Source organism: Caretta caretta, chromosome 9 (assembly GCF_965140235.1).
Source record: "Caretta caretta isolate rCarCar2 chromosome 9, rCarCar1.hap1, whole genome shotgun sequence".
Classification (NCBI taxonomy): domain Eukaryota; kingdom Metazoa; phylum Chordata; order Testudines; family Cheloniidae; genus Caretta; species Caretta caretta.
In genome coordinates, this window is record NC_134214.1 from 78,772,295 (window position 1) to 78,844,383 (window position 72,089).

A 72,089-nucleotide genomic window follows, 5' to 3' on the forward strand; every position below is an offset into this window, starting at 1 on the left:
TATAGATGATTAGATTACATGGAGGGGAATACAAAAATAAATACGGAGGATGAGCAGCACCTTACAAATGCTTGTAATGATAATAATTAATGATGAAGCAGCTAAAATTAGAAGAACAATTTCCCTCTACATCAGCACAAATTTAAGGAAGACCAAAATGAGCTTAAGAGACTGTATGAGTCCCTTTAAATAAATCTCCAGCTGATTTTTTGGTCTGTTTTAGCTGAGCTAAATAATAATATCTCAATATCCAGTGACTGTGTGTTCCCCCAAGAGAATGCACGTGGTGGAGAGAGAAGAAAAGAGCCTACTGTATCTTCCTTAAAGGTTAGGATGTACATTAATAAAATCTTCATAACAATGGGGTCCTACAGTCTCATATAATGAAGAACTTGCTGATTAGGAAGAAACCCAGTTATATTGTCTCTGAAAGAATTATTTTGTGAGAAAGCATTTTTAAATGTCAAAAGGGATTTAAATGGGGTCCTGAGCCATGTTTCCTGCCTTGGTTAAAGGGGAAAGGCTGAGCTTGTCTCAGTAAGCCCAGCGGGCTGCTTTCACAGGGGCAGAGGCAGGTATAATAAATACCCTGTGAGAGGGTTGGTCAGAAAGTGGTATTTCTGTCCACGGGGAAATTCAGACATGTCAACATTTCTCTTTGTTTCAAACAGAACAAAATGCTAACGTTTCTCATAAAATGAAAATCCTGAAAAATTTCAATTTGGAACAATTGAAAAGTTTTGTTTCAATAATGTCAAATCATTTCATTTTGATGAGGTAAAAACCTTTCGTGGCAATGTCTAAACATTATTATATAATATTAAATATAACATAGAATTATAATATTATCTAGTTAATATATAATACCTAGACAATGTCAATATTTTATTAAATAATTACAATTACAATTGTAATCATTAATTACAATTAATATTTAATATAATAGTAAACATGCAATTAATCAGATCAATAAAGTGGAAATGAAATATTTTTACCTTATCAGAACAAAATGAGAAAGTATACATTTCATATTGACATTTTCCCTATCAGAAATTTTGTCAGAATGAACATATTCCCGTGAAATGTTTTGGTCTTGACAAAACTTCATTTTCTGATGAAAAACTTCTGTAAAAAAAAAAAAAAAAATTAAAAGGAAAGTGACCAGCTCTAATCTGTGATGTGTGTTTTAAATTAACAAAGATTGTATTTTCATAGAGGGCATCTGTGCTGGCAGTGGCCATTTTACTGAGATGTGGCTCATTGTTTCTTTGTGTAGCCCTTTCTGTTTGTCTGCATCCACCTGTTGTGTCTTGTCTCATCTTAGATTGTAAACTCCTTGGGGCAGAGGCCATCTCTTTGTTCTGTGTTTGTACAGTACCTAGCATAATTGGTCCTGGTCTCTGACTGAGGCTCGTAGTTGTTACGGCAATGCAAAGAATAAATAATGATAAAAGTGACATTATATGTGACATCAGAGACTGGAGGCTCATGAGAGTTGAACCTCTGAATGTTTGCAGGCTCTGGATGCTTCAGAGAGGAAACCAAAAGATGGGATGTTTGCTGAAGCACAGCTGAACCTCTTGAGCCTTGGGAATATCTCCAGAACAGGCTCTGTCACCACACATAAATTTGTTCTTCAACCCCAGGAGAAACCGAGCCAAACAGCGGCTCAGGGTAACATTTAAAACTAACAGACAGGACTATCGAAGTGCAATTTTGTGAAGCTCAGAACGCATTCAGGATCCATCTTAAGCTCTGGATGCAGGGTCGGATCAATCCTTATTTTATCCCAGCTGTTCCTCCCATCCTTAGTGTAAACGTGTCTCCATCCAGCTGGGATTCTGGCTGAACATCACAAGAAGAACACTTAATGTTTAAGTAACGACTTTCCATGTTTACGCAGTAAATTTTTTCCTCTGTTTGCCAAGCCTCTATTGCAGCTTGCAGGGAGGCTGCTTTCAGATCTCAGATACACAAGGCCCCCACTGTGCACTGCTGGAGTCATGCATGTTGTTTCTTCACATCATCAAGATGGCCGCTACCACCAGCCTCCAAAACTCCAAGCCTGGCGGTTCTTAGATGTTGGTTTTCTGATTCATTGCAGTTTTTCTGCTGAGAAAACAGGAGCTTCCAACATGGAAAGGAGACCAGAAACAAGGCCATCTCCCCTTCCTTTAGTCTGTGTGTACATTTTACCTCGGTGCCGCAGACTGAGATCATGTCAGCAAACCACAACGTGAACTCTGAGGCCATTTGTTCCATGTAAATGGCTGTTAATGTTTGCAAGGATCCGTTTCCCTGCTGGGAGAAGCACAGCCCTTGAGTGTAATGAAGAGAGACGGGGAAGAAATTAAAGCATCAGGGAAATGTAGCGATAATAAGCAGGGTTACAAAAGTATGTTGCAGCAATGGTGTCAGTATAGGCTTTCATTAGTAGGGGAAAGGTAAGCAGGGTCAGGCAGGCAGAGAGAGAAGGCAGGTCAGGGCTATAACTATATAAGAAACAAAAAGAAAAGGAGGACTTGTGGCACCTTAGAGACTAACAAATTTATTTGAGCATAAGCTTTCGTGAGCATCTGATGAAGTGAGTTGTAGTATTCCTTTTCTTTTTGCGAATACAGACTAACACGGCTGCTACTCTGAAACCTATATAAGAACAGATTCCCCCTTTCCCAGCATCCTGAGTAGTTTCCTATTATTTATTTTGCGGTAGCAGCCAATGATTCTAATCAGGATCAGAGCTCCATTGTGCTGGGCGTTGCACAAGAACATAGGAAAACATGATTCCTGCCTCGAACACACCAGATCTGTGATCACAGTGGCACAGGCAGACTCTTGTGCCCTCACAGACCCCCTTTAAAGTCAGTGGGGCTCCATATGAGCGGAGAGATCCACACCAATTTGACCAGGCAGGATGGCAGGATCATGGTCTAAAGAGACCAGTAAAGGAAGGGAGAGCAAGCAAGATACAACAGACAAGTAAAGTGCTCAGTGTGAATACAGACTCACGGCTGGTTATTTAGTTGTGTGTGTATACAATTCTTTATTATTCCTTTGCCTAATTGTATCTATATACTTTGTGTGTATATAGAGAACATTTTTCTACATTGTTTATAATTAACACTAGCATTTTCCTTTTGCACTTTGGGTTTTCTACATTTTAATTTATAATTTTTTCAATTATTTTTGGCATTTGCCATTTTCTTTTTTTATGCCTAGTTTGTCTCTTGCCTTTTCAGTTTTGTAAAAAAAAAAAAACTAAAAATTTAATCCTCGTCTCTTTTTAGCATTTAACCCTTGCCATTTCCTGTTGATTTTATATATATCATGGTAGTCTTGCCTATCTATATTTTAAACACTCTGGTTTTGGGGATTCACTACCAGGCAAATGGAGAACAGGTGACTTGTTTTAAAATCCTAGCAGTACTTTGTTTCCTTCTTATATTTAATTAACTCTTTTAGTTTTGAAACAGTTGATACAATTGCTAAAATTATTATATGAAGTACAATGATTATAAATAGGGCTGTCGATTAATAGCAGTTAACTGTGATTAAAAAATGAATCGCGATTAATTGCACTGTTAAACAATTGAATACCGATTGAAATTTATTACATATTTTTGGATGTTTTTCAGCATTTTAAAATATATTGATTCCTTTTACAACACAGAACACAAAGTATATAGTGCTCACTTTATATTACTATATTCATGCGTCAGCCACCATTCCAGAGGACATGCTTCCATGCTGATGATGCTCATTAAAAAAATAATGCGTTAATTAAATTTGTGACTGAACTCCTTGGGGGAGACTTGTATGTCTCCTGTTCTGTTTTATCTGCATTCTGCCATATATTTCATGTTATAGCATTCTTGGATGATGACCCAGCACATTTGTTTTAAGAACAATTTCACAGCAGATTTGACAAAACGCAAAGAATATGTGAGATTTCTAAGGATAGCTACAGCCCTCAACCCAAAGTTTAAGAATTTGAAGTTCCTTCCAAAATCTGAGAGAGATGAGGTGTGGAGCATGCTTTCAGAAGTTTTAAAAGAGCAACACTCTGATGTGGAAACTACAGAATCCGAACCACCAAAAATCAACCTTCTGCTGGTGACATCTGACTCAGATGATGAAAATGAACATGTGTTGGTCCGCTCTGCTTTGGATCATTACTGGGCAGAATGCATGTATTCTGGAATGGTGGTTGAAGCATGAAAGGACATATGAATCTTTAGCACATCTGGCACTTAAATATCTTGCAATGCCGGCTACAACAGTGCCATGAGAACGCCTGTTCTCACTTTCAAGTGACATTGTAAACAACACATGGGCAGCATTATCCCCTGCAAATTGTAACCAAACTTGTTTGTCTGAGTGATTGGCTGAAGTAGGACTGAGTAGACTTGTAGGTTCTAAAGTTTTACATTGTTTTATTTTGAATGCAGTGATTTTTTGTACATAATTCTACATTTGTAAGTTCAACTTTCATTATAAAGAGATTGCACTACAGTACCTGTATCAGGTGAATTGAAATATACTATTTCTTTTGTTTTTTACAGTGCAAATATCTGTAATAAAAATATATAAAGGGAGCACTATACGCTTTGTATTCTGTGTTGTAATTGAAATCAATATATTTGAAAATGTAGATAACATCCAAAAATATTTAAATAAATGGTATTCTATTATTGCTTAACAGTGTGATTAATCGCAATTAATTTTTTTAATCGCTTGACAGCCCTAATCATAAACAAAGCTGGATTCCATGCAACAGGGAGCTTTTGTCTTTTTAGGTCAAACAGCACAGCACAAAACTGATATCTCTGACGTCATTACACAAAGTAAAACTATTTCCCCATGTTTATTTTCTCCCCCCCCACCACCACCGTTCCTCACATAGAATATCAAGGTTGGAAGGGACCTCAGGAGGTCATCTAGTCCAACCCCCTGCTCAAAGCAGGGCCAATCCCCAATTTTTGCCCTGATCCCTAAATGGCCCCCTCAAGGGTTGAACTCACAACCCTGGGTTTAGCAGGTCAATGCTCAAACCACATGTTCTTGTCAACTGCTGGAAATGGCCCACCTTGATTATCACTACAAAAGGTTTCCGCCTCCCGCTCTCCTGCTTGTAATAGCTCACCTTACCTGATCACTCTCGTTACAGTGTGTATGGTAACACCCATTGTTTCATGTTCTCTGTGTATACAAATCTCCCCACTGTATTTTCCACTGAATGCATCCGATGAAGTGAGCTGTAGCCCACAAAAGCTTATGCTCAAATAAATTTGTGAGTCTCTAAGGTGCCACAAGTACTCCTTTTCTTTTTGCGGATACAGACTAACACGGCTGCTACTCTGAAACATCTCTGAGCAGGTTAGCAAGGAGAAGAGAGGACAGAAAGGGTGGGTGAAGAAAACTTGTTTAAGTGTGTTGGGGAGTTCAGAGGACAGGGTTGATCAGTGAGTGGATTTAAATTTTTTTAATACCATCCAACCCCCTCCAGGGAAAAAAATAGGTCACCCTGTGGCAAATGTGGTTTGGTTTTAACAACAGATAATCATAGAAATATTTGGATATTGCCTGCCACTGTGAGAGTAGTTACCATTCACCCAGTATATCCTCGGCCATCTGGAGCACCCTGAGAAAGACGATGTGCTCCACTGGATTTGAGGGGTGTCCCCTGTTTCAGTGATGGAGACTTCCTTACATTGCTAGAAGAGAATCCCCCTTCCCCTTCCTGTATTTGTCTCAGGAGAGCCCTGTGTGCAATGTGCTCCTTACAAGTGGTTGACAAAATTTAATCAGAGAGGGTTTTTTGATGAAAAAATGGCTTTTCAGATTTATGAATATTTTTGGTTGAAACTTTCTGATTTTTCTATGGAAAGATTCTAACAACAAATAATTTCAGCTCTAATTGAGTGGAATCAAAATGAAAAAAAAAACGTTTTTTCCTTTAAAGGAAAAACAGAGAGAGAAGAGGGGAAAATAAAACTATATATATATATTTTAAATCATTTCAATTCCATTTTGAAACAAAAATGTTTCAATTCAAATCAGTTCTAAACAGAGTGTTTGTTCAATTGTTTTATTGAGACATCAGAAAAATCCAAGCACACAAATCAAACAAAATAAGAATTTTCATTTCATGTGAAATTTTTGCAGAAAATAATTCCAGGTTTTCATTCAGCTCTGGTGCTGAGGCTGTGAGAATCACAATGAAAAGTGAGTCTATCCCAGTGCCTGAAACAGAAGAAGAATCTTCTAATATACTAAGGAAATTTTATTGGAGCAAGATTTACATTTAATATTTAGAGAGTAAACTCTTCACAGCAGGGTCTGTCTATTATTCTGTGTTTGTACAGTGCCTATCGTGATAGGGCCCCATGCTTGATTGGCTTGATTGGTATCATAATAAATATGACTAATAATTATAAACAACAGCAAAATACATGGTTCTATTTATTTAGCTTATGTTGTGCTTGATATAATTGTTAATAACACTCTGGAGGTGAACTGGAAAAAATAACAACTGCTTTTTATTAAGAACTAAAATATATGAAGTTTAATAGAAACTACATGGGAAGGAGAGGTGAAGGTTTTGGTTCATTCTACAGTCAGGCTATGAAACCCATCCCTGACCCCAGGCTTCAGAGCCCCGAGTTCCAGCTTGAGCCCAAATGTCTACACTGCTATTTTTAGTACCACGGTGAGAACCTGGACTCTGAGACTTGCTGCCACAGTGGGGCTTTTGCCATGCAGACATACTCCAAGACACTTTGGATGCAGTGTCACTGGAATGCACAATTAATACCAAAGGTCCTTCTGGTGCAATCCCAGTGAAATGCCCCTTCAATGCAATCCAAGTGTAATAGACCATTGTTGCCAAACCAAACCCTTCTCTGGTACAATCCAAAGGAATGAGCTTTTGTCACAGAACCTCTTCTATTCCAGAGGAGCCATCATCCATTTAGAAGGGTCAGTGAATGGAGTGACAGGGTTGGTTGGCTGTAGCTCTCAGGGCGGCATGAACCCTTCAAGAGGTGTTGCTGCTCTGTGATTAGAGCTAGGACGGCATTGGCACCTTCCCACCCATACTAGCTACTCCACCATGTATGCACACTGCGATCACATTCCTACATTGTAGGGGAGCAGCATTCTGCAAATGCCATTCTCAAAGGATGAATGAGTCAGCCCCCCAAGTTTCTGCTCTGGCTAGCTCTGAGCACCTGAAAAGGACTAAAGGACTTAGCTTAAGGACAAAGACACCGCACATTCCTCTTTGCCAGGCAGAGAATGTTCCTGACCTTTACACCAACCCCCTTGTGGCATCTCATCTGATCTTTTTTAAAATCACCCAACTCGCTTGCCCCCTCAGGGAGATTCTTGGGTAACAAATTTGTTCTAGGTTTCAGCTTTAAAATTCTCAGACTTCTCTGTGCGTTTCAAGAGCATCCGGCTCTTCCCAGTGCCAATTCCCATGGGTCTGTGACACACCAAGAGACCCTTTGGAGCTAAAGGTCAAGTGACAAGTTCTAAAGAAACAATTTGGGGCAATTATATTTTATAATGTCTTGCTTCTTTCACTTCCTCGTCTCTCTCTCTCCTCCTCCCCTCAATCTCCGTCCCTTGCCATCTTCCCATAGCAGGGGATACTGTTCCTTTAAGGAACTAACTAGGTCATTGTCAGGCTAAACATTCCCACTGTACTAAACAATCTGATATGATTGGTGGTGATGAGGTCAATTTCACATTGCTTTGTTCATGCAGCGAGCTTGTCAGAAGCGATCATTTCCGAGAGAGGAGGCAATAATCCCAGGCACAAATAGTTCCATTGGCTCGGCTCGAACACTGCAGCCTGCAGCCCCTTTTTGTCCAAAAATACAAGCTGCCCTAAGTTCTACAGGCATCAGCAGCAAGAGTAATGGACTTGGGTTAACACAGGTTTTCTATTCCCCTTTCCCTTCTCTCTGATGTATTCATTAGCATGGGCAGTATCTGTGCCTCCCATGCAGGGTTATAAAACTACCATGAGCACCATCATCAGAGTAGCTGAGGGACCTCAACTCCAGCTGACCCCAGTGTAAGCAAATAGTGCTCAGCACCTTGCAGAAGGCACTCAGCACCTCTTTGAACTGGGCCCAATGATATTAGTAACTAGAACTCATCTGATTATTAGTTGCAAATAATGTATTCATTTGATTTTCACCATTTCATTTGTTTGTTGTTCCTAATTGCCCAATGAATAGTTCTGAATCAAAATCTTTGGGTCAGTGGGTTTCGGTAACAGACACAGGTGGGCCCCTCTATCTTCAGCCCGTTCTTCACCCACAAACCAGCAAGAGACCTCTACTTTGGTGCAATCACCCATCTCTTTATTTACAGTACAAGTTCCCACCACCTTGTAGCTATAGACAGCATCAGGCTCACAGCCTCAGGGACTGCTAGGTTCTACTGCTAACTCCCTGGCTCCTGCCTTTCCTCTCCCTCTGGCTTCCTTCCTGCCAGCCTTTATGTAGCCCCAGGCTAAGAAGGCCGGCAGCTGTTCCCTGTTTGCCACTTAGGTCTGGGCTTACTCAGCCAGCTCCAATTCTCCTTTCCTGATTGGAGCTGGCGTGACAGAGGTCTGGCTCAGGGTTTCCTAGCCAGCACCCTGTCACACACCTCCCCACTTATGAACCGCCAGGTTCGTCCTTCCTCAGCCTCTCCACCCCCATCCAGTGGGGTTTGTCCAGGGAAGCCTCTCTGCCTCTTTCGGGTGATCACCGGTGTCATCTCTTGGAGGTTCCTTCATCCCCCACCCGGAAAAAGTACTTTGGTCGGGGGATGGATGTCCCCATAGCTCTGCCACCACCCACTCGTCCTCACTCCAATCGCACCCCTGCGGGCATCCCATCTCCTTTATTCCCTTTTCTTTCGGTAGGAGGTCAAGACCAATCCCGACCTCCTGCTGGACACCCCGGGCCTCGGGTTCTCCCAAGCCACCAAGCAGGATCCCTGTTTCTTCTCCTGGGAGCTGTATTGTGGGGAGCTCCAGTTGTCCCTTTCCTCCCTCCAAGGGGCTTGGGCTGGCCATCTCCCCCGCTCCTCCCTCCCCTCTGTCTATCCTCTCTGGGCTCTGTTGTCTAGGGTTCTCATGTTCAGGGTTTCCTATCCAGCACCCTGTCACAGTTTCACAAGCTATTCTAGAGAGGGTCTCCTTCAAATATGCCACATTTGGGATTCGGTCCATGTGACTGGCCACTGAAGTCACATGGTTTAGTTTCTGTTTCCTGCTTGGCTGATGTGAATTTTATAAGCAGGAACAATGCCTTGAGAGAAATCATTTGGGCCTTAAGTGTTCCAGAGAGAGGCTGGGGAGTGAAATACAGGGAATAGGCAGATCTCGGACATAAACCATTTCTCCTGTTTCTTTTGTACAAGAAAGAGCATTATAGCTGGCCTCATATGTGGATGCTGAACTTAAAAATAGCTGGGTCCATTCCTGCCTGAGGGATAGGGAAGGATATGACCCAAATGTATTTGCTATCTAATCAATTTTGCATTCAATTTACTCAATACATTACACCAAGTAATTGCGTGTATGGGTAGGCTGGCTGGGCGAGCAATAGATTCCTGCTTGCACACATACACTCATTTGTGCACAAATAGCCACAACTGTGCAAATATCCCACTCAAATACCCATGCAAACAAAACCTGGTTTTCTCAGGAGAATGAATGGGGGTTTAGTGAATGTTTGTGGATAAGCCTTTCTGCTCTTCACGCAGCGCAATTAGTCAACTGAAGATGTTCTCATTGGATGGGTGTTCGATGAGTCATGTGGTGAGTTTCAGTCAAGGTCTTAGTGATAGGTGTCCATATGAAAAAAACCAACTGCAAATTGGCAGCCTCAGCAGAGATCTTAATTGTTTAATGGGTCATGGAGACTGAACTCCTGTCCCAGCCCTAGAGATGGTGTCTTCAAGTCAGGGTAGAGGCACACTGGCTGGCAGCAAAGTGTGTAGGAAGAAGCTTGCAAAGTTGTTCCCTGTGCTGAACCTGTGCTGTGGCGAGGATTTAAGTCAAATTCGTCACTTAGTTTGACTTCTGCAAACCCTAAAGCAGAATATGGCCCCTAGTCTCTAAGGGCCAAATCCTGACCCCACTGATGTCCATTAAAGTCAGCGGGCACTTCATTAAGATGAAAACTTGGCCAGAAACATTTGATCAGGTACCTTTCACAAAATCAGGGTGCTCACTTTAGAAGAATTTGAATAACCAATAAACATTTGAATTTCTCAGCCAGAAGTTTGACAAACAGATGACTTATTAGGAGTTAGTTACAGAGCTCTGATCCCTAGATTTCAAAATCCAGGGGATAGGGAATGAGCGTTCCTCATGGTGCCTGTTCAGATTTGCATCTAACTACCATCTTGGGCCCATAAAGCCCAATGTACCGACTGTCCAGGAATAGGACCTTCCTTACAGGACCCATGCAGTCCCTCATGCTCCTTCAGAGATGGAGAGTTGAGGAAGGATGATTTTAATGGGTCAGGTAGTTCTGTCAATGGGGGCTTAAGGCTTTTTTACATGGCACTCATTTGAATTACTAATATGATCTGTATTTAGATCTGCCATTGTATTTGCTTTTAGAGAGTAGGAACAGGTGCAACAAATACATTTTAAAAATAAACAATGTTTTAGAAAAGCATCCAAAGTTTGGTTGATCATCGTAATGCATCCAGTTTTTCCTGGTCTGGAAATCAGGTTGGGAATCATATGAGAATAAGCCTTCAGGACACATTTACAATATTCCCAGGCAGGGCCACCCAGAGGGAGTATTGGGGCGGGGGGGCAGTTTGCCCTAGGACCCACCATCGGAGAGGGCCTCCAGACCCATGGAATTTGAGTGAGTGGCGTCATGACCTCGCACACCGGGTTGCAGTGCCATGTTGCAATGCCATTCACTCAAATTTGGGCCAGCTGCCCCTCCGCACTCACAGCCAGTGCTGTGATCCCATGCGCCAGGTCTCACTGCCCGCAACAGGGATCTGGCCCCAGCCCCACTGGACAGGAGTTGCTGCTGTGGGGTGAGTGCAGGGTGGACTCGCTCTCCAACCTCCCACCCCCTCAAGGCCTGAGTTTCGGGTGGGGAAGGATGCGGGGAACAGCTCTGTAATAAATGCAGGTGGGGGTAGCTTCCTTTTGTGGACATGGAGCCAGTCAGTTAGCTATAAAGTCCCTCTTGATAGCTGTTCTCTGCTTGCTTTACCTGTGAAGGGTTAACAGATGTTCCCAGGTGAAGGAAAAAGTGTTGGCACCTGACCAAAAGAGCCAATGGGGCGGCTAGAACTTTTTTAAATGGGCAGAGGCGGGGAGCGGGGGGTGACTTCCCTTTGTTTGTGTGTGTGTATCTCTGGGAAAGAGGGGACCAGAGGGCAGCAGGAATGCTGTGTAAGGCTTGAACCAGGTATAAAAATTCATCTTTCATACCTAGAAGAAATAATTTGGATAGGGAATGTTTAGTTAGATGCTATCAGGTTTATTTCTTATTTTAGCTTGTGAATCGCCTCTGTGCTAACCCCAGATGCTTTTGTTTGCTTGTAACCTTTAAGCTGAACCCCCAAGAAAGCTATTTTGGGTGCTTAATTTTTGTAATTGTTTCTTTTAAGATCTAGCAAAAAGCCTAAGTTCCAGATGTATTTTTTTCCCTTTTTGTTTTTTATAAAATTTACCTTTTTTCAGAACTGGATTGGATTTTTGGTGTTCTAAGAGGTTTGTGCATATTGTTTGATTAGCTGATAGCCAAAGCTAATTTCCTTTGTTTTCTTTTTCAGCTCTTTCCGGGGGGGGGAGGGTGAAAGGGCTTGAGGGTACCCCACAGGGAGGAATTCCCAAGTGCTCCTTCCTGTGCTCAAAGGGTGGTGGCAGCGTTTACCAAGCCACAGTCAGAAAGAAGCTGTAACTTTGGGAGTTTAATACAAGCCTGGAGTGGCATGTATTAATTTTTAAAATCCTTGTGGGCCCCCACCTTCTGCACTCGAGGGGCCAGAGTGTGGATTCAGCCTTGACAGGCTCACTTTCAGATTTTGCCCTTGGCTTCTAAAAACCTCTGTGCAGCCCTGTTTCCACAGTCCATCCAGGTTGCTGCCTCTGGTTAGTATTTTTGCTACCATCTAGGGGCGGGTTTAGCTTGAGCTCTGGGGCAAACTGTCAGGCTGGTTTCTTGATCTGAATGGGATCGCTCTTAGCTGTACTCTTCCCTCCATTTGGGACATCACAGTCATTTCTAGAACTCCCTAGAGTGATGTGACCCAGAGAGATGCAGGATGGGGTACAAGCAGCAGGAGCAAAGGGAGTTAAAGGATCAATATCCTGTATGAAACTGTCAGAGATGATGAAAATAGAAAGGAAGAGAAGCACCTGAACTCTGTGAGAGGGGAACAGAATAATTTCTAACAGGCCAGTGTTGCTTTTCAAAGTCACCTGCGTCTGCGGTCTCTCTCCTCGGTGCTTGGGAGAGAGGTTTTGTTTTCAGTCCAGTGAGGAGCCCTGAGGTCTCCCTTCTGGGTTTTGAGAGTGGACTGTGCTAGTGGGAACGGATGCATACTTGCCTCTGTAATCCATCCCTCACCTGCTCATGCTCTGTGAACTCAGCACTAGTACTGGTGAGCACAGCCTGGTCGCAGCTCAGAGAGGAGAAACACACGGCTTCCTCCAGCAGCACTTACTAAACCAGCCCTCATTGCAGTGCAGTGGGCTGAACATTTCACAGCAGTTAGAAAGTTTGTATTTCAGAAATACACCGTACAGAGAGAGAGCTTTATACCACATTGGCAAGTGCAAAAATCTACAGCTAAACTATATAATTTGAGCCTATGGCAGATCAAAGCATGTTATTTCTAGGGCATACAGGTAGCAATTTGAAGTCTGTGAACACACCGGCTTAGCCATTGCCCCTTCCTTGCAACCCACAATATTCCCATAATATCCCCAACAGACCTGCCATTATAATAAACATACTATGTTCTCCAGCCCTGCACGTGCAGTTACACAGGGACATCTAGCAAGTGTTGATGAAAGGCCTAATAAAGACCCAAACACAATGTTCCCCCAAGAAATGAAAGCGGCATGCTACGGATGAGATGACATCTACTGGCTACACCCCATCAGTTATTTCATAGCTGCTGTGATGCTGCCAGATTATTTTCACAGTAAAGTGGCACTCTTGCCGAAGGCTGGCCATAAACCAAAGGTGCCCCAGACGAGGAGTATCTTCGCGTCCTCCCTCCCCCCTGTTTGTTAACCTTTTGAATACCTTATTTTTTATGTTATTTGTATTGAAAAAGACAGTATTAGGGAGAGCAAAAGTCCATGTTCTGCAGTCTTGGAAAGTCAGCAAACGTTACATGTTAAGCATGGCAAAAGAAGTAACAGTATTTCTTCTATATTGTTGTGTAGATGTGGGGTTGATAGGTATCTCTGGCAGTCTCATTAACTTTGTCCTTTATTAGTAGCTACTTACACTCTTCAAGTCTTAAAACACAGGTACACTTTCACAATTAGCCAATAAAACAAGATTCACAACATCGCAGCTGGGCTCTCACTTCACTTCCCTTCATTTTTATATCTCACCAACTGACTGGCAACACCCCGCTCCTTATATACCCACGAGGGCGTGGCTGACAACATTCCAGAAGGTTCGAGGAAAATGTAGTTCTCAGAAAGTCTGGAAGATTCCACAAGATTCTACAAAGGTCCAGAACATTCTAGGAGGTTAGTGAAAAATGAATCCACATATAGAATGCCTGAAACATTTTACTTCAACTGTTCTATATTCCGTTTTGTTGCCAACAACAAAAACAGCTCCCTGAGCCCAGCACCCACCAAGCCTGGCATCCCAGGCAGTCGCCTGGGTCATCTGCCCCTAAATCCAGCCTTGATTTTGCCCACACCATTTTGCAGTCCAAAGGAGTTAAACCCTGCTCCTGACCATAGAAATGGACTTCAGAATCCCCTGAATAGGATGCTGTCCCTTTTCTTTCTTACTTCTGAGGGCCAATAGCATCCCATTTTGCGTCACAATAGTCCAATAATACAAGGGGGGCAGCAGCATCCCCAGACGAGACACTGTCATCATGCTTTGGAACGTTTTAATGCCACATCATTCCTTAACTAAACGTGGAATTCTTTCCACATCCTATGTATTGGATTTGAGAGGACAGATAGCAACCCCACCCACAAGCGTGCCTGGCCAGGTGTCTCCAACGGGTAGGTCTATTAAGATCAGCTAGCAAAGGTGACCGTTTTTGGTGCGGCAAGTCTCAGAGCTGTGCCTGCTGTAAGCACGCTGCACCATTGCATACTGTGATTTGCATCACTGCAGCGGGCCTTGGCTTGAAACGAATGCAGCACATCTATATTAGGGATAGGTAGTGGTGCTAACAAACCCAGTGTGCCAAGAAACTTCAGCCTCAGGGTAGGATGTGCTATCTTCAAAGGGAACGGTGGCGTGTGGATCGCAATCTTCAGAATCTTGGAAACTTAAAACTGAAACCAATTCCCCAATAAATTGGTGAATTTTTTCTCCATCTAAACTACTGTTTTACTGCTTCTATTTGTGAAATAGGGGACATGCTTTTACAGGCTGATGTTACTAGGGTCCAGTGCACCACTGTAGTAAAATCCTTGTGCTTGCTCATTGCTCTGTGTGAATTCTCTTTTCCTGTTGCTCTTTAGTGTTCTGATACAGCTGAGTTGCTGCTAGATATTCAGAACCGTGAAGGGTGATAAACAAAAGCAAGATAGGACACAGCACCAGAAGGACCTGAGCTAATGGAATTTTTAAGGTACTTAATTTGGGGGCTTGTCAACCTTGACAGCATCCCTTTAATAAATGATGGGTGGTAGTTCCTGTTTAGCTCACTAAGTGGTGTGTGTCTGTGCTCTGTAGGAGGATGTAAAGCTGGTGGTTTTCTGCCTGGAGTGAATACAATAGGAAATGTATTGAGTGACTAGTGGTTCGACTGAGGCTGGGAGTCCGGACTCCTGGGTTCTATTCCTGACTCTGCCACTGACTCACTGTATCACTCTGGAAAACTCACTTAAACTCACTGCATCAGTTTCCCCAACTGTCAAAGGGGGATAATACATTAAGTACCTCATGGGGAGCCGGGGAAGCTAAGAGCCTTGATTAAATGCCTGTTTGTGAAGCCCTTGTTGATGCTTTCTTTAGAAGTGCAAAGAAGTGACAGAGGGGTCAAAAATGGCTGCACCACAGTAGAGCAGAATTAGAGTTAATCCACTGCCATTTGATTTGATTTTGCTCAAACCCCACAGATTAGTTCATGCCCCACTAACCTGAATATGCCTTGCCCAACAGCCACAAGATTCAAGGCTTGCATTGCTGCAGAGCCAGTTACCTACAGCCCGACCCAAAGATCCTCCTTTGGGAGAGGGTATTATTCCTCCTCCCTTTTCATTTAAAAACTTCCTTTTTCTTTTTGTGTGGAGGAGTGATAGTGCCCAACAGTAACTGATTGGTCTGCGCAATCTCAATACAGACACATGTGCGCGTACACAAACACACTCACACACACACGGAGGCTGGTGTGCTGATCAGCCAGTCTCTGACCGAGAGAGAGAGCTGTATGCACCACCTTTCACACGTTTAAAAGAAATTCTAACCTCCCTTGCTGCTATGGCCTACATCTATGGAAAAGGGGCACCAGCAACAAGTGCTTCCCCTGAATCAAGTGCAGGCTTTGACATCATGCTCCCTCCCATCTTCACTCCATGTGGGGACAGAGGCAGAACAGGCGAAAGAGGGTGGGTGTCTCACTAGGTTAATGCTTTTATCTCTGTAGAGACCTAGGCTCAAATCCTAAATAGGTCCTAAGTGAAAAGAAGGTTCGCTCTAAAGAACATTAGACCAGGCCACAAAATGTTCAAGCAGTTTAGAACAGATGGCAGATTGTGCTCAGGAAAAGTACAGGGCTGGAATAGCAGGACAGGCTCAGTCCTGTGGGGTACAGGACTGGGGTACTGTTAGTCAGCAGCAAGGTGGATTACCAGACCTGCACTGGGGAGCTTACGAATGGTCTAGCAGGGTAAGATCGAGGGCAATGGCAGAGCTGTGGCTGTGGGTAGCAGGTCAGGACTGGCCCCGCAACAGCTGTTGCAGGTCAGGAGTGAGGTGCATTGACAGAACAGTGTGTGGAAATATACCCAGGATCTGCTTTCATTGTGTCTGCTTCCAGCCAGTGCTACCGGCCCCTCGCTTTCACAAAAATGTAAGTAGTAGAGATTTAGGCAATTAAAATCACTACAACCAAGGTATCTTCCGGGTGGTCGCATACGGGCAGATCTGAAACATCTCCTGAAGAATTATTCTAATTACAACATCCCTCCCTCTTCCCCCCCGGCAGGCCCTCGGGTGTGTGTCTGATTGCAACGCACGCCGATGGCAATTCTTGTCATAATCAAAAGCAGATCTCCATCGGAGGCTGACAGAAGCTGAGAGATAACATGGATCATGATACCAAACCCAAGTGAACACATCAAATGATAAAAGGCAGCCCCAGGAAGGGAGACACCTGTCTCCTAACATCGCCTCGCCAGATGAAAACTTACTGGGAGGTGACTTATCAATTTATGCATAGATTCAATAGTTACAACTGAGACAGAACAAGCCCACTCGGGATGCCGATTAACAAAGTGATGGTACCGCACCATGTCTGTGGAGATGAGGTCTCAGACCTATTTAGGTTATACATGAATTGCAGGTCTGAAATGGGGTGGAAAGCTCTAGAACAAAGCTGAGGAGTCTGGGTAGAGCTGTGTGGGAAGCCCAGGACTGAGGCGCATTGGTATAGCTGGGTGGAGAGCCCCGTGAGTGGGATAGGATGGGGGTGCTATTCGTCAGGATTGAAATGCATGGACAGAGCTGTGTGTCAGGAGCTCAAGGACTGGAATTGCTGTAGGGCAGTGGGAAGATAAGTTGACATTTGCTGGCTCTCACACAGTAAACCCTAGAGAATTCCCTTTGGAGAGTCTGTTTGGGATACTTATGTCCTGTAACATAAAGCAAAACTAGTTCTCAAACCTCCAGCTTCCATATGATTTCTGTGACTAGTGGTGCTTCCCTCCTTCATCGATTTCAGGGATTTTTTCCAAACACATGCTTTTAAATAGGCTCTTTGGCCTTTGTTAGATTGAGAGTGATGGAGTAGTGAGGAAGAGGTGGAGGAAGAAGCAAGAAATAACCAGAGGGGGAAAAAAACCCAAGTGGATATTCTCATACTTCCATGAATCCACCTGCACGCCAGCTGGCCACAGCGCCTGTCACATGGCGCTGAGCTTGCACAAGGATGGGCTGCAGGAAGCCACATAGCCACCTCTGCAGTCTGCATGGTCTACCGACCCCTTTTTCACGGTGTTCTTTCCATACGTGTCACATAGTGGAGGAAGCACCTCATTCAGTGAGCCAACTGATGGGCAGTGAGCAAACAGATAAAGAGAAGGACTAGGATCTTTTAGAAGGGAAATTATTAAAACAACAGCTCAGGGCGTATATGCACGAGAAATGCAAACAAGATATTTGCTGCATGAGCAGAAGGATGAGGATAGACCTAAACTAAGTGATATTGGGACTCTAAAGCATTTATTAGACCCCACTTGGGAACCCATGTGCTAAGCCTTATCCCACAATGAGGTGATCATTGCCCTAGAGAGGACAAACAGAGGAATCTAAGCTTCAGGGAAATGTAAAAGTAGTTAAACTCATTCTCATTAGAAAAGAAGAGGGTGACAGAGCCAGGGGATTCACATAGATAAAGGGGATGTGGAAAGGTGTTGGAAATGCATTTTTCACAAAAGGGGCGGGAGGTGTCAGCAGGAGAAGAGGGGTTAGAAACTAGGTTCCATCATCTCAAAATGAGGAAAATGGAGAATTCAGGCAGAACTACTAACTGCACAGGAGGGTGAAGACAGAGAATGAGCCATTGGAGAAGGAAAGTGAAGCAAAGGGTAGAAGTGAGTGCAAGAGATCCCTGGGTTTGTTTCAAGGGAGGAACTGATCTGGTGTAGGGCAGGAAGATAGGATCATGCAGAAACAGGACCTGTACGATGAGCTAAATGGGATTTGTGCTTTCAAGTTTGGACCCACTAGACCTTGATGTCCCTAAAATGTCTCATGTCCTTGTATCATTGTCATTGGAGCTGCCCTAAACAGAAGTGGCCAGCTGAGCTGAGCACTGAATTACTCTCTCTGGAGCTTTATAGCCAAAAAAATTAATTTTACAAAAATCTCTTGGACAGTCTGTAATGTCTCATGTTTGGCTGAGACGTTAGATAGTCTCCAATCACCCTTCCCCACATCCACACAGCTGGGTATAAATAGTTAGAAAAACACTAGGAGATTAGAATTCTCTCCAGCCAAACTGGGATTGAGGGGTCACGGACTGGAGAAACTACAGGTGTACACTTGGAATGAGACAGAGAGAAAGCAAATGGAGCAGGAAATCCAGCCAGGGGGAAATGACTGAAACACACATGCACCTTGACTTTGAAGGGAGCAAGTTGCATCGACGGCCTAATGGGATAGGAATAGTGACTTGCTTGGCCAGCTCAGAAGGTGACCTATCATTCAGCTTTTTTTCTGTTCAACAACCCTATAACTTAGGCATAGGTGCTGGAACTGGGGGTGCTGCCACAGCCCCTGGCCTGAAGTGGTTTTCATCATATACAGCAGTGGTGGGCAACCTGTGGCTCACGGGCGGCATGTGGTCTGTCAGGGTAATCCGCTGGCGGACCACGAGACCGTTTATTTACATTGACCATCTGCAGGCACAGCGGCTGCAGCTCCCAGTGGCTGCGGTTCACAGTTCCTGGCCAATGGGAGCTGTGGGAAGCTGCAGCCAGCATGTCCCTGTGGCTCGCACTGTTTCCCACAGCTCCCATCGGCCGGGAACGAACCGTGGCCACTAGGAGCTCTGGGTGGCCTTGCCTGCAGATGGTCAATGTAAACAAACTGTCTCATGGCCCACCAGCAGATTACCCTGACTGGCCGCCTGTGGCCCGTGGGACGCAGGTTGCCCATCACTGATATACAGTGTTTAAAGTTTGGTTCAATGGCTCTCAGCACCTCCACTATACAAATTGTTCCAGCACCCCTGAACTTTGAGTATAGCTACACAGCCTGTGGCAGTTAATCTCCCAGCCCAGGTCAACAGACTTGGGCTCGCAGGATTCGCACTGCCACATTAAAAATAGCTGTGCAAACAACACTTTGAAGTTGCAGGTTTGGCTGGAGCTTGGGCTCTGAACCCCACCCCCTCCTCTAGACTTCATAGCCCAAGCTCCCACCCAAGCTGCAACATCTACACAGCTACTTTTAGCATGGTAGTGTGAGCCCTGCAAACTCAAGTCTGTCAGACGGGAGGCCCATTGCCGTGGGCCGTGTAGATGTAAAGTCCTTTCTTTAGTCACAAAACAGCTGCGTGCTGGGCCCACTGCAGTGAAAGCCTTTGCACGGCAGGGTAATAACCCTGCAAAGGCAGGAGAGCTGGTCTCATAGTGAAAACCCGCTTCGTCATATTTTGACAAATACAAGTTCTGAGTTGTTTCCTACTGCTCATGGACTGTTAATGGGTAGTTGTGAGGATTTGTACAACCACAGAGTACTTGTGGGAAAGTCTGTGAATCCCAGAAGTTTCAGGCATGATCCAAAAATTTCTATAAGAGAACGTACCTTTTGCGAGGTGGGACAGGGAAGGATTGTTTGTTATGCTGGCCACATTAAATGTCTGCTTATAAGGTTTCATTCATCCAGTGAAGGAGCGATAGACAATGCCATGTGAATGAGGTGATCCACCACAGGATGCAAATAGCAAACAGTCCAAGCGAACAGTTCCCAAACAGTCCATAACCCTAATACTTATGTAGTTAAACTACTTGGCGAACATGTAGAAATAACGATGACCTAGAAGAAAATCAAAGTCGGTTCGTGTTACAGCATCCGTGCTAGTCCAGCTGTGCCCCAGTCGCAGTGACATCCGGCTGCAAGGCCTGGCGTGGTCTCTCTGCTTTTCACCAGCCTCCGTGCAAACACAATTAATTTGGTCTGTCTTCATTCTTACAGACTTTTACAAAAGGCTCTACGGAGCTAAATAATGCAAGTGACGAGTTTAATAATAAATGAGAGCTGAGGATGGGTGAAACCAAGAGGAAGAGGCAAAGGAGATTTGAAAACGAAATAGAGCTGCTGACCCAGAGAGGTGCAGACAAGCCATTCCAGAAGTTGCAGAGGAGAAGGCTCTCTCACCAAGAGTGACCAGATGGAGAGGAGTGCTCGATAGTTGTGGGGAGATGAGGGCAGGAAGGGAAAACGGAGGTAGGCCCACAGGTTCGATGAGATAAGCTGCAGCAAGTCTGTGCAAATTGTGAAACCCAAGGCATCAGTGAAAGTTTTAATTCCCTGTTATTTCCCATAGGACAAATGAGGTCAGATACAGGAAGCGAGAGCTTCTCTATCCTGGGCAAAGAATGATTACAACACTTCTATGTCTGGACTCCACACTCAGTAAGGGCTAGAGAGAGTTCTCCTCCCACCATCACAGTTTCCTATGCAAAGAGATGCCAATCTGACAAGTCTCTTGTGGGCTGAGCTGAGACCATCAAACTCATTTCATGTAAGACTTCAAGCTGGACTTGAGCCCTGACTCGCAGGTCCCCATTCAGAATAGAATTTGGTTAATAGAGTTCTCTTCATATTTGAGGTATCTTCATAGCCACAAGTCAGATCCTGGCAGGGCAGTGTCTAACTGTGGGGGCAAAGAATCAGTGGCAGCCATTGAGTGCTCAGCCATAGCTCACACAGGGACTTGGACATCAGACACGGTTTAATTGAGATCCCTGGAGGACAACAGGATTATCTCTCACGCTGTACAAAAAGAGCCCTACAGATCTTTAACTGGTCCCTGGGCAGCCCTACCGAGGTGCTCCAAAAGGCTCTCAGTGAGGCATCTCTGCGAAGTGCTACCCTATATTTTCAGCATTGGAAAGCAACCCTGGCTCCAGGCAGGGACTTGAATTCATGGCTTTTTGCCCCAGAGGCCAGGATGCTGCCTGTTGACCCAGACATAGTGCTTTATGGGGAATCAAATGCTGCGGATGACTGAGGAATGCAGCTGCCAAACTGCAACACTCTAACAGTACTGTGGGCTCTGTTTTCTGTGCACTGACCTGCCCCTTCAATGTCTGTGCTGGGAAGAGATCATTTGAGCATGCAGTGGATCTATGCTCCCAAGACACTCTGTGCTTCTGGCTCCAAGCCAGTCTGGTCACTGACCTGGAGAGAAAGGTGAAGGCGCAGCGTCCCTGGAACAGACGCACTAAACATGTGATTATTGAAAGAAAACCAAAACCATACCCCCTCATTACCAGTTGCCTCCAGCTTCCAATTAGGCATTTGCAAATGCTGAGGGCCAGCGTGGCTTAATTATCATTTCTCTTATTCCTTTTGTCGCAGGCTTCAAAACAACACATTGTGTATCTACAGGCTTTTCTCTGTTTCTTTTTTCTTTAATAGACTCACTATTCAGGTGTTTTGTTAGCGTTGTTAAAGCATGTTTGCTTCACCTGCTGGCGTGTAGAATAGACCTTTGGAAACTTGAACCCAAAATTTCTTGTCTCACAGGAATGTTTTTTCTCCATTAGGTATGTACATGTTGGTTTGTTATTGTGCGGTCACTCTTGAGGCATTGGGCTGTAGTTATTGGTTTGTTATTGTAGGGCTGATTGGCTTGTTATTCTTATGCCCTGGGCTGTGTTCATTGGTTTGTCATTGCTGGGTCGCTGGTAAGTACCGGGCTTCACACACTGGTGTGTTATTGTGAGGTTGTTGATGAGTTTTGAGGCAGACATGCTGGTCTGTTATTCTAGAGCTGGGTCTGGTGATCATGCCTTTCCCCTCTAAGTGGTTCATTTTAAAATCCATCCACGCACAGGCATCGACTTTCCCATGTGCTGCTCGACCCCCAGCTCTGCCCCAGCCTCTGCCCCCACTCCACTCCTTCCCCCAAGCGCGTTGCATTCTCGCTCTTCCCCCATCACCCAGAGCCTCCTGCACACTGCGAAACAGGTGATTGCGGTGGGCAGGGCCCACCGGCGGCAGTAGGTGCTGGGGTTGGAAGGGGGGGCTGATAAGGGGGCTGTCAACGGGTGCTCAGCACCCACCATTTTCCCCCCCATGGGTGCTCCAGCCCCAGAGCACCCACGGAATCAATGCCTATGTATCCACAGCTTATAGTGACTAGCAGTTGATGACTGTTCAGTGGCCCCTATGCAAGATAAATTGGCTGTGTCACTTCCTAGCAGGATGCGTGTCCACATCCCAAAGCCACCACCACAGCTGGCACTAATTGTGCCTCTCACTGGGCCTCTCAACAAGGAGGCCAAGGACTAAATGCTCTGTGGAGAATAGACTGCTCTCCCAGACCTAGGAGTTCTCCCCTCAGGGCAGGTAAGAAGGCACATTGGTGGGAGAAGCTCACACTGCATTTCCTGTACTGTGACTATCTAGAGACCTTTGGCCTGACCCTCATTTTCCCTAATGCCCCCTTAGGCCTCAAAGTGGGCAAAAACAGCCCCCTGAGAATATTCCCAGAGCAAGGAGGCTCTGTGGCAGGTGTAGAATGAGCATGAGGACTTAACGTGGCCCTCCTCCCAGCCCCATTGTAGGGATATCTCAGAGACATTGCCGGAGCATTATGGGCATTCTCTGCTTCTAGAGGCCCCAGGAAAAAGACTGTAAGTTAGAGCAGTCCTGAGGCAGGTAGCATTTGGAGAATACTACCCCTCTCTGTTCCTACCCAAATGCAGAAAGGAAACAAGTGACAGGCAGGCCTTTTCAGTCTCCAGGGCTGCCAATATGGCAGCTTTCACCAGCACTAAATATACATTAAACAAACCCATGCATATATTCACAAATAGATTTACCTAGGTGCAGAATATCTTTTATCAGACCAATAAGAAAATCTATGGGAAAGAGCAACATTTAATCTCCCAGGCGCAGAGGGTCAGAGCAGTGGGGAAAGCAAAACTTCACCCAACACTGGCAATTACTCCAGGTTTTATCATTCCAAAAGAAAAACAGAGGCTATACATAAAGGAGATTTTAGTCTTAATAGCTGCATTTCAGCTTAGTTTTAATTATCGTTTTATGAATGGGTGCATTAGAGTATATTTAAATATAAACGTAACCATGCTGTTAATGAGGCAGGATTGTTATAGGCCACGTCTGGCTATATATTACATTAGTACGTACATATGCTCAGACACCACATTTAAAAATTAGCTTTTTCAAGCGTAAAATTATAATTGGTTTGTCTAATAAAAGGATAAATAAATATCTATTTAACTTCATTACTGTCCAAGGCAGGAGGCTTTTCTCCATTCCCTCTTTGGGGTTTTATGGCGGAAAAGCTAATTAGTTTTAATTGGGTGGCTCCAAGGTGAATGAGGCAGCCTCAGATATGGTGATGGCTGGGAATAGGGTATCTGTGCTTTTCCCTGGCTGTACACCCTCCCTAGGTCTTTACAAAGGAGTTAGCGGGGAAGGCAAGAAAGCTGGGCCCAGGCAGTTGCTTTCCCTTCCTGGGAGGGTGTCTTGAGGAAAGAGAAAGTTTGCCATGTCTGCAAAACCAACTTTTGCCATATCCTCCCCTCACACATACAATGTGGGAACAAAAACTCATCTTTATTTTCCAAACCAGCAGTAATGGGGATGTTATGCCGGGGAGATTTGCTTTTGCACTCGTCACAATGTGACTGTGCAGCCTGGGGGAAGCCACTTCCTACTGTCTGCACCTTGGTTTTTCTATCAGTAGAAATGGGGGCAGTGATCCTGACACACCCCTGTTCTTTATGTTATTTGAGTCATATTATATTTACACCAGGATCTCAGGACCTAGGATACAACAGTATCTATTCTGGCTACAAGAGGGAATTCAAGGCCTTTTCTATTTCCTGAGCGAGCTCGTGTGCACGAAAGGTCACTGTTTTTTCCACTCTTCTGCAAATTAAAAAAGACATTTTTGTTCACACTTCCTGCTTGCCACTTACTCACGTCTGCTACTAAACTGTGCAGCCCAAAGGCCAATGCTGAAGGGGCAGTATCCCTATTTCCACCTTCTCTCATCACTGCAGCAGACTTTCCCTCTGTATGAAGGAGCAGTTTGCAGACTGCTAAAGAGGACATTAACATTGGTCCTAGAGCTGACCAAATGGGGATGCTGGAGATTCCCTTTTTGCCTCCTGCAGCGTTTCTGGCCCAGGGCAGGGATTGTTCACACACATAAGGAAAAGTCCACCTGAGCCAATATTACTCTCTGTGCAGAACTGTGTAGCACAGCCCTATGGCTGACACTGGGACCCTTCTATTTCCTTTGCTCCTTTCTTCTTCTGCAGACCTTACCCTCTGCAAAACTCTCTCCTGGTAGTGTGGAGATGCAGAAAGACCTATCAAAGAGGCAGAGACGCAGTGTGTGTGTGTGTGTGTATATATAATTTCCTTAGTATGTGCTGTTTTTCAGGAGCATGAGCTGCCAACAAAATCTCCTTTTTATAAGAAAGGAAGAAAGATGGAATTTTAATAATTGCACAGCAGCCCCTAATAATGAAATCCTGGCTGGTGCGAGCGTGCCTATGTGATGGGGGTGGCAAAGGGGAAAGAATCATTAGCATGGAAGACGTTGTTTAGGTTTTGCTTATCAGTTCTGCTTGTTGAGCGCATTCCAGGGATGGAAGAAACTCCAACAGACAGCGTGGAAAATTAATTTTTAATGGCTTTTATTAGCGCTTAAGCCATTCTCAGAGGACAAAATAATCCCCGTTTAGATGGAATGGCAAGGGTCTTGGAGGACTTTCAGAAGGCTGCAGGCCCAGGCCCATTTCTCTTTGCAGTCACTCAGGGAGTCATCTTCCCCAATTGCTAACTGCTCTGCAAGCCAAAGCTACTGAAATACACACTCCTCCTTTCTTTATTCAGTGCTGCAAACCTACAGGGCTTGATTCACCACTGCCTTGCATGGCATCCTGTTGTTCAGCCATTCCAAGTCAGTGCACGCTGCTACCACCAGTGTAAATGAATGGAGTATCCCAATGTGATTGCATTTTACACCCACTGTGCACAGAGGTAAATAACACGTGTTAATGGAGAAGCAGGATCACAGTATTAAATGCACCCACAGTAAAAGGGGGTGCAATGCTCTTCGGGTCTGTTTTCTACCCAGAATGAATCTGAATCAAAAATGAGTGCGGGGTCATTCATCACTTTTCTCCCAGACTGAATTTTCTGGGATTTTAAGAAAGGCTTAAATGTGAAGTTTAAGTCAATTGAATAGCACTCCAGCCCCAAACAGTAGCACCAACAGCACCCCAGCAGCAGCAGATCCAGCTCGTGCAGCCACATTCCTGGAGGGAAGCCCAGCACCAGAACATTTTGTACGGGTGGTGTGGGGAGTTGGCCATTAGTGAGGTAGCTTTGGAGGTAGCTTTGGAGCAACCAGTGATATCAGTGGGCAGAGGGCTTCTGGGGAACCAGAGAGGTTCAGGTGGATCCGATGAAATCTTCTCAGCTCAACTCCCAAGTGCCAGAGCATAACGTTCTTCTGTGCCCCCAGTAGCTTGCCTTTGAATGTAGCACTTGTGACAGCGAGGGACTGACAGCACTGCCATGTGACGGGGGGGGCGGGGGGGATAATGGGTGCTTTCTCTAAAAGAGGCTCACCTTTCTCTAAAAGAGGCAGGAGATGTGGCTCACCTCAGTCACTACCCTCCCATAACTTGCGGGTGACAGTCCTGATATGCCCACACCCTCTCACCCCGGCTCACTGGAAGAGCAAGCGTCCTCCAGCATTGCAAGGCAGTGTCACAGTTAGGGGGAGGTACAATGACCAACCAGCCTGAACCTTCAGCTCAGTTCAAGGTCACAACTCTGGCCCTCTGAGTGAGGAAATAGGTAGATAATAGGGGTTGATTTTCATTTCCTCTGCAGCTGCATCAATCCTGGGTTGCAGCTGAAGTGCTGCCCCCCTCTGGGAGAGGCTGACCATATGATATTTCCAGCATGGTCACAAATGGACCAGTGTAAAGGAATGAATCTCATGTCTACCCAGAGCTGATCCCAGACTCCCAAAGGAAGCTGCCTGATACCCTGGGATGATCCACTTTAGGTTGCTGAGTCTCCTGGAGGGACCTAGGGAAGTGACGTCTCCTGGCCTCCTGTGAGACAAGGATGTCTCTGCGGGAAGATTTGGAACCTAAGATAGTTGGGTCTGAAGACTGTTAGCTGGGAACACATGCTTGCTGCAGCCATAGGGCCCTCCATGGATGTGATGTACCCAAATGAGAAGTCGCTAAAAGTAGTTTACTGATGCCCCTGAACAGGTCATCTGTGGGGATGAAACCTGGGGCATCACAAGCCAAAGATCAGCTCCATTAGCTCAGAGGCAGTGACAGACTAAGAAACTTCTATGTATGGTTGTGGTTTTTAGATGCTGCTTGTGATTATTAGAACTAGGAGCACTGGCTGCTGGGAGTCTGAAAGGACAGGAAACAGGAAGGTGGGGGGGAAGTTGAGGAGGCGGAGTGAGAGCCACCGAGGGTACAGCAGCAGCTTGGTAAAGAGGTTTCCACTTTAAAAAATAAAGTCCTGTTGAAGTATGTTAGTATCTTGCCTGGTTGCTACAATATTTTGGCGATGAGGATGGATCTTCTGCCTCTGAACCCACCTGCACCCTTTCTGCAAAGCCCAGTTGCTACAACAATGGTCTTGCCACATGAGAGGGACAAAGAAGGGTCATAGTAGTAAGGGGTTTAGGTGAGGAATGCTGCCTTTTTGACCCTTAAGACTTCTGTTCCCTGGTGGGAGCTGCACCTGGAACTGCTCTGGTGAGAAGGAAGTGGATATGCATCCCTGGCTGGTGGTTTGTGTGCATCTCAGGCTGAGGGACTAGAGGGAAACCAGATCCCCTGACTAATACTGTAGGCAAGGGTGGGAACAAGGGCCCAACCAGCAGTCTCATGAGAGATGTGAAATCAAAGATGCCAAGCACACTCCTGTGTAGACACCCAGGGCCAAATTCATAGGCGGTGTGTACAGTGGTGCAAAGGAGAATTAGGAAACTGGTATAATGTACACCTTCTTCCAGACTCTCCAAGGAAAAATCTGTCTTTTCTTACACTGGTGAAACCGCAGTGACATAGTCCTGTACTGTGTGAGAGTTTCTATGCTAGCTTATACTCTGTAGATCCACTTAGCAATGTGTAACTTACAGCCCTTTTCATTTCACCTCAGAACTTAGCTCTTCCTGCTTAACATGTTTTGCTGTTAAAGATCTTTCCAGTGACACAGTACTGACAGACTGACAGACAGACTGTGCCATGAAATTACTGCCATATGTACTTGCCCTCAGCAGCCCCTATCCCTGGGGCAGGCGTGGGGGGAACTAAATGGGGAGGGTAGCCCTTTCCCTCTGTCAAACAATTCCAGCCAACTAATTATTTCAAACAGGGGCTGTTCTACATCAGACTTGGTGGTTGAGAAACAAATCCCACCAGTGTTTCTCCATTAATCAGACTGTTAATAGTCTTTTAATAAGGAAAGAAAACAAATATGTCAAGACAGAAAAATGGGAAGGATTCAAAGGAAAGCAGGATAAGCCGTGAATGAATGGTCTGTGGCCCTGTTAAAAATACGCAGGTTTGCCTTAGGCACAGCCCTCATTTGAGCTAATCTTACTAATGCCATCTGGTTTCATGCTTATAATGGCATCCTTGTCAATGTCTGTCACTGGCAGACTAGACTGTGTAGGACTTTGCGTGTTTGTGTGTGTCCCTCTCTCCCCTTTCCAAGCTGTGTTCAGTATTGCAACCTGTTACATAAGCATATAGGATCTCAGATCTTAAATGATCCCAATACACTTCACAGACTACTCTGTGTATATATGAGTATTAGAGGTGGCACAGATATAAGTGTCTATAGTTAAGGTTGCAAGATAGTTTCCATTATAAAACCCTGTTTTCAGTTGCTTATACTTTTGCCCAACTTCAGCTGTTCAGGTGGAAATTTGCCATACTGGGCATCTGCCTCAGGCTGAATTTTTTTATTTATTTTAAATTAGGGTTATCAAGAGATTTAAAAAGTTAATCATGATTAAAAAATTTTATCGCGATTAATCGCACTGTTAAACAAAAATAGAATACCACTTAAATATTTTGGATATTTTCTACATTTTCAAATATACTGATTTCAATTACAGCACAGTATACAAAGTGTGCAGTGCTCATTTTATATTTATTTTTGATTACAAGTACTTGGACTGTAAAAAAACAAAAGAAATAGTCTTTTTTCAATTCACCTCATACAAGTACTGTAGTGCAATCTCTTTATCGTGAAAGTTGAACTTACAAATGTAGAATTATGTACAAAAAACTGCATTAAAAATAAAACAATGTAAAATTTTAGAGCCTGCAACTCCCTTCAGTCCTACTTCTTGTTCAGCCAATCGCTCAGACAAACAAGTTTGTTTACATTTGCAGGAGATAATGCTACCCGCTTCTTGTTTACAATGTCACCTGAAAGTGAGAACAGGCGTTCGCATGGCACTGTTGTAGCCGGCGTTGCAAGATATTTATGTGCCAGATGCACTAAAGATTCATATGTCCCTTGATGCTTCAACCACCATTCCAGAAGACGTGTCCATGCTGATGATGGGTTCTGCTTGATAACAGTCCAAAGCAGTGCGGACCGACACATGTTCATTTTCATTATCTGAGTCAGATGCCACCATCAGAAGGTTGATTTTCTTTTTTGGTGGTTCAGGTTCTGTAGTTTCCGCATTGGAGTGTTGCTCTTTTAAGACTTCTGAAAGCATGCTCCACACCTCATCCTGCTCAGATTTTGGAAGGAACTTCAGATTCTTAAAACTTGAGTCGAGTGCTATAGCTGTCTTTAGAAATCTCACATTGGTACCTTCTTTGCGTTTTTGTGAAATCTGGAGTGAAAGTGTTCTTAAAATGGACAACATGTGCCGGGTCATCATCCGAGACTGCTATAACACGAAATATCTGGCTGAATGTGGGTAAAACCAAGCAAGGGACATACAATTCTCCCCCCAAGGAGTTTAGTCACAAATTTAATTCACGCTTTTTTTTTAAACGAGCTTCATCAGCATGGAAGCATTGTTCTGTGGAATGATGGCTGAAGCATGAAGGGGCATATGAATGTTTAGCCTATCTGGTGCTTAAATACCTTGCAATGCCAGCTACAAAAGTGCCATGCAAATGTCTGTGCTCACCTTCTGGTGACATTGGGCTATTCTACACTGGCAACGCTAAAGTGCTGCCATAGCAGCACTTTAACACGGCTTGTGTGGTCACGGCGCAGCGCTGGGAGAGCGCTCCCCCAGCACTCTAAAAGAACCACCTCCATGAGGGGAGTAGCTCCCAGCGCTGGTGCACTGTCTACACTGGCGCTTTACAGCGCTGAAACTTGCTGCGCTCCCGGGGCTGTTTTTTCACCCCCCGAGAGAGAAAGTTGCAGCGCTGTAAAGTGCCAGTGTAGACAAGCCCATTGTAAATAAGAAGCAGGCAGCATTATCTCTTGTAAATGGAAACAAACTTGTTTGTCTTAGCGATTGGCTGAACAAGAAGTAGGACTGAGTGGACTTGTAGGCTCTGAAGTTTTACATTGTTTTGTTTTTGACTGCAGTTGTGTAACACAAAAAATTCTACATTTGTAAATTGCACTTTCACGACAAAGAGATTGCACTACAGTACTTCTATGAGGTGAATTGAAAAATACTATTTCTTTTGTTTAACATTTTTACAGTGCAAATATTTGTAATAAAAATAATATACACTTTGATTTCAATTACAATACAGAATACAATATATATGAAAATGTAGAAAGACATCTAAAATATTTAATAAATTTCAATTGATACTCTATTGTTTAACAGTGCGATTAAAACTGTGATTAACTGCAATTAATTTTTTTAATCACAATTAATATTTTGAACTAATCACATGAGTTAACTGCGATTAATTGTCAGCACAAATAGTTCAGCTGTTTCTCAGAATGAGATTAGGGGAAAATATATTGTTTTGCTATGTTGACAAAATACCTCCATCCATTTTGCTGAGAGGTTGTGAGCAGGGACTTGAAATTTGGCAGGGGCTTGCCATGGTATCAGAGATATGGTCCTGAAGAAATAATAGTATGTTGTCATCTAAGTAAAGACTGTATCATAATGCATATGTCACCGGGCTGATTTAAAGTTGCAGAGGAGATCTTAATTCAGGCATTTCCTAACTTGGGAATGCTGGACTTTGCAACCTTGCCATTCTTTAATATATTTTTGTATGCAATATACAAACACAACAGTACACGCATGCTATATGGCTCACTTCCCCTACTGCTGAAATGCAGCCACTTCTGGAGTAGAAAGTAACAACTATTTAGCAGAAGGCAACAGCACTATACAACAGCTGAATACAGGAAGAAGAGAAGAATATCGTACCCTGCTGAACATGCAGTGGGGGTTTTGGAGGTAGAGTGTACCCAGGCAGGAAACTGACAAGATCGCTTGAGCCAGACCCCTTTCACTTGTAAAAAGTGCAATGAGATCTGTATTGATCACAGGCGTGTACCCAGGCAGGAAACTGACAAGATCGCTTGAGCCAGACCCCTTTCACTTGTAAAAAGTGCAATGAGATCTGTATTGATCACAGGCGAGCAGGAGCTTGGGTTCTCCTCCCCTCCCTGGGGCACAACAAGGCCTCTTAGCACCATGCTAGAGCAGTGGTTCAGAACTACGCTACTCACACGACTTCCAGCAGGACTGGGGTGGTCCACGAAGGCCTTCCATCTTAGCTGACTCTGCTCCTCTTTTGAGATGTGAAATGATCCCATAACCAACTAGTACGAAGCTTGGCAGGACTCCTGAAGGTATGAGACAAACCGCAAGGGGTCACTCACTCCCCTGGGGCACTAGGTTAGTGTTCTGGCTTACAGTAAGCGGGCCTGCATATGCAGAATTGCTCACAGATGATGTTATCCCTGCACACTCCGCCTGTAATATCCTTGTGGACCATTCTCTCGTGGTCACTAAGATATGGTTCCTTTCTGCCAGCTTTCCATGCCCTCATGCGGCTGTGCCACACAGCTCCTCCCCACCCCCTCAGAGTTCGACTCATGTCAGCTGGTGCCTGTCATTCTCAGTGCATCTGCGATGGGGTCACAACTCAGTACGGAGCTGTTCCAAGCATTGCCTCCTGTGTGCATCATTTGCTGAACTCTCGACCTTTCCTAACCGTGTGCCAAGCATGCATGTTAATCCTGAGAGGATGGAAGCTCTAGAGAGACTCTTCACATGATGCATTTTAAGGTTTCTTGCCACATTAGCCAGAGCAAAATCACTTCAAAGCCCCAGCCCAATGCAGCAGAACTAATTTGAAATGTCACTGAGGTCAGGCCCGGCTTCCCTAGCCATTACCCTGCTTATCAGCCTACACCAGGTTTATTTAGGTACATAGTCACATATTTATTTAAGGCCAAGATCTCAGATACATGATCGGGTCTGCACAGTGAAGGAAGCCCAATGTTTGCAGGGCTTGCAGCCCGGTGCAGGGATGCAAAAGGAAGGGGGGCATAATTCAGAGGGACTTCTTGTTCAAGGCATTTTATGAGGTAGAAATCTTAGGAGACCTGGCTGTTCCTCTGCAGGATTTTCCTTTTTTTCCCCTAGCTCAGCTTTGTTGTAAGTATACTGAAAACAGCCTTTCCTCTCTGTTGGCCAGATCCCCAGCTGGTGTAAATCAGTGTAGATCCATTCAAGTTAATTATGCTGATTTACAACAGCTGAGGAGCTGAGTATTTCTCAGCCTTTGCTTCTGCACCCCATGGAACTCAGAAAGTTCAAAGGTGCAGGGGATTTTTTGTTTTCAGATCATTTGGTCATTCACCTGTTCCGTGCTGATCAACAACTTCTTGAAACCCTGACAACATATGCAACCAAATTCATATTGGGAGGGAATCTGAACTCAGTTATCCAGTGTCAGTTCATTAGAGTTACTCTGGTTTTAGTCTGGTGTGACTGAAATCAGAATCTTCCCCGGAATGCCCAAAAGATGCTTGAAAGTATTTCCCACTGGAATCCTTAGACGAAAACCTCCACTCTTAAACCAGCACCCTCTAAAAACATATGCATCTTGCATTATGTCCAAAAAGTCAAAAGACTGATTTGGACTACAAGGAAAAAGCTAGTTCCAAAGCTGAGGGCCGTCTGCTGAGAACACACAGTCCCTACCCCTCAACCTATCAATCAAGGAGCTGTAAATCCCAGTTGACCTCAGATGGTGGTGTACCCCAACCCAAGAAAGACTGGCTTCCTTGTGCAAGTTTTTACAGGTCTCTTGGATAACTCCAAACTCTGAAGGGTTCTACAGGAAAACCAACATTTGAGTTGCACCTGGGAGTGAGTCAGTAGACAGCTCTGTCTCTAAAGCAAGGGTATAATATGCTTCCTGAGTGGGCAGCTGCCTTCTCCACCTGCTGATGTTGCTATGTGGTTTTGAGGGTAGCCCTAAAATACTTAGCTGAGTTTTCTAGAACTTTTTTGGGCACAGATTATGGGCTCAGTTCTTCTGCCCAACCAGTTTTCCTATTCCCTTCTTTGCAGGCCTCATAGGGCATGGGACAGCATCACTCCTGGTTCCTGGAGGTCTCCCAAGCTCTATCAGGCTGACCTTTGCCTTTTGTTTTGCCTGCTCACCTATACTTTGCAGCTGAGCAGGAAGGATATAGTCACTCACACATCACACACAAGTGCTTCTCTGGCCAGAGACACCAGGCTGTGGTTCTCTGTGCACTCAGTAGAAAACTCCATGTTCATGGGCAGTGATGGAAATATGAAAGCAGCCAGCTCTGCACTGCTTGGGGATGCAGAAATGCTACAATGAGGGTGAATTCGTTCATCTTTGTACTTTGTTGACTTGAGCACTAGGTAGTTATTTTTAAAGGTTGTTTTTTTTCCGGGGGGTTGGAGTGCACCAATATCTGGCAAGGATAGGGTTAAATCTTCCTCTGCACTGACTGCATGGCTTGTGAGAGAGGAGCATAGCTGGGCTCAGGCGAGACCAGTTACTACTAGGGGCAGTGAGGTGGAACTGAGAGAGGAGGAAGCCAAGGGGTGGATAAATCCAGCCAGCGAGAAGGGTGTGTTGATATTTAGATAATCTCCTGGGGGCAGGTTGGGGTAAAAATACAGACCAGAATTGCTGCAGACTCAACAGATGGAGACGCCTCCAGCCTCTTGTCTTTTGAGTTTGTTTCTGACAGGAGCCTCTAAATTTCATTCTCAGCTACTCTCAGCCCAGCCACTTGGGTTCCGTGACCCTGTAGCTGGGGTCTGACAGGCACAGAGCCCCAAAGGGACAGTTTGCTATTTGTTCCTAATATATGGGCTGTGGATCATCCTGTTTTGGGGCCTACGGGCAATGTGGCTGTTTAAACCTCTGGCTTTTGTACCTCTGACCAGCCAATTGTCCTGCACTCTAGGAACATGCATTTAGGGATTAATAACAAGAATTTTTGTTATAAACTGGGGAAACATCACTTGGAAGTAACAGAGGAGAAGAAGGACCTCAGAGTATTGGTTGATCACAGGATGTCTATGAGCCGCCAATGTGATATGGCCATGAAAAAAGCTAATGCGGTCTTGGGATGCATCAGGCGACGTATTTCCAGTAGAGATAAGGAGGTGTTAATACCATTATACAAGGCACTGGTGAGACCTCATCTGGAATAGTGTGTGCAGTTCTGGTCTCCCATGTTTAAGAAAGATGAATTCAAACTGGAACAGGTGCAGAGAAGGGCTACTAGGATGATCCAAGTAATGGAAATCCTGTCTTATGAAAGGAGACTCAAAGATCTTGGCTTGTTTAGCCTAACCAAAAGAAGGTTGAGGGGAGATATGATTGCTCTCTATAAATATATCAGAGGGATAAATACCATGGACTGAGAAGAATTATTTAAGCTCAGTACCAATGTGGACACAAGAACAAATGGATATAAACTGGCCATCAGGAAGTTTAGACTTGAAATTAGAGGAAGGTTTCTAACCATCAGAGGAGTGAAGTTCTGGAATGGCCTTCCAAGGGAAGCAGTGGGGGCAAAAGACATATAGCTTCAAGACTATGCTTGATAACTTTATGGAAGGGATGATATGATGGGATAGCCTAATTTTGGCAATTAACTGATCTTCAACTATTAGCACTAGATATGCCCAATGGCCTGTGATGGGATGTTATATGGGGTGGGATCTGAGTGACTACAGAGAATTCTTTCCTGGGTGTCTGGCTGATGAGTCTTGCCCACATGCTCAGGGTTTAGCTGATCTCCATATCTGGGGTCGGGAAGGAATTTTCCTCCAGGGCAGATTGGAAGAGGCCCTGGGAGTTTTTCGCCTTCCTCTGCAGCGTGCGGCACAGGTCACTTGCTGGAGGATTCTCTGCACCTCAAAGTCTTTAAACCACGATTTGAGGACTTCAGTAGCTCAGACATAGGTCAGGGGTTTGTTACGGGAGTGGGTGGGTGAGATTCTGTGGCCTGGGTTGTGCAGGAGGTCAGACTAGATGATCATAATAGTCCCTTCTGACCTTAATGTCTATGATTCTATAACATAGGAATTACTGCATTGGATCAGCCCAGGGATCCAAATAGTGAAGTCTCCTGTCTTCAGCAGTAGCAGTGGCTTCAGAGGAAGGTGCAAGAACCCACACAGTAGATGATTATATAGTAATCAGACCCTTGGAGATGTTCCTTCCTTAGTCCCCATCAGTTAGTGCTTGGCTTATGGCCTGAAGTACGCAGGTTTAAATCCTTCTTTTTTTCTTTTTATTCTAGCTAATGTAAATGTGGTTATTCTTGTTAGCCACATACGTGTCTAGTCCAAGGCTGTGGAGCTGACTAACCTATGACAGGAATGCTTAAAAGCAACACAGCCAGGTCTTAGGAGAGTTCTCAGTAACTTTAATTAACAGGATGAGCTGAGATGGATCTTACCGCTTGCAGTGTCAACAAGGGGAGGCAGAGTTTTGCTAGCGGTGCCTTTTCACTGCTGTTATTTTAAAGACTTTAATTTGATACATTTTCATGAAAGCAACTTATTTATGAGCTAGGCATAGTTTGAGCTATTTTCTCCATCCAATTAGTCCAGTCCTGGGAATCCCCAGCAAACCCTGTTAGCTCTTCTAATGCCCCTCATTCCTGGCCTACACCACCTCACTGTGCACTAAGCACAGAAAGAGTTAATCAGAGATCCCAGGACAGCTGGCTGTAGTGCGAACTCTATCACTTCTTCAGCAAAGCACTTACCTGCCTTGTGACTACAGCTGCCTCTTGGCTTGTCTTTCCTCTGTGCACAACTACACTCACTAGTCCTGGGCCCTATCCAGTTCTGTTCAGGCAGCTTGTTCATGACTAGGAGTGTTTCACAGCAGACACCTATATCTTGGAGATCAACTGCACTCTTCTTATTGTAGGGCTGTACTATATAGTAGACAGATCTTTATTAACTTTTGATTTCTCTGTGTTTGGGACAAATGGGGGGAAGGAAATAGAAAGAGGGGTATTCAAAGTCAACATTGTATCTTTATTTATTTATAGTGCAGAGTGAGGAGGGTCCAGGCAAGAAACCTGGTCAGAGCTGTAGATGCTCTCTATCTCCAATCCTGCAGTGCCAGAGGCTGCCTGCTGCAGGTTTCGGCCATTCACACCCTAAGGGTTGGCCTGGCTTCACAGAGAACATTTTCCATTTTTCAAGCTGTATTAGATCCCTTTCCTAGGGTTTCCAACAATCACAGCCTGGCTTTAGAAGAGCAAAAAGCCACTGGGGAAGAGGTGAGGAGATGATTTTAAAGAAAGAACAAAAGACAAACAGGAAATCTAACAAGGTTAACATTCTGCTGCTGTTCTACTAAGGAGACTGTGACAGGGCAGGTGGAGAGAAGCCTGGAGCGGCTGTGACTGCAGTGAGAGAAATGTCAAACCACACCAGGAACAAAGACTAGAGAAAAGAACTTGGGGAAAGGCTTCACATCAGCAAGTCTGTCAGTGGGTGAGATTAAAGAGCACCTGCCACATCCCCAAAAGGTTGTATTAAAAATCTGGGAGGAGCTGCTATTAGTGAAAAGAGCTAATGAAGACAGATGGCTATGGGGGAAATCCAGACACTTGCTACTCCAGTGTTCAGTCCCAAAATACACATACACATAGCTAATTATAACATTATTCACTGGGGTGAAATATGCACTTGTCACAGATAACAGGTTTCTTTCCAGGTGACTACTTAGAGTTAATTAAGAACATAAGATTGGTGGAACACAGAGAAAGTTAGGGGCTTTAGTTAATACAGACAAACGTAACTGAAAACAGAAAAATCAAGATACATAAATATAAGAATTAAATAAGTACAGTAAAGTGGTTTCTTGTATTGTTCATACTTACAATCTTATGTTGTGGAGACCATTAGAAACAAAGATGGAAGGAAAAGTAAGTGGAGCACATTAATTCAGTTTACGTCATCTCAGGGAACCAATGTACCCAAAAATTAGAGAACTAGACTGGATCTTCTCAACCCCTTCTTTTTGTAACCATTTGAATACACAACCATTTTTAATCATCTTCTGTGACCATAACAAGATTAATACCTACCCAATGCTATATGTGGCATTCTGGATATCCCTAAGCTTCTAATCATTAATATTAATAACTTGCATCAATCATTTCTTAATAATTCCTATACATTGTTTTGGTCTAACCACATAGTTATTGCCTAATTACCATATTGGAAAAAGCCCCCAAGCCCCTTCTAACATGTGAACTTGTGGTCACTTGTTTACTTGCACAGAAGGAGAAGGCATAAATTGTGACCTGGGTTATATCCTTCAGGCCTATGTCATTCTATCTAAAAAAAATCCAGCCTTAGTATGACTACTACCAAACCTCGCACACTAGGCCTCACACCAATAAAACAGGCTTACTAACCCAATTATTTATATTCTCCTATTGCCCATTACAGCTTCAATAACTTCCATTATTACCTCGATAAGCATGATTAGCCGATAAATTATATTGTACACAAAACGTATAGACCCTTCATGATCAGGTCATGGGGTCAGTGTGTGCACCCACGCACACACACACACACACACTCTGTCTCTCTCTCTCTCTCTCTCTGTGCCAATGAACCTCATTGCTGACCTGTGGTATCCCTGGGCTCCCCCTGCACAGTCCTGCTGATGTATTTCAATCCCAACCTGTAGAACCTCCTTTGATTCCAGGCCTGGACCCCTCACATAGCTGTTAGTTTCCCCCAAAGCCCCAACCTGCCACAGTGTCTGCTGTTCCCGTGCTAAGCCTCTCTCTGCTGCAAAGACTGCAACTCACATTAGGTGGGCATAACGGTATGTGTTGAATGCACACACGTTCCGAAGGGTTTGGTAGGAAAACCTATCACATTCATTCTCATGTATAATATAAAGCACATTGGAATCTGGGCCTGCGGAGGAGAAAAGCTAGGGCTCCAGCCAAGATCCTCCTGTCTCTTTTATTATATTACACAATTCGCCAAGTTTTGTCTGATGCTCTTGAAGCATGAACTTTGAACAATGGGCCAGATGTGCCAGTGTCTAAAGGCATTTTACCCATTACCTCATAACGTAAAGTGCCATAGTGTGTCCAGAAAGGTCATGCCTTAAAGGTACGCCACCAGCTGTGTGCAAATTTTGCCTGGCATCTTTAGCACTACAGCTGGCTTCTCCCACACTCTGTGCCTTGGCTTTTCTAAGTGTGAAGAGGGGAGCATGTCATGAGGAGAAGCAGCAGTAAATCCTTTAGCAATCTTGAATTCTCCGCTATTCACTCAGTTTAAGGATGGCAGGGCACAGAGAGAGAGAGAGAGAGAGAGAAATGGAAGAAGGAATTAAGGACACAGACAGCAAATCTGAAATTCCACACAGATGCTCACAGATGCTTCTGGGTTTGGATGCTCCTCTTTAAGTATAGTTCAGATAAGACTGCAGCACTGAATAGCCTTAGCTCTGGAGACATTGCATATTAAGTAAACAGGGGCTGAAGAGCACCCAAGGTCAGAGACTGGAAATGTGCAGAATATAATCTGAAAAGGCAAGTGTCTGTCAGTCATTCAGGTGTTAGCAAAAGTTAATGAGAATCTCAGTGTCTGATCTTTTGCACTCAATTCCCTTTGCTATCCCTCTGTAAGAGGCTAATATCCATTCTGCTGCAGTTCTGTTAATTCTGGGTGGCACTCCCGCCTTCAGCTTTAATGCCAAAGGAAATCGCTGCATAACATTTTTGGGGCACATGGGGAAGGTGCTAGACAGGGTTAAATGGGTGGGATTATTCTGCTCTATGGCCCAGCTCAGTAGGGATGGTATAGAGGCAAAATCATCCAAAAAAAGTCTCCCTCACACCTCCAAAAAATCATATCTACTCTTTTTTGTATGCAAAACTTGGCTGTAACTCTTGGAACAGTTCATCTAGCGTTTGCTTCTACCCTGGTTGTTCCAGAGTCCTGGTGGGGGAGAAGAAAGGAACTCTTTCCTGGGAATTAGAACTTCTCATTTCTCTCCCAAATCCTTGCTCAAAGGGGAAGTAGCAGGACAAGGAAAGACACATCACTAAGTTTGCACGTTGCTTATTTTTCTTTACTAAAACAAACTTTCCAAACATGGCACACATGGATTTTCATTGGTCAGCATTAGTTATTGTTTTGCCAGCCTTGAAATGGGACCTGCAGGCACTTTGATAAATGGGTCGAAAGTGTGTCAGGTTTCACTGTCGCATCTATCACTTCCTGTTGGAAACCTCTCCCAGCACGCTGAAAATCCCTGCAGGTATCCTACCCCTCCTGTGGCAATAGTACACAGCAGTGGGGGAATATTTTCTCTCCGCATTTGGTCTCCACGCTGTCCCAAAAAGCCAACATCCGCCTGAAACCAATGGACTCTAAAAGGTTTGATTGAATAAGAGCCTGTGTCATCTGCCAGAGAAATGGAATTAGGGAATAGAAAGGCATCAGCACAGAACATTTGAAAAAAATCAACAGAAACAAAATAACAAAAAAACCCAGAGCTGGAATGTTGTCTTGCTGTGAACTGTATGCAAATACACTGAGCAGATGAGATGTGCAACATTAAACTTGGCAGGCCTGTTCCTTCTGAAATGTAAATCTAAACAAGAGCCTGTGTAGCACTCACACAGTAGCAGCAAACATTTCCTAGTACAAAACAGCCGTTCTGTACACAATCCAGCACAGAATTGCTACTGGTTAAAACTGCAGGTGACATTTGTAGCTTTGATCAATTCTGAGGAGACAGAAACACATAGGAGCTACTTAGGCCCTAATACAGCAGCCCCTTCCAAGCTGCAGTGTTAATAATTAACAAACATCAACCCCCCCTAGTCAGTGTTTGCTGCATGGATTATTGCATGGCAGTGAAAGAGTTAAGGGGAGATGCCACCAATGCGGGGAGTGGGAAGACAAGTGAGGATTTAATGACATGTGAATTAATTTATATATGCAAATTAAGAAGGAAGCCAAGTATCATAATGACATAACTTATGTTCATCATTGTAATAGAAAATGCTTTGTTTATAAGAACCCCGGGCCAAATTCACCTCTGAAATCAGGCCCTAAAGTCACACTGTCTGGAGATGCTCCATGGTGTTGGGTGGGATCACCTCCCTCACTGCCTCCATATCAACAGATAGAGGTCATCTCCCCCATCCATTTGACAAGGGGATCAGCCATCTCTGCAGCACTATCCCCAGCCCCGCCCTTTGGGACCTTGCAGAGAATGGCCTAATGTCCACATGTGGAGGATGTGTACTGAGTAGGAAGGGGAAGCAGTGGGCAGCTCCAGGATGGGGCTGGGAGGAATGAACTCAGGCCCCATAGAGAGTCCCAGCAAATGGCAAGATAGCCTGAGCCTGTATTATCATTTCCACAATGTTCCCTCCACCCAGGGTGCTAGAGCAGCCACTGACAACAGGCGTCCCTGATAGGGCCCTTGGGAATGCAGGGAATCACAGCCAGTGTGGCTGCAGAGGCCCTCTGTGAATATGACCCTGGCCTCCCATGCATCTATGGGGATCTGGCAGTGAACTATGGGATTGGGGGAGGTCCAATGCCACCTGACTGACCAAGTAATCGGCAGGAGCTCTGTCCCTGCCGTGGGAAGAAGCACGCACCACCCTTGTGACCAGGCCCTCACCTCGGAAAAGCTGGGGCCGTGGGGGAAGCTGTTCTTCATGCTGGCTCTGGTAATGCGCTGTGGCATGAGATGCCCGGGGTGGGGGTGGGGGAATGATGGAGTGTAATTGACATTTTGGGGATTTTCATGAAACAATAATAATTGTAGCGCAGGGCATTTCCTAGGGACTAATGACCAACTGAGTGGAGCTGATGGTGTGACAGAGGGGTCTTAGGGACCACAGCAATTGCTCTGTGTTGAGGATATTATTACCATCATAAACTGGAAATGGAAGAGAAAAGCAACACTCAAGCATGTGGGTTTGTTAATGGGTGAGGCAGGGCATTTCCAGAGACTTCATACCTGGCGCCTTAGCCAACCATTGCTTGGGTCGCCACTCTACAGTCCAGTCAGTTTATAATTACATTTTTTTTAAAATCCTTTTTTTTTTTTACTTTAATCTTTACCAGGAGCTGCCTGCAACAGGTGATTCCAACCTGAACCCCAGGTGAAGAAGCTTCTTTTGAATTCACGTGAATCGGATCTTTTGGTGTCAATATTAATATTTGAATACTCTATCTAAAGCACCCAAAGTAGTGTATGAAAAATAAATGACTCCTCACAACCATCTAGGAGGCAGGTAGGCAACCTTAGCTCTACTGCACAGATGGAGAAACGACGTCATGGAGTAGTTAATTGACTTGCCCTGGCCACAGAGCACCAGAGGCAGAGGCAGGAATGGTTTGAGAGGTAGTTTGCCAGCCAATCCCATCTACTAGACTCACAAGCTCTCCTTTTTCCTGAGTGTGCACACAGCATCCCTTCACCTTTCTCAGGTGCTCAGATACCATGGGAGAAATGGTTAGGGAGATTAGGTAGGTAAGTGGATACATGGCTTATTCTTAATGTACCACTCATTGCTTGCTAACAGACCTTGGCTAGCAGCAGCACTTATGGTCTTCCCCCAAAGAGTCCTGTCCTACCATCTTTGCCTGGCCGGAGACTGCAGTAAGGTGGGACCTTAAGGACAGAAATGTAAAGTGGGGAGAAGGTGGGTGGGGAAAGCCACCTGGATTCGGAGGATCCTGGAGTGTGGAAAGGAGAGATCTTGAATACAATTTTGTTATCAATGCTGACAGCTTCTTTGGTTGTATTTGACGTGGATCATTGTAAGCATGATTGCTGATTTGGATTAGAAAATTCATATCTCTGGAGTCAATGTGCAGAGGAAATCCTGCCAAAGACATAAAGTGTTTCTACACCGTGGCTCCTACCTTGAATACTCTATCCTTCAAATACTCAGCTTCAAAAGTAAGAAAAAAACCCAACTTCTCCTCAGGCAATACAGATCATGGCTGATACAAACCCACCTCCCCACACACAGCCCCATTCTGGTGCAGGGAAGAAGAGGAACTTTGACAAACAGAAAGAAGGGGAGGCACGTGGCTTCATTTTCTGCCCATCCTCATGAAGATTTGAGGATCTTGGCTGGCCCTGAATGAATGTTGCTGTTCATGAATATAGGCTGTGGCCTGAACTCCTAACTTCCTGGGACAGGGAATCCTTCAAGTGACCTTGTTCACACTTTCTTTAGCACATATGGGGCAAATTCCAAACTGAAGTAAACAAGTGCAACTCCTCAGACTTTGCTGCAAATGTTCCCCAGGCACCAGGCCTGAACTGGCCCACAGGGTGGTGGGTTGCCACCACCTTTTCTCATATAGAATAAACTCTGTAAACACAGTCTTATGTTAGTTGTGGATGTTGAAGTTTTGGCTCTTATGACTCCCTGGGGCATCCTGATTGAGCTTGGATTTCCCGTGGGTAAGCTTCGGTCAGCATAGTCCAACAATGAGCTGGTGCTTCCTGGTCTGTTGTCACTGACAGTATACCTAAGCGTACCATCCATAAATTCAGAATTATTCTCTATACCTGCAATCCTGACAACAGGTCAGGTTGCTGTCCTTGCAATAGCAACATCTCATCTTGCTTATGTAAGGGTTTCTATCACTGCTAGGAACACAGAGGGGTTGGAACATTTTGAGACTCAGCATTTCCACTGACCTGCAACAGACAAAGAGTTTCAATCTCTGGAATGTGTGCACTCCCAGTGAAGGTGGCTCCAGCAGGCCTCCTTTAATTGCCAAGCGGAGGGTGTTCCAGATCTGCAGCACCACTCATCAGGAGTTGTATGCAAACTGCGTGAGCTGGCAGCACAAAGGAATCTCCTCTTGGACTGTGATGAGCTGATTCCAGCAGTGAGATGGTTTCATGTCCATTACGGCCAGAATATTCAGAAGGGCTCATCACTCACAACTGAGGCCAGATCTTCAAAAGACCTCTGCTGGATTATGGGAGTTGCTTGGTGCTGAGCACTTCTGAACATCTGGCCTGACAAGTCCCAGGGTTCAGGCCTCAAGACAGAAGAAGCAGGAAGGGGAGACCTGCATAATTCCTAAGGCTGCAATGGCAAACGGTTCGTGAAGTGAAGCAGAAGGAAGAGACTGCCTGGCTGTCTGAGCCATCTGCTACTTTAGTTTATGTTTCTGCCTTCCCAATTTCGCTGGGGTCTGACATCCTCTTATCTATTTTGCCATTGCCCTTTCTTCCACCTATGCCCCAGGCACCGAAGAGTCAATCTTTTGGGAGTCTTGCGTTCCTGCTGTTTTCAGGGGGAAAAGGTTATGCTGATCATTTAGTTTGCCAGCTCCAGGGAGCTTGAGACTTTTCCTTTCTCTTATTGTAATGTCGTTTGCATTTATTTCTGTTAAGGTTCGCAGAGGCCTTTGCACTTTGGTGCTATTGTGGCTTACGTAGCTATATTCTCCTTAAATGAAAACAATGAGGTTCAGTATTGCGATACATGGCTACGAGCTGTACTGCACGTGTCTGCACTGAATGGGTATCCTCCCAAAGTTCTGGCCCAGCATGCACAGTGTAAGAATTAGTATGGGTTCTCAGGGGGCCATGCTCTTCTTTTTATGTTTCTGGTGAAGAATCCTGAGGGGATCTTCCCCACACGAATGCTAATGTCAACTGATTAAAACTTATGCTTCTAATTTGTCAGATACTGTTTTGACACCATGAGAAAGGGTGGTTCAGTGGTTAGGGCACCACCAGCCTATAACTCCAGAGACCAGAAGTTATTCCACAGCTTTCCTGGATTTTACCTTGGGCAAATCACTTAGCCTCTCTGTCCCTCTGTTCCTAGTGCTTTTCTACTTCCCCGGGTTATAACAAGGATAAATATATTAAAGATTGTGAGAAGCTTAAATACCCTGGTAATGGGGGACAGTTAAGTATCATAGATAGATGTAATGTTTTGTTTGGTTATGTGGCTGTAATCTGTCGGCAGCACCTAGGAAACAGTCAGAGTGACATTCAGTCAAGGCATAAAATTTACTAATGATATGCTCCAAATCTGAAAAGAATTGCACCACAGCCAACACTGAGTATTTCTCCAAGAGCTAGCTACCTGTCCAGTCAGTTATGCCAAATTTATAGTGCCATCTGGGAACTTCCACTAATGTGTTAACTTCCATATCACGTGTTAAATATAATTGGATATTGCAACATTATTTTCTATCTACTGGTCATTGAAGCTGTTCCCCTGCATTTCCCCTGTTGTTAGTTTCATGGTCCATGCCCTGCAGCTTTTCCACTGCTGGGGCTGCCCTGCAGACCAAATGGGCACAAGTACCTGTTCTGAACCACTCAGCATGCTCTCTGCCCTTGCTTGGGTTTCCCCAGAACAGGGTGCCATCTGCAGGGCCGCCCCTCCCCATGCTTTGAATGGAAGACAGACACAGTCTAGAAAATAAGTAGTTATTCCTTTTTAACCTTACAAGTAAGAGTTCAAATGCAGGCTTGTTATTACATAGCACACACTGGCCCTTCTCATCAATGATGTGGCTAAACAGCGTCGGAGAGAAGGTGGGAGAAAGAGGGTGGCAGGGGAGGGGATAAGGGGAACGAGGGAAGTGCTGCCAGAGAGGGCTCAAAACTCAGTAATTATACAAGCTCCCCAAAGACTGTGCTCTCTTGAACTATAGCCGTTACCCAATGATTCGTAAAGACTCTTCAGGGACTCTGAGAGGACCATTCAACCATAATTACCTTGGCTGCCTGCCACCACCGGCCTTCCGCTCCGTGCCAGGGGACCTCAAGGCATCACTCCAATTAAGCGACGAAAGCCAGGGAAGTGCACAGAATACATTGTTCTCAGCGAACTAGCCAGTGATTTCCTGCACTAAGAAAGGGAGGGAAATCAGGCCTTGATCAAGCCCTGGGCTCAGTAGTGCTAGGAGGAAGCCAGGAGAAGGGAAGGGGGGAGGACATGCTGTTTCATTAACGGGGACTGGGCATGAGTCATAAAGAAAAGGAAACCTTTCACTCTGCCCCATTTCGGGCCCATAAAGCAGGTGCTGACAGAATTATATGGCAGTTTGTAGCCAGTAGCCCTTTACTTACTAGGTGGCCTCTTTATAAGCAAAACCCGCTTTGCCACAGCTCTCTCTCTCTTTCAGCTGGGGTGCAGGTGCGGGTTAGCATCTCTCAGTTCAGTATGGGGGGGCTTTCACACAAGCACACTGTACTCTCACTTTATTGGTGTCTTTGCACCTTGCGGGTTAGGGACGTGTGAAGCGGGAGGGAGAGAGTAAAGCCTACCTCGCTCTGGGACAGAGGCTTGTTTTTGTCACACTTCACTGAACTTCACCCTGGCAACTTGTCACCAGCTGGGCTGTTAAAGCTCCCTTGAGAAATGGAGAATCTATTGCAAATTACTGGTTACTGAATGTAAAAGGTAATCATGTGACATCACAGGTCACCTAGAAGTTGCAGTGATAAGTGCTCTAGAAACACCAAAGACTGATAGACAGACGGTGCTACAGTAGAGACACAGTACGGGGACAGGTAGACACACAGTGTTAGGAGCTTTTAGAAATACCCCACAAAGACAGGCAGACAGACATCAGATAGTACACAGTACCTTAGAAATATGATAGACTGCTAAATACATGGGCAGTGCATTAGAAATACAACAGAAGGATGGACAGAGATAATAATGTTTTCAGAGAGTCCAAGACTCCTGATCACTTCTGTGCTGAGTATATGATTTACGCAGTAAGTCTGTGGGGTGCTGGGTGCTGCTATACTGGGGACACCCTCAGTCACACTTAGGACTGGAGTGACAAATTTGCCAAGAAAGAGAAGGGGAAGGGGGTCATCTTGGAAAACAATCAGAAATCAGATCACTATTCAGACTGTTACGCAGAAGCAAGGAAGGGCTGCAGGACTGCCAGAGTTATGACAGCACAGAGCACGTCCTGGGGCTCCGTGTCCAGCCCTCAGTGACCAGGCCAGCAGGACATAGAAGCACTGTGGAGACCTGCAGCATTCTAGTGACAATACATAGGATCCAAGTTCTGGTCCCATGCCGATTCCTCGCTGCCCCATTGGAGAGGGCTGTGGGAAAGCTGCAGGAATTGTACTGTTCTCACCCAGGCCATTCTCAGAAATGCCAGCATCTGTAATCAAACAAAATGGCATCAAAGAGAAGAGTGGAGCTCTTGGAAATGTAAAAATAAATCCGGAATAAAAGGTACTTGTGCATCTTCAATGAGTCATTTCATTTATTTGACCACACCAAGCCTTAATGAAAGAGAACTCGGGCTCATTACATAGAAATATCAAACCAGCCAAGATAATTATCTCTAATTAGGGCTAATTTAAAAGTGCGGTCTTTTCTATTGCTGAATTGTTGCATATTTCATTGCTTCATTAGATGCTGTACAGACAATGTAGATAATGTAGATGAAGCACTTAGAGGAGAGGATGAAGCACTTAGAGGAGAGGAAAGTGATCAGAAACAGTCAGCATGGATTCACCAAGGGCAAGTCATGCCTGACTAATCTAATTGCCTTCTATGACGAGATAACTGGCTCTGTGGATGAGGGGAAAGCAGTGGACGTGTTGTTCCTTGACTTTAGCAAAGCTTTTGACACAGTCTCCCACAGTATTCTTGACAGCAAGTTAAAGAAGTATGGGCTGGATGAATGGACTATAAGGTAGATAGAAAGCTGGCTAGATTGTCGGGCTCAATGGGTAGTGATCAATGGCTCCATGTCTAGTTGGCAGCTGGTATCAAATGGAGTGCCCCAAGGGTCGGTCCTCGGGCCGGTTTTGTTCAATATCTTCATAAATGATCTGGAGGATGGTGTGGATTGCACTCTCAGCAAGTTTGCAGATGACACTAAACTGGGAGGAGAGGTAGATAAGCTGGAGGGTAGGGATAGGATACAGAGGGACCTAGACAAATTAGAGGATTGGGCCAAAAGAAACCTGATAAGGTTCAACAAGGACAAGTGCAGAGTCCTGCACTTAGGACGGAAGAATCCCATGCACCGCTACAGACTAGGGTCCGAATGGCTAGGCAGCAGTTCTGCAGAAAAGGACCTAGGGGTTACAGTGGATGAGAAGCTGGATGTGAGTCAACAGTGTGCCCTTGTTGCCAAGAAGGCCAATGGCATTTTGGGATGTATAAGTAGGGGCATTGCCAGCAGATTGAGGGACGTGATTGTTCCCCTCTATTTGACATTGGTGAGGCCTCATTTGGAGTACTGTGTCCAGTTTTGGGCCCCACACTACAAGAGGGATGTGGAAAAATTGGAAAGAGTCCAGCGGAGGGCAACAAAAATTATTAGGGGACTGGAACACATGACTTATGAGGAGAGGCTGAGGGAACTGGGATTGTTTAGTCTGCAGAAGAGAAGAATGAAGGGGGGATTTGATAGCTGCTTCCAACTACCTGAAAGGGGGTTCCAAAGAGGATGGATCTAGACTGTTCTCAGTGGTACCAGATGACAGAACAAGGAGTAATGGTCTCAAGTTGCAATGAGGAGGTTTAGGTTGGATATTAGGAAAAACTTGGTGAAACACTGGAATGCATTACCCAGGGAGGTGGTGGAATCTCCTTCCTTAGAAGTTTTTAAGGTCAGGCTTGACAAAGCCCTGGCTGGGATGATTTAGTTGGGGATTGGTCCTGCTTTCAGCAGGGGGTTGGACTAGATGACCTCCTGAGGTCCCTTCCAACCCTGATATTCTATGATTCTATGATAAGAGAATCAGTTCATTGGTATGATATAAATTGCATCATCACTTCCTGGAAGCAGGAGGGCGTCTGTCCTGGTAGCACAAATTGTATGTTTTAGCAAAATATCCAAAGCAAACAAAGCCAATTGACTCCACAATTCATCTTCTGGGAAAAGTTAATTTAATATGGTGTTAAACATCATTAAAATTAAAAGAGAAAGAAGCAATTCATCAGACAACACTGTTATCCTGCTGTCTCTGCAAATATCAATCAATTGTATTTCATTCCAGGTTACTTTCAGTGGCTGGGGTGGTGATGCAAATGCAATACATTCTGGATTTACCCCCCTGAAAGGAAAAGGTCATCAAATCAGGCAGTGGCCTCCAAATGAGAATGCACATTGGATAATCATTAATCCTGCTGCAGGCAATTTCCAAACGGTGGGACTGGGTAGCTAGAGATATCCCTGCGTGTAGTACATTCCACGTGTCAGCTTCATGAGACAGAGCTTGCTACACATCAAGACTCATAGGGCCAAATTCTCTGATTGTGTCAATGGGCACAATGGTATTTTGCCCATTGACATGGCAGAGAATTTCTACCATAGAAATTAGCAATGAGAAGCATTTGCTAGTCCATCTTTTCCCTCCTATGGCAGACCACTGTAGGATAGTTCCCTAGAGGGGACCCTCCAGTGCTTTGTCTAGCATAGTTTTAGTTGATTCAAGGGATGGAGTATCCACCACTTTCCTTGGAACACTGTTCCTCATCTAAGCACAGTTATTGAGAGGGTCTCTCCTGACCTTGTGTCAGTTACCCTGGGAAGAAAGCTAGCATATCTGCTTCATAGTCTGTGCCCCTCCACTCTACTCTCCCACCCTTTCTTCTTGAGATATTGGTGAAGAAGAGGTGGGGACAAGCAGCAGCCTTGTCTTACCCTTGGATCTATTTCAGGCATATCAGACTTGGCCCTCTTGGGTCTGTAGGTCTCACTCCCAAGGCCTAGCTTCTTTAGTACCTTTTCCATCTCCTTCTCCCTCATCCTGCCTGCTCTGAAGATATTGCACAGAGTAGCCCTTCCTTCCACTACACACAGCCCTTCAGCTTGCCTAATGCCCCAACAGGTGACATCCATGCACCTGGCCCTATCCTAGGAGATTACTGTAGCTTGAAATAGAAGAATAGGAAGAGGAGGGCAGGAGAAATGCTAGGTTCTGCCTCTCAATTCCTTACTGAATCCACTCCACTCACTGGTGGAACTGCTTGGGACTCAAAGGAATGATTTGACAGATGGGAACAGGAAGTGCCATTTATAGAATGTTGGGCTTTTGAAGCCCCTTCCCTGTAGCTAAGCGGCATTCAGGTTGGCTGTGATAATGGACATACAGGATTATCAGCCATTCCAGAGGAAAAATTCTGGATGGGCAACGAGTGACATTTAAAGTGAAGTGATGGTCAGAAAAATGACCATATAAAAATGGATCAACAGACTGCTCCTTGTGTCCCAGAGTCAGGAGCAGGTACTTGACTATTTAAAATAAAATTTAAACACTTACTGCCTTCTATTTTGGTTAGCCCTGATGAGCCAATATAACATTGGGAAGCTGAGCTGCAATCCTATCCCAGCTCACACATTAGCTACCAAAGCATCAGCTAACTTCTGATGGCAGAGTCATAGGGCCTGATTCTCATTTCACTTACACCCAGTGCACACCAGTGCAATTCCGTGGACTTCAGTGAAACTATGCCTGATTTCCACTGACGTGCCTGAGATCAGAAATGGGAACTGTTTTGTTACCAGTGATTGATGTGTGAGAAGGAAAAAACCTACCTTGACTTTCAGATCCCATTTTGAGATTGCAAGGCTGGCAGCTAGAAAAATAATCTATTGTAAACTACGCATGATCTCAAATCCTTGTGAGACAACAAGTAACATCTTACTGCAGTTTTTTCAGCATATAACCAAACTTTAAAAAGCTTTTACTTTCTACAGCTGACAGAGTGAGGACCTATTTGATCTGAGGCATTCCATGGGAAAAGGCACAATAACTAATAATCTTGAAAAGTTACTAGGTAGAAATGCAGTAATTGAAGAAAGTAACTGTAAGTATTTGAACCTATAAGACTTTGTAATTAATCTTTGAAAGAAGGGGAAAGATTTGAAGTTCTTTGAAGAAGCAAACTTCAGTGCTCTAACATATTTCAGAAGAGTACCTTGCACAAGAATGAAATATGCAAAGGAAGAAACTATGCTGTTAACTGCAGTTACAGCAGGTACATTTGTGAAATAGGAAGATACTGGGATAAAAGGGGGAAACCCTGTATAAAATCCCAAATAAAGAGGAACCAAGCAAATAGGAAAAGAATGGAAGGAGCCTCAATGGCATAACACTGAGTCAAACTCATTGAATTATTTGAAAACACTATACATCAAGACCTTCCACCTACCTCAGAGAAATAGCATCTGAATTCCAGCATTGATTAGCTGTGAGGTTCTTGTTGCTGAAATGCTGTTCATTTGCAGAATTGCTGCTAGAGAAGTTAAATGTGGATAAATAAATAACTGCAAGACAGGAAACATGAGATGGCAAGTGTTTTGCTGAAAATGGTAGCTGAATAGGGGCATACTGTACATGGAGGAATCAGTAAATTCTTGTTTTTACAGAAAGACAAGAATCATGAGAATTTAATGAACAGTCATTTAACTTATTGATTAATAACAAGGCTTTCTCCTCTCAATAACGTTCGTCTTGTTAAGCAGGCATCTTGTTCATGTTCGGTCAGGGTCTCTCCTTAGAGTGATTAATGCAAACAACAGGGATTTTGGGTGCAGCCCGTGACTAGCTCAGGGAATTGGCAAATTACTAGCGTCTTGTACTATCCTTTAATCCACCTCCCTAGTTGCATCACCCAGAGCTCCATCACCCATTCCATACCATGAACTTCCTCCACCTTCCCCAAAAGAAGAAACTAGAATGCAATTGTTGACTTTCATAAGGCTTTGCTTATAAGGCTCTCTTCTGACATTCAGATATACTTTGGCTCTCAACTCTGCTAAGTCCAGTGTAGAAACATCGAGGTAAAAGGTGAGAAAAACAAAGGCACACAATGGTCAGTCCTCTTCCCCTTTTGCAGAGAAAGCTGGGTAAAGCTCCAAGGACCCAATCAGCAGGTCAATGGCAAAGCCGGGAATAGAACTCAGGTCTCCCAATTCTCTTTCCACTAGACCACACAGCCTCTCGACCAACTACTGTAGTACAAATAACACCAATAATAAAACAAAGATTCATTTGACCTTTGAGCCAATTTTTATTTTGTCTCAAATGGTTCCCCTACCCTGGATGTGAACACTTACTGCCCTGTACACCCTGCCCCCCATCACCATGTCCTAATTACTCTAGGTTCTCCTGCCTTCCTACAGGTAGCAGATTGGCCCAGTCTAAATCCTCTTTTATCCTTCATTCTGTCTCTTCATCAGCTGTCACCAAACACCAGAAATAATGTTTAGATTTCATGCTCAATATTCTTGATAAAAGTCTAACATCAAAACCTCAGCAGGGTGTCAGAGAAAATCTAAGTGAGGGTATCAGAGGAAGCTATTTCTTCAGACCAAAAGAAATCAACTAAGGCTGTTTTTTGGTGATTTTTTTCCCCCTGGAGAATAACTAGGAATAATAAGTTTAGTCTTGGTTTTTTTATTATTATCTCCCTTCTTGATATCAATCTCTGCCTTTCGTTATAATAAATATTGATTTGCGCGCTTAGAAAACGACTTCTTCTTCTATCTCCTTCTTATCTTTTTTCAGGCGCGCCAGCGAGGTGGTTAGATTGTGAGATATTATTATCTCCAGGAACACCTGTTCTGCCACTTTACTATCTCCTACAACGGGATTAACACTGTTGGCGCAGCAGGGGAACTGGCCTTTTTTGTAATATTTCTTTTCCTTCTCTTGGTGGTGAAAGGTGCTTGATTGACAGCCCCGGAGGCTGAAGTGCTCTGCTTATCCACACAGAGACACAGCAGGTGTAGCCACACCAATTCTCTTGCTCTTTCCTGGCCTAACCTGACTAATCTGGAACTTAACTGCCATTTTGGTTAACACTGGAATGACCTAGGGATGGGTATCAAGTGGAATTGACTAGCTATGCCCCTGAAATTCTTTGTCAGTTTAGGGGTGAGCCATGAGTATGAGCTGATGTCATTTTTAAGGATATGGCCAATGTCAATGACCCAAAGCCTTATGGGAGAAGCCCCATATGTTTGTTGAAGGATTGGCTCAAAGAGGCCCCCAAAGTCTGGCTTCTTCTCTTACCTGTCCTAACCTCCTGGGCCTTAAAAACCAGCCTTATCATCTCCTGATAATGGGTTTTCTCGTAAGCATCTGACCAGATGGTAAATTCCTGAGGGAAGTGAGCTTGTGTTCTGGTGTGTCTGTAATGCACCACTCACAGCTATGGCACTGTATTAATTGTGATCATTACTGAATTTGTTCAGTGCTAACAGTAATGTGCTCAGCATTGTACAAGAAGCAAAATGAACACAGCCCTTGCTCCCAAAGAGCTCTCAGATTACAAGATAGACACAGAGGAGACAGAACTCCCTGGGAAGCCTGGCGGAAGCGGGAATGTCAGAGGGCTTGGTTTGTATTGTCAGCTTGTTGTGGGCGTCACAGAAGAAATGAATCTTTAGGAAGGACATTGTTTTGGAGAAGGAGCCAGCTTAGGGAGCCAGGAGGGAGAGGGCATTGCATTGAAGGAACATTACAGAGATGGGAATGAAAAGAGATTATGCGTCACTGACTAATGGGCTCAATCCTCAGGCAGGCTGGTTTGCCTGGGAGCAACTGGCTGTATGCCACTCTTCCACCATCACCATCCTGATTCTCAAGGCTACTCTAAGTTATAGAGACTCATAAAGGCCCTACAGCCTAGGCACTCCAGCCGTGCTCTCTCCTGTCCCAGGCAACACCCCATTGGTTGGAGGGCAAGGATTTGGGACTGGGGGAGGGTGATGTAGTTGCAGTGATGAGGGTTCTGTACTGTGCCAGCTGCTCGTTTAGGGGAATTTCCAATCCCCTCTGCTGGAGCGTCACAAAGAGGACTCAGTGTGTGCCAGAATCCAGCCAAAATATCTCCAGGACTCGCCCTGGAGACACCATGAGACTGGCCTCTGTCATGGTCTCTCAGTGCCTCCAGTCTCAGTAAAGGATGCAACCTGGAAATACAGAGGCAGCATGAACATGAAAAAACATGTTCGTGAAGCATCAGTGGTATCTGAATGAATGAATGAGGTGTGACAGCACTGTCTGACCAACCCACTGCTCTTCAATGCATCCAGGCCACTCACCCCAAAATACCTGCCCAACTACAAGTGTGCCACTGCCAACCTTCCCCTTCCCCCAAAATAAACACTGCTTTCATTTACTGTCCCGGCCCCCAGGCTCTCAAGCTGCTCCCCGGCCCCTGCACTCTCCCCCCAGCTGGGGGGACGGTAAACCAATCACATTACTTTGAAAAAGGGCAAATGTCATTGCCAATTCTCACAATTTCATCTCAAGTCTCAAAACATTTGGTGTTTTTCTAAAAGCTCCAGCTCCCAGAGTCATGGGTGCGCATGAGAATCAGAGCTGAGAATGAAATAAAAACATACATTTCTAGCCCTCACAGCACAGATTGAAAATGGGACCACTGAAGGCTCAAAACACCAGGAGGCAAATAAAAAGGACCCTCAATGTGTTCGTGTTTTTAAACCCATGGCTTTGGGGGCCTGGCCCATGATTTATGAGCGCTTGGGGTTGGCGATATGGAAGTTAAGTGACTGGAAGCTTTGCGGTAGCTCTCGGGGCAGGTTTGTGCTTGCTCTTGTTTTCTCCAGGCCAGGTGATGTGTGATGAACTTGTCTATGTATCTGGTTGTCCTCTGACTTTCTACAGCACCACCCTTGCAGTTGCTATTGACGGAGTGATGCGCTGGAAGTTTCCAGAGGCCTAAGCAAACTAGGTTGGGCTGCTTGTGACATCAGTAGAGAAACATCTACTGACAGCATATTAATAAACGTCCCAACAGGGAGGCAAAAGGCCCCACCTCCCAGTCCCACCTCTCGTCCCGTCCTTGAGACTGAAGCTCATGTGTGAAGCAGACGGGAGTGCAGCTGAGCCCCATTACCCTGAGGGACCAGAGCAGGAGCAGGATTTGTAGGCTGTTGACACGGACATCCTGTGCAGGCGATGGAGGCTTTTCTGTTGAGAAGCAGACACCTCCAGCAAACGCTTTCACTAACAGATTGATTATTACTGGTGAGGAAAAGGAATCCACGTGAAGCCTGCGTGTGGAGCCTAAGAGTGGAGCAGGCCACTTGGAGGCAGACAGGAATTTCCTGAAAGGTGGATATGGCAAAGCATTAAAAGACCAATAAATAAAAAACACCTTATATCCCTCTGCCTCAGCCACACTCCAGCTCTCCTCAAGCCTCAAATTGCCATACCAGGACTCCATCCAGACCAGTAGCCTGTTCCTGACAGGGCCCACGAGGCCACTGTCTGATGCTGCAGTAGAATGTGCAAGGAGCCTTGTCGAGGACAATTATGGAGTAACCTGCCCTGCCCTGCATAACCTACATTTCTTCTTAACCCCAGGAAGCTGGTTTACACTTGAAATGGGAGGGTTTATCTCCCCAGTGTTTTTTCTAACTTGCCTAGAGCACCATTATTACTATTCCATCTATAATAGTACCTCTAATAAGCATAGTTATCATTTTTATTTCTAAAGTGCTCTAGCCTGGAAGCTGCAGAGAAATAAATGCTAATCAGCACAGACTGGGCAAAGGGCAGCCAAGCTCCACCCTGCATTGTCTAAGCAATTCTCCTGAGTTATTTTATTTTTTCTGTATGTATTTCTCTGGGTGATCATCTCTGCTCATACAGCCTCATCCATGCTGCCACACTGAGCCGCGATGTCTCCTTTAAAGAGGAACTGAAAAGATGTGTTTATAGGGCTGTCGATTAATCGCAGTTAACTCCCGCAGTTAATTCAAAAAAATTAATAGCGATCAAAATAATTAATCACGATTAATTGCGGTTTTAATCACACTGTTAAACAATAGAATACCAATTGAAATGTATTAAATATTTTGGATGTTTTTCTACATTTTAAAATATGTTGATTTCAATTACAACACAGAATACAAAGTGTACAGTGCTCACTTTATATTATTTTTATTACAAATACCTGCACTGTAAAAATGAGAAAGAAATAGTATTTTTCAATTTACCTCATACAAGTACTATAGTGCATCTCTTTATCGTGAAAGTGCAGCTTACAAATGTAGAGTTTTTTTGTTACATAACTGAACTCAAAAACAAAATGATGTAAAACTTTAACGCCTACAAGTGCACTCAGTCCTACTTCTTGTTCAACCAATTGCTAAGACAAACATGTTTGTTTACATTTACAGGAGATAATGCTGCCCGCTTCTTATTTACAGTGTCACCTGAAAGTGAGAACAGGCATTCGCATGGCACTTTTGTAACCAGCGTTGCAAAGTATTTACATGCCAGATATGCTAAACATTTGTATGCCCCCTCATGCTTTGGTCACCATGCTTGGTAAAAAAATACTGCGTTAATTACTTAGTGACTGAATTCCTTGGAGGAGAGTTGTATTTCTCTTCCTTTGTTTACCCACATTCTGCCATATATTTCATGTTATGAAATGATGACCCACCCGGATGATGACTCAGCACATGTTCGTTTTAAGAACACTTTCACTGTAGATTTGACAAAACACAAAGAAGGTACCAGTGTGAGATTTCTATAGATAGCACAGCACTCGAACCAAGCTGTTCACTCGAACCAAGGTTTAAGAATCTGAAGTGCCTTTCAAAATCTGAGAGGGATGGCGTATGGAGCATGCTTTCAGAAGTCTTAAAAGAGCAACACTCTGAGTCGGAAACTACAGAACCCGAACCAACAAAAAAGAAAACCAACCTTCTGCAGATGGCATCTGACTCAGATGATGAAAATGAACATGCATCAGTCCTGCTTTGGATCATTATTGAGCAGAACCCATCATCAGCCTGGACGCATGTCCTCTGGAATGGTGGTTGAAGCATGAACGGACATATGAGTCTTTAGCACATCTGGCATGTAAATAACTTGTGACGCTGGCTACAACAGTGCCATGCGAACACCTGCTCTCACTTTCAGGTGACATTGTAAACAACACATTGGCAGCATTATCTCCTGCAAATGTAAACAAACTTGTTTGTCTGAGTGATTGGCTGAACAAGAAGTAGGACTGAGTGGACTTGTAGGCTCTAAAGTTTTATATTGTTTTAGTTTTGAATGCAGTTTTTCTTGTACATAATTCTACGTTTTGTGATACAGCATGGCCAGAAGGCAGCAGGAGAGTGATATAGGAGAGGTATGTAAGTCCCAGGATGAAGAGAAGCCTTATTCCCTGCAGAGGGAAGAAAGGTTTCTGTAGATTAATTAAAAGCACCTGAAGCCAATTAGAATACCTGAAGCCAGTCACCTGATAAAAAAACCCTGCTTCAATCAGCCAGGGGAAGGAGTTGGAGCAGAGTGGTTTGGAGTTGGAGTAGAGAGTAGTTTGCAGGAGTTGAAGTAGAGGAGAGTTTGGAGAAGTGCCATGGCTGGCTAGAAGACCAAGACCCTAGGTAAAGAGACACCCGGCTTGTGCAAAGAGAGGGCGGGAAGCCCCACAAGCTGAAGAGCAGGAGAGGGAAGTAGCCCAGGGAAAGGAAGCACTAGTTCAAGTGATTTGCCACTATCCCTAGGGCCCTGGGCTGGGACCTGGAGTAGAGGGCGGGCCTGGGTCCCTCCCTCTCCACTATCCTTCTCTGGGTTACTAGTGGGACAGTAGATACCCTAGTTCAGGGGCAGGAAACTGTGCCCTGAAAACCCCTCCCCCCAACAAGAAGAGGAAGCGCGAGACTCATCATAATCGTACCAGCAATTTGCCACAGTTTGTAAGTTCAACTTTCAGGATAAAGAGATTTCACTACAGTACTTGTGTGAGATGAATTGAAAAATACTATTTCTTTTGTTTTTTACAATGCAAATATTTGTAATAAAAAATAAATATAAAGTGAACATTGTGCACTTTGTATTCTGTGTTGTAACTGAAATCAATATATTTGAAAATGTAGAAAACATCCAAAAATATTAAAATAAATGGTATTCTATTATTGTTTAGCAGTGCGATTAATCATGCGATTAATCACAATGAATTTTTGTTATTGTGCAATTAATTGCGATTTTTTTTTAATTGCTTGACAGCCCTATTTGTTTAAAATAAGAGTATTAATAAGCCCTTCCAAGATCCCCAGCAATGAATCAGCCCTACATGCAGAATTCAAATTTGCAAATGCATTTGAAAACAAAATACTTGAAGTTCAGCTTCTCCTTCACTCACCTGGCAAGCCCTGGCTTTATGATGTTGTGTTACCCCTTATTATAACTGATTTTTATCTCTACCAGAAATGGTGGATCAGATCCTGTGGTCTTAACTCAGGCGAAACTCCCAATAGCTTTAATGGGGGGCTGCAGGGCTAGATCTAGTATCTTTCCCTGCATATAGAATCACAGAAATGTAGGAGTGGAAGTGACCTCAAAAGTCCAGGCCCTGCACTAAGGCAGAACTAAGTATATGTTGCTTTAGGTGCAGAGGAAGGAGAGGGAACTGTACATAGAGATACTATATACTTTGGGGAAGTTTGGAAACAGAATCAATTCTAGGTCCAAATGCTGGAACCTGGACCCATCCCTTTGTCATTCTTAAGTCTATATGTAATGGGCCAAACTCTGCTCTTAATCACACCAATGTAAATGAGGAGCAACTCTATTGTAACCAATGAATCTGCTCTGATTTGCTCCATTGTAAATGAGAGGAGAATTTGGCCCAGATTCTCTTATTTGTAGACTTAAACTGCTGTGTTTGGAGGTAATTCTGCTCTCACACCAGTCTTACACTACTGTGAATCCACTGACTTCCATGGAGTGACTCCTGATCCATGTGAGTGAATGTAAGTAAGATCAGAATCAAGTCCTTTTTGTCTGAGCTTTGCAGTTCCTCGTTAAACCCAACACTCTGAGAGCCTTAACTGCAAGTGATGGAGAAGAGTCCATCAGCTCCACAGATGACAAACCCACACAGCAGTTCCTAACCAATGCCAAATGGTTTCTCTTTTGGAATGAGCCACCAGCCACCCATACAGCTGTGAGCCATGCTTCCATCTCATCCTCAAAGCAGAGAGCACAAGTCAAGTCCTAACAACAGCTGCGGCTCCACATAACAGAGCTATCAGGCTTCTCTAGTGCTGAGATTCCCAAAGAACTTCCCCCATCCCTCCGAGTTTTAATTTATCCTGAGCATTAGTAAAACACTCATTTCTCAGCTGTCTAACATTTCAAACTCCTGCTCTAATACATCTGATAAATATTTACAGAGACTGACATAGTTTTCAGCTCACTCGACTTTGTGCCAAGCAATTCCAAACATTCATTTCCCTTCTCCCACCCCTCTTTGAGATTTATTTGGGGGGGGATAAGAGTTCCCACTTTTTAAAATGCTGGTATTAGTCATGCGAGATTGACAGCTCTGGAGTCTGCATTCCTCTATTTATCCTTAGTACAGGTACAGCATGGGCAGCTGTGCCAACTTCCCCCACACCGAACCCTCCCCAACTCCATGCCTGTGGGACCCAATCAGTCACTACGGGCCAGCTTCCAGCAAAAAAAAAAAAAAGGGAAGTCAATGCCGATGCCCATGCCCGTTCCATCCTTGCTTCGCTCCTCTGCTGATACTGCAATCAAAGAGGCCAATCATGAGGGCCAGTTGTGATGCTGGTTTTTGTGAAGCAGGTACACATCTAAGAGCTGAAGTGAGAATCATGGTTCACATATGGCACCAAAAGGCCACCAGATTCTGCTAACGTCTTTGTTCATTAACAAATTAAGCTGGATTCTTACTGCTAAGGCCAAACATGCCATTAGCCATTCCCAGCCTTCCGAGCCAGCCCGGCCTACAATGTTTACCTTTTCAGCCCTTACACATTAAAAACAATCTCCCCCGTCCCCACCCCGGTTGTGGGCAGTGTGGGTTATCTAGCCCTCCCTCCGTGGGTCTCAGCGTACAGCCACGAGTTCTGACTGTGCACTAAAGTGAAGTCTGTCAGTGTAGGCTGCTGTAATATTGCCAGATGCATGTCCTAGCCGAGATTCCCCAGCAGCAGAGTCTGAATGAACTTGTTAAAATCCTATCTAAAGTGTGGCTTATTAGTGCTACATTTTGACTTGGAATATGTTGTGGTTGTATGGGGTATAGCCAGAGTGCAGCCCAATGTAGACTTGGGTTTTAAAATGCAGCCCGAGGAGATGTCAGGTCACAAAATACAATGCTCCAGTTGCTTGGCTGCTTAGATCAAGGTGGAGCATTGTGTGCTGGGATCTGTTTTCACCATAGGCTACGTTGTCATACTAATGATGGAGGTAATTCAGGCCACCACATAATCTTTCCCAGTGAAAATCTCCTCCTTATTTTTCACTACCCAGTTCTGTCCCCAGAGGTTTGGGGTTCTTCTTCTGGCATTGTGGATCCCAGGGATCCCAAAAATACAGAGGAGATGAGTACAGGGAAAGTCGAAAGAGAAAATTGGCCCCTTCCCTCCCCTCCAGTGCTCTGGATACTTCTGCAGGGTGCTCAAAGGTGAGCAGGTTCGATTCAGGCCATAGCCTCCCGCGTTGTGTGTGCTTCCTGAGAAAGCTTGGTTTTATTCAGCATTCTCAATCTCCATGTCTCCTAACCTCTTCTCAGCAAGCAGTGACCGATCTGACCCCATCAAACCAAATCAGTGTCACTGTCTTTGCACCATCCACCTGACCCTCCCAGAATCAAATACACTGGCTCATATGTGCCATTTCATTTAATGTGGAGCAAATAACCGAGCACAGCTCAACACCATCGGGTCTGCCGGGGTCACAGGAAAGACAGAGACATTTACTCATAATTGTCCTTTGTCACAGCTGATCCCTGTGGAGTACAAAATGCCATGAACACTTGCATGCACACACACACATATTCCCATCACGCTGAATTTTAGCCTGTGTGCCGTGGAGCTGCCAGTTTAGAGTTCACACAGTGAAACCATTGCAAAATAACAGAGGTCACCCATTTTGGTCCATCTGAGTTTTCATCTCATATTTTTCTTCTCTGACCTGACGTAGGATGTATTCTAATGTCAGCCCTGCCTTGGGACACAGTGATCCACGAGAACTCAGGTTTGGAGGGAAAGGTAATATCTCATGCTGAGAATCAGTGCCAGTCACAGCGAGGACACAGAGCTGTGGAAGGAACGGTATCTGGCTAACAGTAATGCATATTCAGTGATTCACATCACCAGTGTACCGTATTTACACAGGAATGCAAGGGGATACAGACTCAGCTTCTCTGGGTCGTACAGCTGTATTGATTCAGACTCTCTCCACCTGATGCAATTGTCAGGTTGACTGATATTTGTGATAATAAATGATAATAAATATCAATTATATGCTGCTGTAAATCTAAACTAACCCCTTTGAAGTTAATGGTGTCAGTCTAGATTTCAACAAGCATAAGCAAGATATGAATCTGACCCTCTACATGTGACAGTGAATTCAGATTCACCAAGTCTAAGTGGAATGTGAAGAGTGACTCAGATTTTCCACATTACCATCAAAAGAGTAGTGATGTATGATTCTTGATTGACTGGCCATGTATGACTGGCATTTCCTTTTGTTTTGTTTTTTCCATCCAGATCACTAAACAAACTTTTCAGACAAAATACAAACAGAACCCACCACCCACAATGATATGCAGCCACCTCTTACAAGGAACATGGCAACTGCAGATGAGGATTTGTGTGTAGAAACTGCCATTTTTACCAATGCTCACAAAATCTGATCCAGGCTGAAATTTCACCTTTCCCTACCTACTTTTAGCCAAATGAGCTTTTGTGTGGCAAAAGGGTCAACATTCTTCCATACAGAAAAAAGTATGTATCTTGGTGTGGATTTTTCATAAGACTTTTTGACCTGCCCCAACAGCTGTTCCGCCCAGTGAGAAATTGGAGGAGAGAGAGAAAAGTTTTTCACCAGTGTGCAGACATACAAATTAATCACTTGTGCAATTCAATTGACTCTGCAGGTTTTACTCCAGGGTGACTTCGTGTCCAAATTAGCTCTTTTTGCACTTCCTCCCATTTTGTCCCTTTCCATAAAAATCCACAGAGCCACCATGTTCTCTTGCATCAGATCCATCCTTAAAACTCTCCTCTGCCATGATGCCTACAAAAAACTCAACAATTGTTGGCAGCTGGTGAGCTGGTGAGTTGTGATGGCGGATAATCATCTTGTTGTAACCTTGCGATGCCCCATCTGTTGCATTCATTTGTTGTCTCTCTCGTCTTAAACTCAGATCATCAGCTTTTTGTGGCAGGGACTTTTTGTTATGTGTGCATAGCGCAACAGGGCTAGGGCCTCAAGGTATTACTGTTAGACAAGTAAGTAATAATAATCATCTAGAAGAGAAGATCTTAGGGACAAGGCTTTCGCTTTCTTACTTTTCCATAGTGTGCCAGGCACACCAGTGATGCTATGTAACTAAGAATAATAATTAGGGCTGGTTAGAGGATTTTTGACTACAGATAATTGTGTTGAAATATGCTATTTCATAAAACCAGAAAAATTTTGTGGTGATGTATCAATTCTGATGAAGTTTTTGACAAGATGGTTTCTGAGGTCCAGGGCTCTATAGTCACTTCTGACCACAGAGAAAGAACCAAGTCAAACACCTGACCTTCTCCATCTGAAATCAGATATTTCAACACAATTGTTTTGCAACAATGTTCAAATGATTTTGGTTTCATCCCAATGCAAAACAGAATGACACAAAATGGAATTGTTGTCTTCCGACCAGCTCTAATAATAACAATAATATAATGATTGTCACTGGTCTTTGCAGATTGTTAAGGCAAATTTCCTTCTTCTTTTTCCTGAAACATTTTAAGATGGTGAATGTGGTGCAGGTGGAAGGTACCAAATGAGCCTCCTTGGAGAGCGAAGTCCTTGACTCATTCATAGAGGAGATAGTTCATGGACGAGGATAATACCAACTTCCCTAGCAACGACTCCACCAATGTCACCATAGCCCCTTCAGTCCTCAGTTTCTTTGTTGAGTCTGCCAGAATTGGTGGTCCAATAGTGATGTTCGCTTCTGTGATGAGAGCACCAGTCCTCTAGGAACCGCATTGAGACCTGTGGAAGTTCTCCTCTGAGCCATATTGTAGATCTCTGTTACAGGTCTAAAAGCAAAAGTCTCATTGAGATCAACCCTACTGCTGATGCCAAAGAATTCCACCAAAGCAATAATTTGGTGAAAGTATAATCAATGTTTTGTGGGATTTCTGTAAGCAAGGTTTGCTGAATTCCATCCGCTCTTTCATTCCAAGGATCATGCAGTGATGTCTCTTTGGAATTAGTAATAAATCATTTACAGCACTGACAAATGGAAGTGCCAGTCTGGAATTGTACCATGGGCTGGGAGCTGCCGAGCTGCCAAGATACTAGCAGTTCCAAAGCATGGGAGCCAAGAGAGTCACGAGACAACCTCCAGACTCTACGCCAGAAGCTTTGCAGTCTTCATGTCCTACTGAGTATGTGTAAACCTGAGAGAGAGAGAGGAGAGATACAGGAATGTGAATTGGACCACCACACACACACACACACATTCCCCCTTCCAAACACACACACACATGCCCCCTTCCAAATGTTCAGTCTGCTGCTGGCTACTTGGCAAATATAATCAATCCCCTGTTCAGCAGATGCATGCAGCTGCCTTTGGGAGTGTCATGCTTGGTCCCCCTGTGGAACTTCCCCACCACATACCAGTTGCTCTTCACTGGGTGTCTTAGGGGGAGGGGATTTAGGACTGGGGGGGTGGGGAGTTGAGGGAGGAAGAGTCCATAGCGTAAGCATAAAATGTATTTGTTTCTTGTAGCATCCTTGTGGGCTGACATCTAAACAGACCTACTGCATCACCTCTGAGGAGAAGAGACAGCTCACTACTCTTCCTTCTTAATCTGCTGAAGGAGTCAGGACTGGATGCCCCATAGCGCTTAGCCACCTGGCATCTATGTGGGACTTTACCATGTTATGGTTCAACTTCTCAGAACCCTTTTTGTACTGGGGCTATTCTCTGTTTCCGACTCCCAGCCATTGTTAAACCTCCAAGTCCCCTCCTTCTAGGAAATGGTTCCTGTCACTCAACTTAGACAGCATACGAGACTTCCTGAGGCCCACACCAGATCCACACCCTCTGCAGTGTCCTCGTTCCTCCCTTCCAAGCTCCTAACAAAGCAACTGAGTGCAGTCAGCCATGGGGGCACTGATATTTTTGTTCTGAATACAGATTGCCCCCCGTAGCAGCACCCCACACTATTGCCAAACCAAAAGATCCATTTGCACGGCCAATTATTTAACTGCATTGATTTCAAATAATATTTTTCCATTAAATAGCAAGATTGAGTAAGTTGTTTGTTGTATTTTGTTTTGTATTGAAAGTCTTGGGGGTAAGGACAGGGAAGGATCTGATATTAGAGTGGGAGATTCAAAGTTAAGGTCACTGCCATTCATTTGTATACAGAAGTCTGAATGATGCAGTCTACGATGCTTGCATATGCCACAGTTCTTTGCTATATGGCATCCCTGGATGCTCACAATTCTCCTGTCCTTTGGCTGCCATGAGACCTAATCAGTGCTGTTCTATTCTCCATTGTCTTCTAGCTCAGTCACAAGAATGGATTTTGTAGTGCCAGCCCTGACACACTCAACTGCAGACAGAAGACCAGGTGTGACCAAACTGTGCCTCCGTCTGCCTACATTTTCTCAATGTGTTACCTAGGTGTCTACAATCAGAAATGAGGAAATATCCATCTGATGGATCACACACATGCATGCAATAACTTGTGGCTCTTAGGCAAAGAGATCTAGCGATTTCACAAACACCAAAATACATTCTAGAGCACTAGGTCTGTCTCAGATACAGATGGCGAACTGGAGCCTGCTTGGACAATAATTCATCTCTATAGTTAATCCTTATCTAGTTTTATTATAGATTTTCTGTGCTATTGAAGCTGGTTTATTTGTGTCCCGTTAGACTTTCATTTATACGGAGCCAACCACTAAAAAGGCACCAATCTGCTGGGTTCCTCAAGAGTCACATGCTCAGAGTTTTGCCGAGCACAGGTTTTGCAGGATGCTGTGCAGATCCACACGAATTCCAGGATCCACTCTCCTACCTTCACTTTACACCCATGCAGCTTTACTGAAGTCCAAGGGGGAGCACAGATGTAACGGGATAGGTAAACCAGGGCAGGTGCCAAAGGATGTCGTGCAGTAAAATAAGTTTTTAGAGGCTGCTTTCCCAAAGCACATAAGGGGCTGACTAGGAATGGAAATTGTGCTCCTAAATCCACTAGGTGCTTTCGATAGTCTTGCCGTTAGTGTTTTGAATGCCTTCTAGGGGTACCCCTAATTACAGTGCTTCTGAAAACAGGAAAAGCCTATTGGACTACATTTTCCAGACTCCTTAAGAGGAAGTTGGGTGGATGTGTTTTTGAAAGCGGGGTGGGGAGGGGAGGGGGACGGGGGATGGACCGCATCGCATAGTGGATTGTTAGCAGCAAATCTTACATTTTCTGCCTTCCCTTACAATAAATAAATAAATCCCATATGTGCATAGTCCACCACAAGCTGGGCATTGTGTATTTATTTATTGTAGATTATTTAGGATTTCTAAGCCAGCAAAAGACATGAATGGTCAGGGGACAGATAGGAAGCCAGTGAAGGAGATGGAATTGGGGGCGGAGGGGGAATGGGGATGGAAGATAGTGCAGAGAATGGAAAGGACGGATAGGGAGCTGCAGAAGGGGACCAAAGATGAGGTGATAGGACTAGACCTGGTCAGGGATTTTCCATTGGAATGACTTTCCACTGTAAAATGCCCTTTTCACAAATTCTAAATTATGCATAGGAAAATTTCAAATTTTGCCAAAAAAAATCAATTTCCTGTTGGGAAAATTGAAATAGCGGCTGTCCAGCTCAACGCCTGGAAGGGTCTCATCAGTTTTTTCCAGGGAAAGGATTTCCATTTTCTGGCCAGCACCAGGTTAGACCCCACCTCCTGGAATGAGGGGAGCGAGGCAGGTACAGGGTCCTGGTGTTATCAAGGTGATGTGCTGCATTAGGTTGTTCGGTGACACTTATGACAATGGCAGAAATGCACTTGGCCTACCACCCAATGTGTAGTCACACACGTCAAACACATTCTCATGTTGCTGCTCAGACAGCCTTTCAGCCTGGAGCCAATTCTTCTGGCTGAGTTAGAAAGCCCCCAAAATGCAGCCTACCTATCCCAACCTAACACCCCACCCCTAGCCTGTTACCAGCAGGCTCTGCTCAATAATGAGCAACTTTTTAGATCCAGGTTTCAAACACCCCAGAGTTTCAGAGAAAGTCGTGTTTGGATCTGGGGTCCCGGATGGGCCCAATCTCTGCTTGTAACTTGGCATCCAGGGAAGGAGAAGCTTTGTTTCAGATTACTTGATTGCTCACTACCTCTCCAGGGTGAGGTCCCTTGGGGGATGGGTAGGGGCTGAGGACTGATCCCTCTCTTTCATCCATATGCACTTGTTCCTTATGGTAGTGAAATAAACGGGTCTCTTTTGTGACTGCTTTTCACTGACCTCTGCCTCCTGAACAGAAACTAACAAGAGCCACTCAGCAACGAAGCACTCAGCAATGAAGATGTGCAAGAGGGAAGAAGAAGCCGGCCTGATGACAGAGCAGGGAAGAGAGATAGAAGGAGGGAAAGTCTTGAGAGGGAGAAGCAGTTCCATAATCAGATTAGTTCAGTGGGAGTCAAAAATCCCCATCCCAAAGGGCGTGGTGGAGAGTCAACGGTGGGAAAACTAAAAGTGAAACATATTTGTTACCGGGAGCGGAGTTCTGACCTTATAATAAAAGGATTATAGGGGTTTCCAAGCGGAAATGAGCATGTGAAAGTTTGCTCGGGTGATGGGGGGAGGGGAAGGAGAGAGCTTAATGAAACTACAGGTTCAGGAGGATCTCAATCTCCCTACAAGTCTAAGCATCCTTGAGCCATTCATGAGGTACCACTGCCCCCATGTGGCTCCGTCCTGCAACCTCGTGGAGCAAGTGAGACAAGACGGTGGTTTCAAAGAGGCCTCCAATGAAAGCTGAAGCCTTTCTGTTTTGGGTGTTCCACCTCTTCCTTTGACACTCTGAAAACTGCAGGAAGGACAGTTGAGGTGATTAAACAAAAACCTTGGGTTCTTCTAAGCACCACTCTTTCAGAACCCAAGGAGATAAGAGAGAGACTGGGGTAACCTTCAGTGCTGCGGTTTGCAAACAAGAGAATGTAGGACTAACACTACTGGAGGGAGATCACTGTTTTTTGTGATCAATCTGGATTAATTTTCTAGGGAATTTATTAAAAGCTTCCACTCTACCCCTGACTGGTATTGAAAAGGGACGTTAGTGAGGGCTAAGCACTGAACAACCTTGCACCATGCCTCTAACAATGAGCCTTGTTCCCGTTGTACAGGCAGCCAGTGGGCGAGAGGAGCTGAGTGGGGAGGGGCTGGGGAGTGTCAGAGACAGAGTGATTCATTTTTCAATTGGTCTTTTGTGGTCCCATGAACTCCTGGTAAACTCCATGCCCACTTCAGAGGTACCTTTAGTAAATAGGATGACAGCTGTAACCTGTCAACACACAAGTACTTTTAGTCAGGTCTGCCCAGGCCAGGAACCATAGCGTCATGGAATATCCAGTTTTAGGACTAGAGAAACTGTAAAAGCAAGAGTAAGGAACTGAAACTCTTCAGCAGGGTTGTCCTGCCTCCTACATTCCTGCTTGGTTGCCATCAGACTCCCTCGGTCATCTTCTTCTCCAGTAACCACTGGAAGTGTCCCTGAGACTCAACAGTGCTCTGTTCCAATGTAACAGGCACAGAAAAAATAAACCTACTTACTGATGTTTCATTGTAATCTCCATCTCTCCCACAGGGCCCCAGCTTCACATGGGCCAAAGGCATCCATGTAGCTCCAGAAAACTTTGCTGTGGGTTTCCCTACAACATCTCTTGTACTGTCTTTAGTTCTTCCTTCCATCATTCCCAGAGTCCATCTGCCCTCACCCTCTTCTTCATGAAACACACCCAGACCATCACATTTTCTTGCAAGGTATCCTTCAGGTTCCTTTTGTTCTCTCCCACTGTGCGTCCCCAATTATTGGGGGCCATGGGACTTATTCAATAAGACTGAGAGCTAAGGTCAGGCACCAGCAGGTTTATTCAGCCCATCTATCCAAGTTGGACACCTCAAACAACTCATCATAACTCCCCAAATCCCGACCCAGTATGCACTGTCTTGTCTAAAATGTGAGATGGAATCTCTACTTTGGTTGTTCCTAAATCCTGGTCAGGATCCAACCCCAATGCATTATTCTTACACACCTGTTTGTTTGGTTTCCTGTCTTTCCAGCAGGCTTCACTCCACCAGGCTTCAGTGTCCAGCATTCAGCTTCTGCTGTTTCTTACTCTGTAATTAACTCAAAATAACATACATAATCCACTCACTTTCACTTACATCCTTCACAGTTCTACCTATCTGTTCGAAAGGCTTGCTTAGCCATGTGATTGACATATAACAAGACAACTGTGGAAACAAAGCCATCAATCCACACACACCTCTTTTAACTGCAGATTGGTAGTTGCTGCTCTAAAGTGATGTCTCATTACTTTGCTTTAGTGATCTTGTTAAATGCCAATTTGAAGCCCTATCACAAAAGAATTGTGCACAAGAATGTATTCTTCATGGGCAAAGCGTGAAATGCATTGTGGGAAGGGAGAATATGCATTTTTTCTTCAGTTCCTCACTGGGATGCATAGAGAGAAATGGGAAAGACCTTGTATATCAATTAGTCTATCCCCCTAGGGCCAGTGTAGGGCTGTTCTCTGTGCTTTAACCTCCAGGACTTTTTCCAGACGCCATTTAAATGGCTCAGGGTTTCCACCACATCCCTTGGGACAATAATCTGTAGTCTAATATATCCAATTGTGCTACGAAGTTTTCCTGGTATTCAGCCTAAACGCTCTATTTCTTCCCCTTCCTTCTAATTAGAGCTGTTCAAATAATGGAAAAATTATCTGCAAATAATTATTCAATGCCAAATGTTGCAGCAAATTTTCAATGAATTATTCAACTGGCCCTTGTCCAAATTATATCCCCAGGGACCTCCCAAAAACCATTCAATGTCTACACCCTTCAAATGCTTATACAAGGCTTTTGGATACATGTATTAAGCACTTTGGATGCTTGTACAGTGATGTGTGATGCATGGTGTTTCTTGTTATTGCAGAGAGAGGCATTCCCTGAGCAGCCATTCAGGGTCAGAATGCAAGGGTTATTCTTTTTGCGCATATATTGTAGGTGTCTCTAAATTAGTTTGGCCTTGTTGGTGAGTGGGTCATTTCCTCTTGCCCACTCTGAGCTTCTGAGGAGAAGTCAACTGATTCTCCTGAGTCTGTTCAGTTTCATTTATTGGGTCTGTAATCAGGTCAGTTCTACAATGCATTCATTTACCACCTGCTCACGTAGGTTCAATATAGAATCAGGAGTGCTGGGACTAGAGATGCTGGGGGTGCAGCAGCACTTCTGGTCTTGAAGTGTTTTCCATCATATATAGTAACTGTGCACCTCACAATGTGGGGGATGGGGGCGGTGCTATTATCCCCATTGGACAGATGGAGAACTGAGGTACAGAAAGTCTAAGTGACTTGCCCAAGTCTCCCAAGTTCTAAGCCTGTGACAGAGCAGGTAGCTTGACCCCAAGTCTCCCAAGTTCTAAGCCTGTGACAGAGCAGGTAGCTTGACCCCAAGTCTCCCAAGTTCTAAGCTAATGCCCTACCCACTGGACCAGCCTTCCCCTCCAGCAGGTTGGTTTGAATGGTGAGCAGGACAATCCCACTGGATTCGAGGCCAATGAGCACAGTGCCCGTGAACGCTTGTGTTTCTTTTGGAGTGAGGCCAGCTATGTTGGCACCAAGAGGCCAGTTACAAGTCGGCGTGGAAAGGTTTTGGAGTTCGGAGGCACTAGAATGGGGAAAGAATTGGAATTACTGGGGATATTGCATGTCAGGATCCAGGTGCGTTGGCAGAGCTGGGGGAGGAAGGACCAGGGCTGGAATAGCAAGGGCTGCAGCAGGTCAGGACCCAGGCATAGGACCAGGACCCGGGACAATGCAGGTCAAGACTGAGACCAGTATGGAGGCCAGGTCTGGAACAGCTTGGGGTTGCATGTCAGGACTGAGGTTCACTGAAGGGGGGCAAAGGACTAGAAAAGCAGGGCTGGGTGTGGAACTGAATTTAGAGGCACTAGCAGAGCTATGACTCTACCGGCGCTTCCTGCCTTTATGAAGTATCATCATCCAATGAACAGATGCTTATAACCCTTACTGCCAGTGGGAGACTCACTCCCCACGCGTATGGACAGCACGGTGGACCCCGTTACGCTTGCCTGACTGCAGCTTTCCTCAGCCTCTTGCGGTTCACTCCTACAGGTGCCTTTTCCTCCTGTGTTTTCTTAAGCCTTCCCCTTTAAGAAAGGAGCGATCATTGTGTTTCACAGCAGTTGATCATGACACCTTCTTGCAACAGAGTGTCAGTCAATGAGTGCTGTAATGATGCAGGGAACAGTGAGTATGTCTAGAGGTTAATTATGTCCCTGTCATGGAAAAATACCTTCTGGAGAGGACAGTGCAGGCTGGATATGAATGCACTGCAATTCCCCTGTATCGTAGCAGTACCGTATGCAGCCCTTGAGAGGAGCAGGTCTGTGGAGTCTTCCACTATAAGCTCTCTTTCAAAGGGTTTTATTATATCCTCAGTCATAAAACTTTGCCTGGGGCTGAATTGGCAAATAGGGCCTCGGCCCAGAAGCCAAACCCTTTTCATTTTTTAATAACGTTTCATGAAAATCCATTTGGCCCTTTGTAACTCGGACAGGTGGGAAAACAATAGGGCTTTCTATTTTCAGCTCCTCGCTCTCCGACAGGCTCCTGGCCTTACGGGAAGTGTTCGCGTGGAGCCGGCTGCTAGCTAGTTTGCATATTGTGAAGTGCTGCAAGATGCTCATTCCAGAGGCGCCCTAGGAGTCCCAGGTGATGCCATTACTGCGCTGTGCACTAATGACTGGGGCTGTTTTGCTGAACTTCCTCGATATTAAAGAGCGTAGGAGAAATTAAACACTAAATCCCTGAGCCTGACATTTTTTCCTGTTGTGGATTGTTTTCTCTGGCTGCATCGGGCAGAGCTGCATTTGCCCAGCCACACCAGACAGGCGCCCAGACATATCCCGTATGGAACAGACAAAGGTTCTGCTCAGACATGACCTGCAAACCCGGTAGCACCGGACCCCAGGTCTTCCTTATATGTGCCCAGTGTGCCAGCAGTGCCACACGCTGACCCTCTCTAGACAAACCCTCTCTATTTGTTCAACCACACTGCACGCTGTGCCCACAAACATGTTTCCAGCTGAGCCCTTCTTTCCAGTGAGTGGGGTTGGGGACTCCCATGCATTATAGTTCATGATGAGTATTATCACTGTGTCTTGCAGTAGCTCCCCAAATGTACTGGTGCCTCCACAGAGGAAGGCACACTCCCTGTCCCAGTGTAAAAGGTCGGAAGACAGATGAAGGGAGGGAGAGCAGGATCCAAGATGGGAGCAAAGTTGCCAGGCCAGTGATAGGCCATGTCTGGTGAATTCCATGTGTGGTGTCCTGCTGCCCTTCACCAGAGCTGTGGCTAGCCTCTGGCTCAGGCAGCCCTCGTCTACAAACCCAAATAACTGTAATAATTTTTCTATTGTTTCTCAATCACCATTAAAATCCTCGCTATCCCCTTGGCCCTACCCCCTGAGCTCTGGGCCTATCTCAGCCAGCCTCTTACTTTGTGTCCTCTCCACACTTCCCTGCTGAGAAGCTCCCCGTTCCTCAGCACACTCTCCCTGTCTACAGGGACAAGGGAGACTCTGGAAAATCACTATTGATGCCAAGGGGGCTCTAGGGGTAGTGGAGGTCATTCCCCTAGGCTATACTGTTTGCTGGGGCAGCTGCAAACTCAATCTCTGGGCTCCAATGCTTACTCCTCCCATTGCCATTGACTAAGCCCCTAGGTGTGCTCAGTCCCTACCCATTCCCCAGCTCCCTTCCGCAGATGTTGCCTCCTCCCCCCTCTGCAAAAAACCAACCTCCCATCCCCACAAACTCGCACAAGGTGCACAACTGCTGACATCAGGGGAGCTCCAGATGCTTGGAGCAAGGGATTTTGGGGGGCCTTATGTCTCAAAACTCCTGGTGCCACAGAGTGGAGTGGGGCAGGACGGCTCAGCTAGCTCTGCCCCAATGCAGCTGCTGAATCACTCCTTCCTGGAGAATGCCATGGTCTTTAGGAAGGACCCCGGCTCCTGGGAAACTCCATGGAAAGGTCTAGGCCACAGGATGCTCCCAGGTGGGAGTGGAGCTGCAGGGGCTGTGTTCCCCCATTATCCTGGCTCACTGTGTTACTTCACTTCCACTAGTTCCAGAGGATGCTTCATGTCAGGCTGTCCCTCGTTGCTCTGAACTCCCAGGCTGGGATTTGTCAATGAACTATTCTCCTGCCCCACTCAGATGAGCATTGGAACCGGGAGGTGAAGAGGCTGTTCCAGCAGCACAAAGGAGGTAGGGAATGGCTTATTCCATGTCCAACCTCATTTCTTTTGACATCTCCCAGCTGCTCATCAGGCTGGAGGTGTTTAGACGTCCATGCAGCTTCATTGCGTTCCCGACACCCTGGCACCAGCAGCAGCAGCCAGTCACATCTTAAACACCTTCCAGCTCAAGGTGTCAGCTCTTTCTCTAGCTTTCCCACCATACCTGCCCTCTTTCATTTTTCCTCACTCTGTGGCTTTCCAGAGTCACAAAAGCCGGCTCAGTCACTCGGAGGATTAAGCGGTCCCCACAAAGCAATGGAGAGAGGCCTACAGCTGCCAGGAGGCTGACATAAAGTTCAAAGACGTGTTAGATGGGTCTTTTGGCATCAGGCTCTATTTTTACAGCTTGCACATTAATGTTACCAATGTCTGAACAATTGCAAGGGACCAAAAACTTTGAAGGAAAAGAACAAGTCAGGTTTGTTTAGTGAGCATGCTCAGAGCTCTGCTTGGGTGGATTTTCTGAAAGTCCCAACACTAGAAGAGATTATAGCCCCTAGCTGAAAGGCAGGAAATTCAGATGGGGAGCCAGATGCTTTCTTGCCTAAGGCTTGCACAGAATGGTCTTTACTCAGTGTGTGTGTGTGCGAGAGAGTGACTGAGGAGAGAGGCTAATATAATGGATGTGTGGGGAGGGAGATGGCTCTGATGTATGTTTCTGGTATGTTATGTGGGTGTCTGTGGGTGAGATGAGCATATTGTATGTGAGAGGCATGCTGCATGTGGAAGGGGTATGCAATAGATGAAAGAATGCTCCATAGTAACCTGCCATTGAATGGGGAGCCAA

General features: G+C 44.9%; 1 long non-coding RNA gene across 2 annotated transcripts; it reads right to left on the reverse strand.

Moving 5' to 3' along the window:
* Positions 1-6,146: 6,146 nt before the first annotated feature.
* Positions 6,147-49,934, reverse strand: LOC142073296 (uncharacterized). 2 transcript variants are annotated; one of them, XR_012670098.1, is made up of 4 exons: positions 49,863-49,934; positions 44,438-44,570; positions 30,870-30,986; positions 6,147-6,243 (listed from the first exon to the last, which is right to left on the reverse strand). It is a non-coding gene; the product is annotated as an uncharacterized LOC142073296 (long non-coding RNA). The 2 variants fall into 2 exon arrangements; XR_012670099.1 differs by lacking the exons at positions 6,147-6,243; positions 30,870-30,986 and adding an exon at positions 38,807-39,108.
* Positions 49,935-72,089: the final 22,155 nt, after the last annotated feature.